Source organism: Gossypium hirsutum, chromosome D08 (genome assembly GCF_007990345.1).
Source record: "Gossypium hirsutum isolate 1008001.06 chromosome D08, Gossypium_hirsutum_v2.1, whole genome shotgun sequence".
NCBI classification, from domain to species: Eukaryota; Viridiplantae; Streptophyta; class Magnoliopsida; order Malvales; family Malvaceae; genus Gossypium; species Gossypium hirsutum.
In genome coordinates this window covers 8,504,305-8,576,393 of record NC_053444.1, presented here as the reverse complement: position 1 = coordinate 8,576,393, position 72,089 = coordinate 8,504,305, and the positions used below count along the sequence as shown (strand labels likewise).

At 32.0% G+C, this 72,089-nt stretch overlaps 3 protein-coding genes and 1 long non-coding RNA gene across 4 annotated transcripts; 3 read left to right on the top strand and 1 right to left on the bottom strand.

Moving 5' to 3' along the window:
• The first annotated feature begins 33,446 nt into the window (after positions 1-33,446).
• On the top strand, positions 33,447-33,962 carry LOC107908247 (transcriptional regulator SUPERMAN). Its single transcript, XM_016835484.1, has one exon. The coding sequence runs from the start codon at positions 33,447-33,449 to the stop codon at positions 33,960-33,962; it is 516 nt and encodes a 171-aa protein (XP_016690973.1).
• A 19,474-nt stretch (positions 33,963-53,436) lies between these two features.
• Positions 53,437-54,905, top strand: LOC107918757 (LOB domain-containing protein 16). Its single transcript, XM_016848343.2, has 2 exons — positions 53,437-54,201; positions 54,302-54,905. The coding sequence occupies exons 1-2, from the start codon at positions 53,902-53,904 to the stop codon at positions 54,614-54,616; spliced, it is 615 nt and encodes a 204-aa protein (XP_016703832.1). The 5' UTR covers positions 53,437-53,901; the 3' UTR covers positions 54,617-54,905.
• Positions 54,906-58,223: 3,318 nt separating this feature from the next.
• On the bottom strand, positions 58,224-59,401 carry LOC107915095 (LOB domain-containing protein 29). The gene is made up of 2 exons (XM_016844227.2): positions 59,045-59,401; positions 58,224-58,926 (listed from the first exon to the last, which is right to left on the bottom strand). The coding sequence occupies exons 1-2, from the start codon at positions 59,321-59,323 to the stop codon at positions 58,516-58,518; spliced, it is 690 nt and encodes a 229-aa protein (XP_016699716.2). The 5' UTR covers positions 59,324-59,401; the 3' UTR covers positions 58,224-58,515.
• Positions 59,402-66,026: 6,625 nt separating this feature from the next.
• LOC121220253 (uncharacterized) lies at positions 66,027-68,962 on the top strand. Its single transcript, XR_005917467.1, has 2 exons — positions 66,027-66,264; positions 68,513-68,962. It is a non-coding gene; the product is annotated as an uncharacterized lncRNA (long non-coding RNA).
• Positions 68,963-72,089: the final 3,127 nt, after the last annotated feature.

The following is a 72,089-nucleotide window of genomic DNA, read 5'->3' as shown; positions in this document are numbered from 1 at the left end:
TTTTAAATTTGAAAAATAAAAGGGTATTAATTGTAAAATGGATTGGAATGTGAAATGTAAGCTGATAATTGAGAAATTTTATATTTTAGATAAAGATCCTATAGATACTTGTGAAAAAGGAAAAATTATGGAATAGTCCCTAAACTTCTACAACTACTATAATTCAGTCTAAGTAAGTTCGTACAATTTAAAATTGAACATCTATATGAATTGTTGAATAGTATAACATGATACAATATATATATTCAATTGTTGGTAATAAATGATTATTTTAGATATGTTATTGAATTTGATGTTCGAATTGGATTGAACACAGGATAGAGTACAGTCGTGATATGGTGTGTTGTGGGGGATTGGAGTGGAGATGGTGTTGGGTGATGTATATATATAATTCTCAAGGAAACTAAGGTTCAGCATTTGTTGCGAACTTTCGTGTTATACTCTCTATTTGGTGTGGCTCGGTTAGACTAGCTCTTATGACCATTGGTATGTTTCGGAGGGACTAGCTCTTGTGAGCATTGATGTGTTTCGGTTGGGTTAGCTCTTATGAGAATTTCTTGTGTTTCGGAGGGATTGGCTTGTGTGAGCATCTGGTGTGTTTTGGATGGACAAATGATGTATTCCTATCCGTAAGTCATTCTTCAAATTGAAAATCTTGGTAAGGTAATTTGTTTAATGAATTTGATGGATTTGCTATATATTTGACTATTGAATTGAACGTTTGTAATTTATCGGTTGAGATTGTGGAGGATAGGGAACCTTTGTGGTTGTACTATTATTGTTTGAATTGTTGTATTTACATTGATAAGATTACCATTTTAATACATTGAACTTACTAAGCTTCATTGAGCTTACTTGTGTTATTTAATGTTCATGTAGATATTCTGAAGGTTGGACGATTGAATCGGTAGTTGTTGGAACATTTACCTTAGATTATGTGGCATGTAATAGGATTGAATGTTGATATTAATGTTTTGAATATGTAAATAGTTAAGTATGATCTTGAATGTATTAGTTGTTTTGGTTGATACTCTTTTTTGGTATTTTTTGTGTCATATTAGTATGTGTTAATGTGGCTATGTTATAATCCTTGCTTGAATGGCCATAATGGTATGTGATGAATTGGTTTCAATATGACCAAGAAATGGTATGTTTTTGAGATGGTGTTGAACTAGATGTGTTTGATTGAAATGTGGTAAAATATATATGTTTAGGTATGTTTGAATGTTTGAAATTGAGGTGCCTTGTGTGGCATATTGGTTGAATGATCTTAGACTATTGATTTGATCATTTCATGTAGGTTTTGGTCATGTTTTGATGCCTTGATGATATGTACAAAAGGTCTTTAGGTGGTTGCATGGTTTGGTGTTGAGAATGGCTTGGTTTTAGGAAAATTCATGTTCACACGGATTGAGACACGGGCGTGTGACTCAGCCGTGTATGACACACGGCCTGGCGACACGACCGTGTGTCCCCTGTAGTTCCATTGCATGCAAGTCAGGCTGTTACACAGCCTAGAACACGGCCTGGCACACGGGCGTGTGGCTTGGCCGTGTGACCCAACTCAGAGAGTTACACGGGTAAGGGTACGGGATGGGACAAGGCCGTGTGTCTCAGCCGTGTGAGTCACATGGCCTGGCCACACGGCCATGTGACCCCTGCAGTCCAAATTTTTTGACTTTTTCTTGATCTTTTCAAATATTTCTAATTTAGTCCCGGATTGTTTCTAAAGTATTTTTAGGGCCTCGAGGGCTCGATTAATGGACATTATGAATGTAATTGAATGTAATTAGATTATGTTAGCATTGATGTATGAATTGAATGATTTAATGTTCCGTTAGTACAGTCATGCTCTGTAGTCCTATTCCAGTGTTAGGGGTGTTACAAGATGTTCCTTGGATTTTATTACTACTACGAACATGATTCACTAATATTAAAGGTATAACGATTCTTATCGCACATGCATCTTAATCTTGATAGTTTGATGCCTTGAAAACTTTTTAAAGTAAATTAGGAGTAGTTTACAAAGTTACGTTACTAACAACTTTAAAAGTAATTCCCATGACCAAATGTTTAACAATATCACCATTAATATAAATCAAATAGATATGTAGCAGACATAATCATGTGAGTGAAAAATATCCATTAAGTATAATTGTTAGAAATTTTGGAAGATTATGCATAGAGAACGCTACAGTCACATTAGTCTTCTAGGCTTGTCATGTTATGGGGCTTAAGACGATACAAGTTTAAAGAAAGACATTGCTCAAAATGGTTCAAACACTAGAAATAGTTAGACACATGATATTGTTCCCTCTCTTCCCCTTAATTGTCCCTTCCAAGCTCATCACCTTTTATTTCCTTCTCTCACCTTCCTTATCTCTCCATGTAGAAAGATACAATACAATATTGGCAACTATGACCAGTTTAACTAGTTTTGGTGCATTGATGATTGAGTTTTTTTTCTCACTTTTGTGACTTTTTTATCACTTGACTTTTTACTCTTTTCTCACTCATAATGCTTTTGTTTTTGTCCTTCCATTTGAATGGAAGATGGAGAAAAAGTATATAAGGTCTACAACCTATTCTTTTTTAAGAAAAAATTCTTTTAAAGACAACCTATTCTTTTTCTTTGAGTTCATTGACTTACTATCAACTAACCGTACTTCCTTGAAAACTTCAACTCACTAGAATAATTTACTACTGTATTGATTCTCTTGGAATGAACCCTTCTCAAACACATAGAAGTCTAGACGATCAAGGGATGAATAGTCTTGCACTGGTGGGATCCTAAGGGTTCGACTTACTTTTATTCCCTTAGAGATGAAATGGCCATCGAGGTTTAGCCCTTTATCATCTTCTCTCAGATGAGTCATAGTCCCTTTCATACGATCCTAAAGTTGTAAGAGTTAGACTTACTATCCCACTTTCACTTGGTCTCACTTTTGAGATACTTTTTCTTCTCGTTCTTAGTTTTTACTTTTTTTGGATTTTTTTTTCTTTTTCACACATTTTTTCCTGACATATAATTAATGTATCCCATAATTTCTTCCTTTTTCGCTATAATCTTTTGAAACCACCGTGATGTATCTACCTAAACCTTTAATATCTATGGCATGATGTTTATTTTGTAATGTATTAAAGGAACAAGGATAGAGAAGAGCTCAAGTTTTCAATTTACATTTGGCTTTTGCGTTTCATTTTCGTTGGTTCATAAAAAAGGTGTTATCATACTCAAATAAGGAGAGTAGTGATTTATAACATTAAGGTATGGTTATTTGAGAATTGACTATTCAAGCAATGCCTTAGGTCTTCCTTAAGCATCCCACCATACACAATTTCTTTTATGCTTTGAATTAGACCGAGTGAATAATAATAAATTTAAGCATTCATGTCTCTACGACTATCTACAAGACTATATCTCATACGACATCATCAAACATTCTTACCTAGGTGCTTCTAAATATTATTCAATTTAACTGAGTAATCTAATCAATTTCCCTTTAAAATAATCAAATTATCTCATACGAATAAAAAATTTCACGCTTGACAAAAATCATTACATGTTTTATTATTTTCAACCACTATTCACAGTATTAATATAATCCAAGCACCATGCAACAAAAATAATAAGTTTTTTTTAATAATCAACTAAAAAAATGTAAAAAAAGAAGAAGAAGAAAGCACATAAACTAATCCTATGTACTTCCCCCCACACTTTAGTGCATACATTATCCTCGATGTAAAGAAAACATAAGCATAAACAAAGAAACTTCCCTGAAGGGCCGATTCCCTGTTTTAGTAATAGCCTTGGGATCTGTGTGTTTCAAGTGAATGGAGAAGTATCTAAAAAAAATACTATGATCGAAAATATGAAATATAATGTATAGAAAATAAGAAGAAAAATGAGAAGAAAAAGAAGCAGTGTTGATAATGGACATGTAACGCCCTATACCCGGCCCGATTGTCGAGCTCAAATATCAGGATGTCATACCACCTCACACATCATAAGCATTACAAAATGTCACATTAATAGGAAATCGTCCTCTTTATTAGCGTTCTTACAATTTTTTAATTCACGCATATATTAATCATCATTAAAATATGTAACATCCTGAAAATTAGGGGTTAGTAGAATCAGGTTTGGGAATCGAGAGAGAGTGGTCATGCCTTAATTTTTAAGATTATCTATGAATTTTTAGAAAATAAATGATGTATTGGTTTGTTGGTTAAATGTTAGTGAAACGTTCCTTGAAACCCAAATTCAAATCCCTTCTTTCACCATTTTTATTATTTTGCAAATTTTGCCTTAAACCCTAGTATGCGACATGCCTTGCTTTTATAAAAAATATTGAAAAATTATTTCAAGAATGATGAAAAAGCCTAATGGTTAAAAGAAATATGAGAAAGCATGGAAATTAAATGAGGTCCTAAGTTTGAATCCCTTTTATTGCGAAATAATTAAATTTTGCAAAATCCCTTATTTTTTAATGTTTGTGCCATCCATACCCTTGAACCCTAAGTATAAATATAAGTTTTTATTGTATTTTTCATCCTTTAATTCAAATTTTACATACCCAAGCCTTTCACCCTCTTCCTCTCCTTTTTTCTTTTCAATTTTCTTTCTTTCTCCCATTATTGTCGTCGCCTACACCTAGTTTTACCATCTCTTTCTTATTTTTCTTTTTTCCACAAGATTTTTTAACATATTCTCCACGATATTGTTGTTATTTTTTCCTCATTAAAATCAGCTCCAAATCTGAAATCTTGAACTCCAAGATTGATTCCGAACATTGCCAAGAAAGTGTCATTGCTGTTTCTCTCGACTAGCTTGGGTAAGGTCTCTTCTCTCTTCAATATCTTCAATTTTAAATGATTTCAAAGGTATTTTTCCAGATTTTAATGAAATCTTAAACTGTTTTAAAATTCAGCCCCAATTTTGGCCATCGTGAGTGGTGGTGCGTGCACCTATGGGCAAGAAAAGGGGTTGTTTTCTTTCTTGGTTCTTGCCTATATTTTTCCAGCATTAATTTGAGTTCTTGAACCTTGATAATTATATTTTAAACCTATTTCAATTAGGGAAAAATGTTCTTGAACGATTGGCCATTCGGATCCCACAAATCGTGAAGCATAAGTGTAATTAAAGGTAACTAGTTTGTTATTTCGACATAGTTGTTAGGTAAATGTTATGATTTGATTAAATGAAGGAATTTAATCATTAATTAGCTACTAATTTTTTAGTATATTATTGAATTAGGTGTTGACCCAAAAGCCCTAAACCATCCGTAAAGGCGAAGAATGATTGCACGTACGGTTCGCTTCGATACAGTGTAAGGAATCTAACTAGTTTGGATTCATAAAATAGTTATAATTTCAATGATTGGTTTGAACTCATAAGTGGGTGTTTGGGGGCTGGTGTAATGGTAAATTTATTTAATTCATACTGAATTTTGGTTTAGGTTTGTTTAAGTAATTATTAAGGAAAACTGGAAGATTCGCTAGTGTGCTGCGAGGAAGCAAAAAATAAGGTGTGGGTCCTAAACTCATAAAATTGTTTGAAAATGTTAAATGTAATGTTATATATGATAAATTAGCTTGTTTATTGGATTGTATTAATAGCCAAATTATTGATTTTGTGAGTGGCCGAACTAGCTATGTTTCGAGCTTTAAAAGATTGACATGTTGACAAAATTGCTAATTTAATAGTATGAATGTTTGATTGAATTTGTTATTACATATTTGAGTTATGAGATATGAGAATGTTTGACTGAATGATATAATGTGTTGAGATATTAAGCTTATGTATGATTTAAACGCATGAAATATTTGTTATATTGTGTATTGAAAAGGGTTCTATTTGTGCACAATGAAAATCTGTAAAGTATGTGATATTGAACCATATTGATTGATACCAACTCAATGGTAATTTGAAAGACTGGAACACTATTTCCATTTACTGAAAGTATGTGATTATTAAGGACATGTTGAGCATGTCAAATGAATGTGAAAAGTATTGAGATATGGTTATGTATGAGATTGTGTGACATATTGCATATGCATTGGCTTGGGATTTTGTGGTAGATGGAGAGTTCCGTGGAGTACCGACGGCATATTAAGTCCACATTATTCGTAGTCAGTGCACTACACCTGGAGTACCGAGGGGATTGGTTATTTTATCACATATTATATGTTATTGGCGATTGTATCGCACTATTTGATATCTGACAGATTTTCTGCATTATTGATGATTTGGTGGTTTTACCACATCCAGATTTGCTCATAATGTTTTGGAGTTTTCCAGACGGGTTTTGGGGAACTCGTGGTGTGTAGCGGATGGTATGGGTAGGAACCTTTTTGCATTGCATCATGTGCACGACATATTTGAATGTTATTGATATATGCTACATATTGTATTTTGTTGTATTGATTGATATCGAAATTAATGATTGTTACTCGAATGAATGATGACCGTTTGACATCAATTTGATAATGGCTATGTAACGATATGAAATTCCTATGATGGTTTTGTTTTCTTCTATTAAAGCTAATCTGTTTCATTGTATTCGATATTTATGTTTGTTTAAATAATTGTTTGACTCACATTGAGCTTTTCATAAGCTCACCCCCAATAGTGTTTAACTTTTCAGGTAAACCTCAAAATTAGGACTGGACTCGGCATTCGAAGAATCAACTTGGACCTCGAATTATTATTATTTTTAATTAAGTATTATTAAGTCTTTATTGGTTTTGGCTTGTAATTTTTAATTATTTCTAGTTTGTGGCTTGGTAACTTTTCTTTTGGGAATTTTTGCATGCATAAATTACTCAAGCATAATAACCAGATGATGCATTATATCGAGATTAAGTAAAATTTGATATTGTTCCCTGGTTTCCACTATATTGCAAATGAACTATTTTTGAAAAACAAATCGATAAGACAACTAATTTTCCAAAATGACTTGAAAAATGGTTTTTCCGCTGCATTAGTTTAACATCGAGTATTTTTTAAAAGAAGAGTGACAAGAAAACGATTTTTCTAAAACAACTTTATCAACAATAAAATGAGTCCTAAGCATACACGACCTAATGAATGAATGCTTTTAAGCTAACTCAAAGTACAACTATAGTTTTCTCTAAAATGAGTTTATTTAAAGTCTTCAAAAGTAACGTAAGTTAGCTTAACCATTTCGGTGGCTAATGTAGCCTTCTCAATCTAGCCATAATCTCTAGGCCGGGTTTGGGAGGTTACAAAACATGTCAAACACACTTCAAACAAACTTATAATATCAATTAAACATACATTAGAGCCACTCAGCCAAATTCCAAAACAAGTTACGCAGGTATCAATACTGAAACAAAGGTATCGATATTTCTCTGATATGGTATCGATACCGATTGGAAAATCGATACCAAAACAACATTTTGTTTCTCGTCTAAAAATCAAACTAGATTATTTTACCCCGAGTACCGATTCTTGTGGTAAGGTATCGATACCAAATTACAATATTGACTTACTGCACATTGAAATATCACAGAGGTATCATTTTTAAAACAAGAATATCGATACCTCTACTTTAGGCCACAAAAATACAACACATCTAAGCATTTAATCCATTCCAAAAAAAATCTAATCAACATGCATCATTTACCTCCTTAACGCAATGTCAAAACGACCAAAATAACAATTCAAAACATCAAAAACATGTCCGAGCAAGAATCAACATACCAAGGTCCAAGCCTATAGTTCATAGGAATAATTAAGCTGCAAAAATATCTAAAACATCAAGACAATATCATGCAACAATTCTACCATATTATTCAACATCCATCGACCATTTATACAGTTCATGGCACTTCAACATAACAAATATTCAAACTAAAACAATACCAATGAAATAATTATGACATCCATCAAAAGTGCTACAAAACTAAACCTATAAAATATCATGAGGTCCACAATAATAATCAATCAAAGTCTAACTCCGTTACCTTATCCCCATAGTTCAAAGAATAAAATTAATACCACCTACGCAAATACTAAAGCCTAACTTGGATCACTTCCTTGGTATCTCTGCACCGTTCACACTGTAAACCCAAAATATCTACAATGGTTAGAGAGAGTGGGTGAGCATAAACAAGCTCAGTGAATGTCGGAGTAACCAAAAAGTATACACAATATCAAAGTTTAAACAAGAGCATACTACAAAATGTTCACAACCATATTCTAACCAAGTCAAAACAACATATTCAAGTTTCATTCAATGATAAAACTAACATATACTCTTACAAGCAAATACACTCAACTCGCTTATATATATAATTCATTTAATATTAATTCATTAAAACTAAAGAACATATATATGCTTTAATAACTCACAAGTCTAGCTCATATATTCACATGCATTCACAATTTAAATGAAAATGACACAAACCACAATTACATATACAATGTAACGGCCCGTTTTCAGTGAAATCGAAACAGTGATTTTGGGACCACAAATCTGAAGTTGAAAAAAATATTTTTATATTAATTTAATATCTAAAGCATGATAATATGATAGTTGAAAAATTTCGTTAAGAAATTTTATCGTTTGTATGCTCAATTCGTGAAAAAAGACTAAATCGCATAAAGGGCGAAAGTTGTGTTCTAATAGCTAAAAGTATTAAATAGCTATATAACTTTAAATTGGAGGTCCTTATATAGTAATTAGACCATTAATTGAGTTATTGGATGTGCATGGCTTGGTTATTATGAAAATTTTAAAGTTAGGTAAGGGTAAAATGGTAAAAAGGTAATTAAAGGTAAATAAAATAAAATAAAACAAAACAAAGTGGTCATCTCTTCATTTCATCTTCCAACTAAAAATTAAAACATAGAGGAGCCATGGAAGCTTGAAAATTTTTCTTAAGAAAAGTCCTTGCATGTAAGTGAAAATCACTCTCGTTTTTGATGATTTTTATATTTTCGGGATCTTGTTAGGTTTTTGAAGTTCAATGGAAGAAAATGAATCTTTGTTGTGAGTTAAACAACTTTTGTTAAGTGATTTTTAATGAAAATGTCAATTAAGGGTTAAATTGAGAAATATGAAAATTGTGTTAAATGTGTGAAATTGTGAAATGTATGGACTGCTATGGGCATGTATTAAATTCGCCTAGGCTTAGATGTGGATGAAATTGCATGAATTTCATTTTATGAGCCTAAGGACTTAACTGTAAAGAATTCAAAGTATAGGGGCAAAATAGTGATTTTTTCATACCATGATTTTTTGATTGAATTGTGTAGAATGAGGATTAAATTAGTTAAATTTGATTATATAGATCAATAAAAGCAACCTTCGATATTAAATCAGGGAAAAGACAAAGTAGTGGACTAATCGATCGATTTTCTTCGTATTAATTCGAGATAAGTTCATATGTTCGACGAAGTACCGACGACGTAAATATCCCGGTTGAACCTTAGGAATAGATAGGATACAAATGACATGTCATTAGGGGTTACCCTGTTTTGGGTGTTGGTCTCGTACGTCCTACCGGTGGCTGAGTTTCTGGCATTTGTTGTGGTTACTTTACAGCTTGTGTGAGCAGCACCATGTAGCTACGTCTTGACTGACAGCTTGTGTGAGTAGACCCAGTAATGGCTCGAGAGTGAGCATCGATATGAGATATGAGATATAAGATATGAGATAGTGGTGGTTTTGACCATGTATTGACACTTAGTGTGCGAGATAATCAAGTATCCGATAGTATTCCAAATGGTTCAACAGGCACTGTGTGGTTACGAGGATTATATGAGTTCGATACGAACTAGTACAGGTATTTATGTGAATTACAAGAAGTGATATGTATATTGACATATGAATTAATGGCTAATATGGTTGATGATTATGTATTAGGCTTCGGGCCAAATTGAGTTGTATTATGGCTTAAGGTTGTTTACCTAAATTGGGGTTGATTGGTAAGTTGTATTTTTAGTTATACAAACTTACTAAGCTTAATTGCTTACTCTATTTTATTTTTCGTGTTTTATAGTAATTCAGAAGCTCACTCAGATTGGAAGTTTTCAAAGATTACATCACATACTAGACTACATATTTTGGTTAAATGGCATGTATAGGTGTTTGGCTAATGTATCCTATATGTCTTTTTGTGTTTTGGCCATTTAATTTGGCTTGAAAATGATATATGTTTGGTTATGTAAATATGTATAAATGACCTTATGGTATGTGGTGTATAGTTTCTATATGAATGCCTTGTTTGTGAATTGGTATTTTGGGTACCAAATGGTTGAAATTGAGATGTGGTATGCATGTTGAATTTAGGCACAATGTCTCATATATGTGTTAACCATTTAGGTATATTTTGGTAGCGTATTTTGGCATGTTATAAATGGTCTTTTGAGGTACCTAAGAGTATCATGATTGTGTGTGATATTATATCATGTTACAAACTTGATATTGTTTGGTTTTGAATGCCTATTTATGCTATGGTTGTATATACATTGTTGAGCTTAGGTTGGTACCAAATTGGGTGAGAAATATGGCTTGGAAAATAGCCCATTTTTTTCCACACGGGCAGAGACATGGGCGTGTGTCTCAGCCGTGTGTGACACACAGCCAGGTGACACGGCCGTGTGTCCCCTGATACTTCTATAGAAATCAAGTCAGTAGCTCTACACAGCCTAGCACACGGGCGTGTGGCTTGGCCGTGTGGCACAAGTCAGTATACCCTCTAATTTTCACATGGACTAGCACACGGCCTGGCACACGAGCGTGTGAGGCCATTTCGAAGGGTACACATCCTGGCACCTGGCTGTGTGGTCCGGTTGTGTGACCCAAGTCAGTGAGTTACACGGGTTCAGACACGAGCTGGGACATGCGGCCTAGCCACACGGGCATGTGTCCCCTGCACTTTGAAAAGTTTCCATGTTTTCCTAAAAATTTGAGTACTCAATTTAGTCCCGAACCACTTTTAATGGTTTATTTTGGGCCTCGAGGGCTTGTATTAGGGACCATATGATTGTCTATAAATGGTTTTTAAATTGAATGAGAAATGAATTCGAATTGTTTGATTGTTTGGTCTATAAGTCCAGCAATGCTCCGTAACCCTGTTCTGGCGTCGGATACGGGTTAGGGGTGTTACGTACAATTACCTTGAGAACATACTAACATTTTCATGAAACTTAAATTAATCCATTTAGCATATTATTCACATGTTTATGCATCCATCTCGCATCGTATTTTCACAATACATAATATCACCTTTAAACAATAATTTGGCACTTAAGGCTATGAAACATAAAAGTGAACTCTATCACCACACATCAGATACACGGATCTCCAACACTCCAATTGACTCATAGAGTCGAACATATCTCAAAAAGTGAAGCATAAAGCTAACACTCTCCAACACACCAAACATGTCCCGTTGTATGGAGCTTAGCTCACATTCCCTCATCTTTCCAACATGTCTCAGGGCCTCAATTCCCCAAAACACAATACATATAGGTGAGTACTTACAATCCTATGGCGTGCCTACTATATCCAATGGTTTCAAAAGATCATAAGGCCAAAATATCCACAATTACAAATTTTTAATTATCGATTTAATGCACATCATCTCTATTCATATTCATCAATTTACATCACAACTTGTACACAATGGATGCTTATCGGATTCACATTTAATTGCACTTTAAGTGTCACAATAATGCTCATTGAAACTTCGCTCTATCACATAACTAGCCACATATGTGTGCATTAAAACTAGTAAACATATATCACACATAAGTTTTCTTATAAATTACCTGTCATAATAATATCACATCCCACAATTCAACACATATACACCTACTAAAATTTCGCTCGCTTTCGTTACATATTTGCATTATTAGCATATCATTATCACTATCATTTGACATGTATATCATGCCCACAACACAAAACAATTCACAATAGTCACCAAACATATTTCATATCATAATATCACATCATAACACTCTATCTACAAATATTCAAAAAATCACATAATTTGCCAAAATAATAAAGGGAAATAGAAAGCTTACACTCTGAACTTAGGATATGGGTCTAAGCTATTCTTAAGCTCCCAATTAACACTAAGAATTGCACTTTAAGTGCCACAATAATGCTCATTGAAACTTCGCTCTATCACATAACTAGCCACATATGTGTGCATTAAAATTAGTAAACATATATCACACATAAGTTTTCTCATAAATTACCTGTCATAGTAATACCACATCCCACAATTCAACACATATACACTTACTAAAATTTCGCTCGCTTTCGCTACATATTTTCATTAATAGCATATCATTATCACTATCGTGTCTACTAGTAGTGTAACACCCCAAACCTATATCCGTCACCGGATTAGGTTTACAAGGCATTACCAGACATAGCACAGATCAGGACAAACATTTACTACATTTCTTGTTTCATAATTCAATCACATCAATACGCGTGCATTTTAAATTTAGTAACAATATAAAACAACGTATAAATCAAAACACATTCAAATAAATTTTTTTATACATATAATTCACTTGACCAACTAAAACCAAATCATGCTTTACTACTTAAAGTATATAAACAAGTCATACTTTAAGAATTTAAATATATCAATAATACTAATTTAATCACTTATTCAACCCAACTAATTTACATCAAATCATAATCCAAATACCATATAATTCAATAGCCGAACCTTATGACCAAAGTTCATGGCATTCAGACTTCTACTTAATTATCAAACCTATTTTATTTCACATATATTGCATACATATATCCATCTGTTTATAAACGTCCATATCATTAGTAATTACCAAACATAACAATCTATATACTTTTGCAAATTCACTCATTAAGTCAAAACAAAACGTATAATTTATCCTATTTAAAAACCATGCATGAAACATTAGCAAACATTACAAATAGTCGAATAGTATCTAGTTCCTTACTAATTCATATACATTTTTTAATAATAAAATTTATCATATTCGATCATAAATAGGCAAATAATATTACACCCAACTCACATGCTTATCAAAATGAACCATTTACTAAGGCCGAATTTTACTACCACATTTTTATCACATTTCAAGCCTACCAATAAATCAAATTATACATTATAAATGAAACCATAATAAACCATAATAAAATCATATTCATTACATATATCTTCTTACCGAAATACATTATACTTATATAAATACATACTAGTACTTCCCGAATGAACTAAAACCATATTCAATTTCAATGATTAGCAGAACATATCAATTTAATCCACCTATATGCTATAACCGAACCTATATATGTACATATGTACATATCAAAACATTTACCACATTATAACTAAACATAGCAACCATACTTCACGTACAAATGAGCCATAGCCAAATTGCTAAAACCAACAACATCAAGCATTAAATCAAAAACACATAAAACCGAACTTAAACAATTTAGCATCATAGTTGAATATATAATGTGCTTATCATTACCCCTTTACCGAGTCATATATATATATCAAACATCACAAACATTTATATATTCAGTATTAAGCTTGCTAATTTAAACTATAAGCATATACTAAGCACACCACACATATATGACATACATAATACTTCCGATACAAGCTTAAACCATAACTTAATTCAATCGATCATTAACAAAACATATTAAACAAGTCACACATAATTATACCATGACCGAATCTAAATAACTCAAGCATCAAATAAATCCATTATATTCAAAAGTATAGACACTAAGCTTAACCAAAAGAAATAAGTCATTTTTGCATGGCTCAATATTACATAACCCAAAATCAAACATTTCAGCTATGCTATACATGCCATAAGATTGAATTCAATTTTAACAAAATACCGAAAGAAGTAGATAGTGTGATAGCCTTCTCTGACAATCCCCGAGCTCGTAACCAACTTCCAAAATCTATAAAACAAAGAGTAAACATACACACAGTAAGCTTTCACGGCTTAGTAAGTCATAAGCGAACATTAATCATATGAACATTAACAGTAAATCAAATAGCCAAGTCAATCCAAACCTTAATTAAATATACATATACACTTACAAGTTTGTATGTTACCAAAAATAAATTAGCATTTATCATCATATAGCTAAATGCACAAATACTTATAAACATATATAATTATCACTTTTAAATATTACAACGATATCATTATGCTGAATCACTTATAATATTACAAGTACACCAATAGGCCGAATTACTTATATGTTCAATTGTGCTAACACATAATTCATATCTCACATAGCTTTAAATCATCATTTCAAGTATACAACTTACCTTCATTTCATAACATAGTACGAATACATACATGAACCTTTTAATTCAATTTCACATTCTGTCTTTACTTCACATTACCCCTTGAACCATTCGAAATTAAAAAGGATACTAGGATAGTCGGAAGGCTCGTAAAATGACAACGTCCCAGATGTGGTCTTACATGTAATCACATATCGATGCCACTGTCCCAGACAGGGTCTTACACGTAAACACAAGTCAATGCCAACGTCCCCGACGTGGTCTTACACGAAAACCCATATTGGAATCCTATGTCATGACATATATATCCTAATTATTCCTAAGGTTCGTACGGGGCTTTCGAACATTGAATCTCGATCGAATCAAACACGAAATAAAGCTTCTTGGCTTAATATACATTCGGCCAATACACATATAATCCACAAAATTCAATTCAACAAATAACATTTATATATTTGTAAATTTAACATTATTTATAAGCTTATAAACTTACCTCGGATGTTGTCGGACGATATAATTGACTAATCGATAACTTTTGATTTTCCCAGATCTAATTCCGTTTTCTTTCGTTCTTGATCTAAATAAATTCAAATTTAACTAATTTAATCACACATTCATTCAATTTAATCCAAAAACACATAAATGAGAAAATTACCATTTTGCCCTGACATTTTATACTTTTTGCAATTTAGTCCCTATTGCATAAAACACAAAATACACAAAACCATAGCTAGGCTACATCTTCCTATATTCCATATAAGTCCACACATTTTATTTATTTCACATTTTAGTCTCTAAAAATATTGTTTTTGCAATTTTATTCAATTTCATCAAAAAATCCAATACAAAACATATTAATCTAAAACATATCTTTCATTATTCATCATCAAACATCACAAAACACAATTATTCATCAATGGCATAACTCAAAATATTCATCAAAATAAAAAATTCAAGCATGGGTCTTGTAGTACTCAAAGCAACGATTACAAAAACGTAAAAATTATCAAAAATCAAAACAAAAACTAACCTTGATCAAGCTAGATAAGTGACGAAACCCTAAATGCCATGGGTGTTTTCTTTCTTTGCAACATTCGGCCAACTAAAGATGATAATAGCTTGTTTTATGTTTTGTTTTATTATAATATACATTATTTGTTCATTTACTTATTTAACCTTTTATTTAATATAGAAAATTGTATGAGATAAGCTTTTGAGGAGACAGGATGGCAACATAAAACAAAGAAGAAGAAGTTAACATGACTTTTATATTGATGGAGGGGGAAAATAAGGTATTTTAAAACTTTGGTATAAGTGCTTTAGAACTACTCATAAATTGAACCCTTTTACAAAACAGACCTTATTTTATAATTGAAAGTCTTTTCAACCTTATTTTCAAAAATTATTTTAATTTCTAAAATTTCAAAAACAAAAACATTTTCGAATACCATGCTTACAAAATTCCTAAGCACACTAAAGTTAAAATTCCTAAATTACCCTCGAAACTTCTAGGTCCAATTTTGGGGTGTTACATGTAACACCGCTAACCCGAATCTATCACCGGAACAGGGTTACGAAGCATTACCAGAATTTATAAATCAAACAGACAAAAAATATAACATTTCATATCACATATCATTCATGTCAAGAACCAATCTAAATCATACATGTTGCCCCTTATATGAGCCATCCAGGCTCAAATTACTCATCAGAAACAAATCAGGATTAAATTGGAAACTCAAAATTTTTTTTAAAACATTTAATATTTTCAACACTGGAGGGGTCACACACCCGTGTGGTCAAGCGCCATGGTCAAGGGACACACCCATGTTACAGAAAGTGTTCAAAATTATGGGTTTATTGACTTGGATCACACGGCCGAGCCACACGCCCGTGTGCTAGGCCGTGTGAGCATACACTTGTAATATTAACGTGTAGGGGTCACCTGGTCAAGATACACACTCGTGTGTTAGGCAATGTGAAAAATTTAAGCATATCGACTTATGCAACTTAAAATATACAGGGGACACACGACCATGTCACCTGGCCGTGTGTCACAGATGGTTGAGACACACGTCCGTGTCTCTGCCCATGTGAACGAAAATAGGCTATTTTACAAGCCTTATTTCTCACTCAGATTTTGTGTCAACCTACAGTCAATTTGTGCATATCTACAAACCATAATTAGACATAAAAAACAAGTCATAAACATATAATATTATCACTTACAATCAATATGCTTTTAGGCACCTCAAATATCAGATTATAACAGGTATATTCATATTTTCAATATATTCATATGTATAACTAACTTATATGCATATTTGTACCTAAAGTTTACCAAGCTAATTTTCATTTTTTCTAACCAAGTCACTTACCTACCAAAACTTACCATTTGATGCCCAAAATGTAATTCAAATACTAATATATTTAGTTATATATGCACCTTACATATCATGGTACCGATTCATGATCAATTCATTGCATCCCAAAACACATGTATATATATGCACTTTTATCTAACATTTTACCTTTCACCATACAACCATAAACCAAACCATACATCAAACATTTAAGACAAATATTCAACAAACCAATATGTGCCAAAACACAAGCCAAATAAGTGGCTAATATTAACAAAACTCATATAGGCCAACATTAACCAGAATACCTATACATGCCATTATAACCAAATCAAAACATTTAAAAGTACCGATAGAATCGATAGATAGTGTGATATAACTCCGACAAAATTTCAACCCGATCGAGCTTCTAATAATCTGAAAAGTAAAGGAAAACAACTAGGTAAGCAACGAATGTTTAGTAGGCTTGTATAAACTTTAATCATATTAATTAATTTCAAATATGAAATCTATACGTATTAAGAATAACCCAATATTGATAGCACAATACTTATGAAGCTATATTCATCAATTCACAAGGTGAATAAATCCACAGTATCACATATACATATTATCCCAAGCTTAGTAGGATTTTATATAACTTTAACTCTTCCAAATTTCTTTATTTTTATTTGCATTTCTTTACTTTCCATACTTATTCCATATGCATAACGCACAAGTCATAAACATATCATTCAATCATGGTCACAAGCTAGTGCATTTAACCAAAGCCTTTTTCGAATTGATCACATGATAAGTCATTTCATAAGAAATTTCATAATTTAAACCTTACCACTTTTTCATGAGCACTAGCATATTCTCACTTAAATACTTACCAATTCAATGCATCTTATAAATAATCATATTACCATTCAACCAGTAGCTTGGCACTTGCCTAAGCATCAAGCAACAACACTGATTAACGTACTTGCACATATTACATATAAATTCAACATTGATAAACTTATTTTCTCGACATGTCACACTTGAGTTTATAACTCGTCTCAACATGCATAATTTCCTTGTATCAACGTATCAAAGATAGTCACATATTTACATGTCATGATACATATCATTCTCTTGTCGTTTTTTCATAAACATAAATCATTCATTTTATTATATCAATATTTCATATATCATCATTTTCATGAATTTCGTGTATATTTATTCCAAAATAGTTTATAATCATGAATATACATAATTATCAGGCAAGTTTCACATACATGTATTTTCCATGTCATGCTTCAATATATCAAATAAATATCATTTCCATGTATTTCAGGTATATACTGGTCATAGTTCATTTCGAACTCAGGTTATCTCATATAAAAAATTTACCCATTGAATTATTTAAAATATCGATGGATACAAAGGTAGTGCACATGAAGTGTACGAATCTGAAATCTGTCAATTCATATTCGGGGGTACTCATTAGAGCACATAATCAGAAAGTACTGTCTCGAGCCATATAACAGGAAGCTCATGTGAGCCATGTAACAAGAAGCTTATTCGAGCTATAACAAGAAACTCATAAGAGTTTAGAACAGAAAGCTCATGTAAGCTTAACGGGTAACTCTGAATAGATATTATCAAGAAGCTCTGAATAGTCATATATCAGGAAGCTCATGAAGAGCCATATATTGGGACGCTCATAAAGAGGTGAAGTATGTTTGCAATTTATGCAGGATCAATACCGATCATCTAACAGGATGCTCAGAAAGAGCTGTGATATATCCGCAACACATGCAGGATCAATACCGGTTGGGATGCTCGTAAGAACCATGTAACGGGAAGCTTGAGAGGGCTTATAACAGGACGCTCTTTCGAGCTATGGTGTGTCCGCAATATATGCAGGACCATAACCAATACGGGAAATCTTTTATCCATCGAATTTCATTATTCATACGGGACTTATTACTTTTCAGGCATTATTGAACATGTGATCAATTTTATACATAAGTCATTTATACAATTCAGATATACAACATTCAATTCAAACATATTAATATACATAATTTAGTTACTCGAACTTACCAGGCTAAATTGTAGAAATACCAAGATTTAGAGGCATTTTGGTCTAAATTAATAATTTCATTCAATTTATTAATTTAGACAATAGAAAAATTTATTTCCTGCAATTCGGTTATTTTTGAAATTTTTAAAAAATTGCCCCTAAATTTTTATTTTTATTCAATTTAGTCCTTGAGCCTAAAACATGCAAATTAGTCATTTTTAATGTAAACTCATGCTAGTTGAATATTTATATATATTTTTCTCCTCCTCTCCATTCCACATCCTTAATGTATATAACATGCTTATATGTAACATTATCTATAATTCCACTATTACTTATATGTTCATATCAAAGTTGTCCACTTGAGTCATAATCACTAAATTATTTATATCTTGAGCTACAAAAATCTAAATTAAGATCCGCTTGATGTTTTTGAAACTAGACTCAAGTATATTTCTACCATTAAAATTTAAAATTTTTTAATTTAGCCAATAAGTACAGTAAAATCTTCAAATTTATCCATGTTCTGCTGTTTGACAGCTTTGACCTTTCTTTACTAAAAATTAATTATCTCTTAGTACAGGGTTTGGATGATGTCTCTGTTTGTTTATCTTTAAAATAGACTCATTAAAAATTTAAAAATATAAATTTAAACCCCTAATTATTTTTTTACAATTTTTGATGATTTTCCAAAGTCAGAATATGGGAACCCGAAATCAATCTGACCTTGTCTCACAAAAATTCATATATCTCATAATATGAAACTCTTTTGTTTATATTATTTCTTATATGTAAAACTAGACTTAATAGCATTTAATTTAATAATTTAATTAAGCTTAAATTAAATTTATACAATTTTTGGTGAATTTTCAAATTTAGCCTACTGCTGCTATCCAAAAACTGTTTTAGTGCAAAATGTTGATAACCAAGTTTATAACACCCTCCTTTCCTTTCTCTATAATATTTCCATCACTAACACCCTCCTTTCCTTTCTCTACAATATTTTCATATCTTCCTCTTATTTCCCTTCACTAACATATCAAGAACATAGAACCTTATAAAAGAAAACTCTACTTTAACATCATTTTCATGCTTTTTCAATAATATGAAACTTAAAAATATAATAAAATCTTGATGTTCTTACCTTGTTCTATTGATTTCAATCTTTAAATTGATTTTCTCTCTCCTATAGCTTCTATTTCTTGAATCTAACTTGATATTCTAGCTCCCCATAGTCTCATTATTATTTTACTCTCTTGGTAGCTATGGAAATTCTTTTGATTTCTAAGTGAAAATGGTGAATTTTTGGTAAAAGGACCAAATTGTAAAGAAAATAAAATTTCTTTCTTCTCTTCTCTTCTCTTCCCACATGGGTGCATGGAAAAATGAAGATAATTCTTCATCTTTCTTTCCTTATATACTAAATAAAATAATAATAAAATATCTCATTAAAATATTAATAAAATAATATTTATCTAATTAAATAATTATAAAATATCATCAAAATATCTCTAATATCATCATTGCCTTCTAGAGTTCTCTCTCTTTCTAATTGATCATTTTGTCCTTTATGATCTTTTAAAATTTCATTCTTGAGTCATCACTTAATTTGGTAAAATTGTGATTTTAGTCCCTCATAATTCTTCACCTATTCAATTTGGTTTTAATTCATTCTTCACTTTTTCAAATTTACACTTTAACCCCTCAAATTTTGAGTATTTACTCTTGGGCCACAAAACTTTTTTTAATTTTGCGATTTAGTCCTTTTTTGAATTAATTTATCAGAATATACTTTCCAATATTGACATAACTCAAAATTCCCTTTTTTTTCACTTTATTTCCTTTCTTTACTATATCAAGGGTAATATCTTACTTTCTTACTGTAGTAATTTTTGTGGTATTACATTACAGGACAACAAAACGTCTAAATAAAAGAATTCAGTGAACTTGACCTTTCAATGTTGTGATGGCATTCTGTCTTGGATGTTGCAACATTAGGGTGTGATGTCATGACATTGAGCCTCGTTTCTGGCTTCTTCGATTTTTTTGGTTTTGCCACTCCATGGTATCTACACCTGCTATGGAAAAACAACTAAACTCAAATAAAATTAATACTAAAAGTAGGAAAAAATAAATGAAAAAAAACAAATTTAAAACATGAAATAGAATTTCCAGCTGATTCTCGATACTATGACTCGATGGTTGTTCTATTGTCGAAATATATGAACCAACCCCTTCGTCGATTCCAATGGTGTTGCCTTATTTTTGATCGACACAACATCCACATTACAAGCCATTTAGTACCAAATCCTAGGCAACCCCAAATCATTTTTCGGGGTATTATTGCCTCAAGATTCCTCACCTCCCTGTTGCGTGAATATTTGTTTACTTGAGCTTTGCTGCAATTGTCAAATGAGGATGAATCAGAACTCTTCGACCTTTCCGGTTGGCACCTCTCCAACTATGGCCAGAAAGTGTATTTGCTCCTTTACACTTCCACTGAAAATCAGTTGAAGCTTTATGTCATTTTTTATTTCTAGGTTTATGTTTACTGCTACATCAATTGGATCGGAGATCGCTTCGGCCATATTCCATTCATCCCTATGATCTCCAGTTCGAAACTACTATTGACTACTATTGTCTAATTGAGGATGGTCAACGATAATACGAGGATCCTCAGGATCAAGGTTGGGAACATCATGCACGACCTTTTCCCTTGGAGGTAGCGCCTCAAATATTTTTTGGAGCATTTTTCTCATCTGTGCCACCATATCTAACATGTTCGATAACAACTTAGAGTTGGACGGCTTAACAATTTCGTATGAGGGCATCTGATACGAATCACATGAAGGCGCTTCTGAATGTTTGAGCATATCATTATCTTGGTCGTTTGACTCATATAGAGGATCATACTCAGTTTCTCTACATTCACTATCATTGCTCCATTGGTTTATCGAGGCTTCGTTCGACCAACCTGTTACATAGTTCCATTCGTTGTCCCAAGATGTCTTCTCATCATTAAACCGCCTATAATCAAATTTCTCCATGATTAAATCTTTTAGTCAATAAGGTAAATAAAAAAAATTGTGAATAAAAATAACACAATTAATAAATATAAAAATTAGTGCATTATCTAGCTCGTTTGTCTTTCGATTAGAATTATTGTACAAAGTAATTAAAAAAATAACAATTTTCATCGTCGCAATCCTCGACAACAGTGCTAACAACTTGACCACCTCATGATGTACTAACGTCAAGAGTGTGAATACTGCAACTAAAGATATGAACTAAGGTGGTGTCCGCAAGTATACAGTTCAGGTTGTAATATAGTTTCTTTACAATGAAACACTTATTAAGTATTCCAAGAATCATACCTTAGGGATTGTAGTTTAGGGAAAGCTACTATTAAGCCAATTATCGAAAATAACTACTAATCTACTCGAGTCTCGAACTAGTAGTGTTAATCTAGAAGAAAGATGATAATAATAATAACCAAATAAATTGAATTAAACCTAAATCTATTCCTAAGTTCATGTATTGGCTTCTCTTATCCCTTGTTCGACTATGCGAGTTCTTTTAGCATAGATCCAATTGTTTTACCTGATAAATTGTTGATGTAGAGTAATAAATAGTTGGTTACTAATTAATCTAGTGCGGTTTCTTAGCCTTATACTAACCTAACTAGTCGACAAGAACTACTCACCTCTTGATGACACAGTTTAGATCGGGGTAGGGTAAGGTTTTCACAGATAGGCAATACCAATTTCGGGCTAATTCCTTCCTATATGACTTCCTAGGATTATCAATCCTAGGGTTTAAGTTCTTCCATCCCTAACCACTGACCTACTAAGTGATTCTTGGCAAGTAATGCCGATATCGGGTTAATTCCTACCTAAATGAGTTCCTAGTGTTGTCAATCCTAGGTTTTAATTGCACTCAACTAGATCCAACCAATCCAAATTAAACTCCTCCTGTCAATCAATTAATTAGGTTAATACAGTTGAAACATGTGAAACATGTATAAAGCATAAATTGATTCTAATATTTATACAAACATTCACTTAACAATGTTAAAGAAAGAAATATAGAATAGAATAAAGGAAAAAGATGCTCATGAATTTCATCAATGTAAAAATGTGGCTCCGAAGCAATCTCCGCTTACGATCGTCTAACGTCAGAATAGGATCTTCCGATTACATAACCATAAAATAAACTAAGTAAAAAACTAAGAACGAAATAAAAACCTAAGAATATTTTTTGTCTCCCTAAAATTGTGTCTAATCAAGTTACAATGGCATTTATATAGGTTAAACTCAAAATATTAAAGTGCCTAAACTATCCTTAAAGTGCTTAGAGTTCGATTAGGAAAAATACTCCTAATTGCCCTAAAAACATGGTTGCCACGTGTAGGGATTTTTGGGCCGCGCAGAAGTCATGTTGCAATATAGGCCTGTGGTGTTGCAATATAGGTCAGTGTTGCGACAAAGTAGGGGGCATGTCACGACATAGTAGACAATTTTGCTCCAGGACTTGTTTTTGCTTCTATCTTTGGTGTCGTGACATAGGCAACAATTTCAACTCAAATATGCATCTTTAGCTCCCGAGTTGTCTTACAAGACCACATAGCCTTATTTAGATATCTAAGATGTAATGAAAACTACTAAAAAACATAAATCACTACTTCAAGCATGAAACAATAGATATATACTAAGTTGATTTGATTTACTATTAAACAAGCTACAATTATGTGTAAAAAGATATCTAAATAATAGTGTAATTCGTGGCAGATCAGTGATGTAGTTGCTTTTTGCCTTTAGTGACACAACCCATCTTTATCAGTTTTTTTTTACTTTGTTCAACCATCCTCTATAGCCATCCAAGCTTTCTCATCAATAGATTTCACAAATGCCCCCATTCTCACTTTCCAATAGGCGTAATTTGCAGCACCGATTAACATAGGTGGTATAGTAGTAGAGCTTCCTTTTTTCATGGCCCTCAAAGCTTACTAAACTTCAAGATCTCATCAAATATAGTTAGTGTGTAGCTCTGATACCAATTAATAGTTTATTAAGTTTGATAAATAACTTGGTTTAGTTTGTAGACTCACTTGATGTTGCAATGTAAGTTCTGTCTAACAGTTGCGACATAAAAAATAAAACAATAAGATAATATAAAAATAAAGATCAAGAATTTGTTAAAGTAATTCAATTAAAAAACCTAGCTTTGCGGGGCCTTACTCAAAGAACGAGTCCATTCTACAAACATCAATAGTACAAATTTTCTTGACCTACTCAAGCCATAAAGATAATTGCAACCACAAATATGTGTACACTTAGCTTACGCTCAACCCAAACCTCTCTATAGAAAGCTAGTAAACATAAAGTTGAGTATAGTTAGCTCTCAAAAAACACATAAAGAAATTGTTTTAAGTAAACAAATTAATGATCACAAAATACTTAGCTCAATTCCACACAATATGAAGGAATAAACTCTTCCTTTATAGACATATAGCTTGGATGCAGAGAGTTGATAAGTACTTTAGTAAATCTCTAAAAAAACTTATAGAATAATCCTCCATAATTCGATCATAATCTCTTTCCAAATAAACTCTTGAAATATCTTCTCACTGCAGCAAAATAGGTTTTTAACTGCGTTTTTTAGGCCTATAGCGACGCTTTTAAGGACTAAAGGGACGAGATCATAAAATTCATATTTTAAGGACTCTCAACTCTCTTATTCTAGTTTCCTTTTACAAAAACTCTTATTTTGTTGCATAAAATTCATAATAAATATCACTAAATGAATATTTTACAAGACAAGAACATTCAACACACATGATAAGAAAACGATTTCAGTCTAGATGCTAAACTAGACAAAAAGCATGTTGCAACATACTTTGTATCTTCAAAGTATGACAAAGAAAGTTCTAATAAAATTATATAATATTAATATAAAAATATATGTTTTTAATATTCTATTATTTTTAAAATAAAGAAATGGGTTATTTGGGTGGGTCGTGGTAGGACTTGGGCCAATAATTTTTTTTTAAATCAAGTCATAGTTTGGACCAACCTATAAACAGGTCTAACCAAAAGTCCAAAATCGATCTTTTTGTCCATTAAGATGAACCTTAAATAGATTGGTTTAAATATGCCAAAAGTCTTTCTACTCTTTTTAAAATTTAAAGTTTAGAACCTATACTTTAGTTTTGAGACATTGAGTCTCTACCCTTTTTTATTTAAAAATCCTGATCTCTCATCTAATTTTGTCATTAAAGTTAATAGTGTCAAATGTAAAATAACTTTTTTAGCCCTCAACATTTACATTTTTTGTCAATTTGGTCATGACCCTTTGAAAGTCCATAAAAGTTTAAAAATTATTTTTTTCATATTTTAAATAAAAATTAAAAATTAAAAAATATATATTATTTTTTAAAAAAATATGAAAAATAAAAATCTTTAAAATTAAAAAAGTAAAAAAATGATTTTAAAAGTATAAAAAATTCAAAATTCAATGCTATCTAAAGTGGACCAAACTAGCTAGTTGGACTGGGAACTGGCTGGGTATTGATTTGACAACAGGTAAAAAATCGGTTGAACCATGAATTGGTACAAATTGGTTGAACCGAGTAAAAAAATCAATTGAACTAGCAATTGAATCGATGTTGAACTAATCTGACCAATTGATTCCCAAAATAACTGGTTTGGCCGGTTTAAGGCAAATAAATTATGAAAAAAATAAAACAAATTTAAAAATCAATTCAATTGGGTTTTTAGTCCGATTCAACCAGTTCGTACTGGTTTGCTGGTCAACCAATTTTTTTTACCTCTCACGGACTGATACCCTAGTTGGTTCTTGGTCTAATTGATTCGGTCTGGTTTAGATAACATTATATTTTAGAATTTTATATTTTTTAAATTCTTTTAAAAAATTCTTTTTATTTTTGAATTTTAAATATATATTATTTTTCATATTTTTAAAAATTTTAAAAGTTCTAATTTTTAAAATTTATGTTTAAAATAAGAAAAAAACTAATTTTTATTTTTGTTAAAAGAATCCGTACTTTTAAAGGGTATGGACCAAATTGACAAATAAACTGTAAATGTTGAAGGCTAAAAAGATTCAAAAATTAAAAAAAAAAAACTGGTTGAACCACAAACCAATATGGACTAGTTGAATTCGGATGAAAAAGTAGTTGAATTGGCAATTGTTTGATTTTTATATTTTTTTAATATTTTTAATATTTTAATATTTTATTTGCTTTGAACAAGTCGGACCAATCATTTTGGCAACCAATCGCTCAAACCTGTTTGAAATTGGTTCAATCACTCTATATGGGTTCGTGGATCAATCGATTTTTTACCTTTCACGAGATTGATAACCCAATCGATTCTCGGTCCAGTCCCGTGTAGATAACATTGAATTTTGAATTTTGGAATTATTTTATATTTTTCAAAATCATTTTTATTTTTTTAACTTTAAAGAGTTTTTATTTTTTTTCATAATTTTTTATTTTAAAAAATTATATATATTTATTTTTATATTTTATTTAAAATATGGAAAAAATTAAACTTTTTATATATACTTTTAAAGGATAAGGACCAAATTGACAAAAAAAATGTAGATGTTGAGGGCTAGACCTGTCCATGGGCTGGGCGGCCCGGCCCGGCCCGACAGCCCGCCCGAAATATGGGAGGGTTTGGGTAAAAATATAGGCCCGAAATATGGGCTTGGGCAAAATTTTAGGCCCGTTTAAAAAATGGGTCGGGCCTCGGGCAAGATTTTTTTTGCCCGGGCTCAGCCAGGCCCGAAAAATATTAAATATATATTTTTTATTTTTAAAATATAATATTTTTTTTATTTTAAGTTTATTTACTTTCATTTCCTTGACTAGTGTTACAAAATAATAATAATAATAAAACATCAAGTTTGTTTTACTAATCAAATGTTAGATTTTGTTGCAACAATTAATACAATTAATAATTTGATAAATTTACTAATCAAATGTTAGATTTTATTACAACAATTAATACAATTAATACAATTAATAATTTGATAAATTTACTAATCAAATGTTAGATTTTAATACAACAATTAATACAATTAACAATTAATAATTTGATAATTTTACTAACAATTAATTTTAATAACAATTAGTTTTAATTTTATTAAAAAAACTAATTTTATTTTTATTTTTAATTAAAAACGGGCCGAGCCGGGCCGGGCTCGGGCCCCATATTTTTTCTTCAGGCCGGGCCTGGGCAAAATCTCAGGCCCATATTTCGGGCCGGGCCGGGCCCGGGCCTAGTAAACGGGCTGAAAATTTTTTGTGGGCCCGGCCCGAACCCGGCCCGGCCCATGGACAGGTCTATTGAGGGCTATAAAAGTTATTTTACCTTCAGCATTTTTTAGTTTAATGCTACAATTAAATGGAGGGACCAACATTTTTAAATAAAAAAAATACAGAAATTCAATGTTTCAAAATTAAAATATAAGGACTAAATTTTAAATTTAAGAAAAGTATATATATTTAAACCAATAGATTCAATTATTAGTATTTTTCGTTAAAATCGATTTTTTTAAGTCTTTTTAATTGAATTGACCATTACACACTTCTACGATCCTGAGAAGGAGAAGAAAAGTGACTCAAGTTCAGTTTGGTCTTAATACCTAAAACAAATAGCCGCCAGAGAAATAAAACCAAGAATGCTTGCGTACGCCTGACCTTTTGATAATATATATGATAAAACTTAGTTAAATATATATCATTTAAGATTAACATCGATAACATACATGGATGGAAGATTAATTACCAAAGTTATTAATTGTTGGATTTTCCTTAAGGTGACAAAACCAAAACTGTGATAAGATGTTTCTATTAATGTGTGTTAAGCTTTGGCCTACATTGCAACAGGAGACCAGCAGCAGTTCAGCACAACACCAGTAGCAAAACAGTTTGAAGTGCAGAAATGGAGTTGAACCGAATGTAACAATATGTTTTGATCATTTTGTTCCTATGTAACTTTGGATAGTTCATTTGTAATTTGTTCACAAAGTTAGTAGGATTAGTTTATGATTTGAGTTGATGTAATAGCTAATATGTCAGTTATCTTTTGTGTGTAATTCAAGTAAATTTTAGTCTTGTATTAGTTGGAGTAGTTAAGTCATTAGGTAACTGCCCATTACTTTGTAACTCATATATTATTAAAATTTTGAATGAAAAATTAAGGTGAATTTTTTAGTTATCATTCTCTCAATTGTTTTCATTCTGTTTATGCTTCGATTTCTTTGCTTGGTCTACTGCTTTTGTTTTTGTTTTACTACTTAAGTTCCAACAAATGGTAATCAGAGCCTGTCATCTTTGAGGGCCTCTGTTGTTGGTTGTTTTTACCCAAAACAAAACCTGAGAAGAGAGAAATCGAAGCTTTTGGGTTTGTTTCAGCAGGATGAGCTTCACACCACATCCACCACCTGTGTTCACTAGAGAGAACTACTACATTTGGGTAGTTAAGATGAGAACATACCTTTAGGCATATGATTTTTGGAATGTGGTTGAAAATGATATTGAACCACCTCTATTGAGGGTCAATCCTATTATTGCTCAGATCAGGCAACATTCTAAAAAGTGCTCCAAGAAGCATAAAGTAATGGCCTGCTTTTAGAATGGAGTATCAGATGTTATCTTCACTAGGATAATGGCCTATGACTCACCCAAGCAGGCATGGGAGAAGCTGAAGGAGGAGTTCATGGGGTCAGACAAAATAAGGCAGCAACAAGTAATTAATCTGAGGAGAGATTTTGAGAATTTAAAAATGAAAGAGTCAGAGACTATCAAGCAGTACTCAGACAAAATAATGGCCACTGTCAACAGCATTAGGCTCATTGGAGAAGACTTCAGTGAGAGCAGAGTTGTTGAAACGGTCATGACCACTCTCCCTGAGAAGTTTGAGTCAAAGATTTCATCACTTGAGGACTCAAGAGACTTGTCAGCTATCTCATTTTTTGAACTAATAAACTCTCTGTATGCACTTGAGCAAAGGAGGGCCAATATGCAGGAAGAGCATCTTGAAAAAGCTTTCTAGGTAAAGGCCAAAGTAGGCTCAGGTTCAAATTTGAAAGGGAAGAAGCCTTGGCTCGATAAAAGGGAGAAACCAAGGAGAGATGCAAGCAAGAAAGTGTTCCCACCATGCATTCACTGCAAGAAGACCACACATTTGGAGAGGTACTGTTGGTACAGGCCAGACATTTAGTGCAGAAGCTGCAAATAGTTTGGCCATGTTGAGAAAGTATGCAGAAGCAAGGGGAAGGAACCTGCTCAGCAGCAAGCTCAAGCTACTGAGGATCTTCAAGCTCAGGAGGAGCATGTTTTCGCAGCTTCCTGCTTTGCAAGCTCAAGCTCAAGAAAAATTAGATGTGACTGGCTAGTGGATAGTGGTTGCTCACACTATATGACAGCTGATGAAAAGCTGTTCAAGGACCTTGATAGGAGTTTTGCTGCAAAAATCAGAATTGGTAATGGCAATCTGATTGAAGCTCAAGGTAGAGGAGATGTTGTGATCAACACCAGTTCAAGTAACAAAATCATTTCTGATGTGTTTTTTGTGCCTGACATAGATCAGAATCTATTTAGTGTTGGTCAGTTAGTGGAAAAAGAGTACTCTTTGGTCTTTAAAGATGGCTCCTGCATTGTTAAAGACTCATTTGGTCAGGATTTAGTCACAGTAGCAATGACAGATAGGTGCTTTATGCTCGATGTGAATCAACTCGAGAAGAAGGTTTACATTAGTCTTGCTGATAACACTGGTCTTTGGCATAAGAGACTAGGCCATGTCAATTTTAGATCACTTGATCTATTACACAAGCTAAATTTGGTAGTTCATATGTCAAAATTTGAACTAAGAGACATTGTTTGTGAAGTCTGTCAGCTTGGTAAGCAAGCTAGATTGCCTTTTTCAGCTAACTGTGCATGGAGAGCTCGAGAAAAGCTTGAATTGATTCATTCTGATATTTGTGGATCAATGAAGACTCATTCATTGAATGACAGTAAGTATTTTGTTTTGTTCATAGATGACTTAACCAGGTTTTGTTGGATTTATTTCTTAAGGTAGAAATCTAAAGTGTTTGAAACATTCAACAAATTTAAAGCCTTAGTTGAAAACCAGACTGGCTGTAAGATCAAAGCTTTGAGAATTGATAATGGCACTGAGCATTGTCTGATAGATTTTAGAATCTGTGTGAGCAAGCTGCGATTCATCATCAACTAACTACAATTTATACTCCTCAACAAAACGGAGTATGTGAGAGGAATAATAGAACTGTGTTTGATATGGCCAGATGTCTATTATTTCAGAGCAAGCTGCCAAGCAAATTTTGGGCTGAGGCAGTAAATACCTCAGGGTATTTGTTCAACAAGCTGCCAATTCATGCTATCAAGGACAAGACCCCCTTTGAAACTTGGCATGGACTCAAGCCAATTGTATCACACCTGAAAGTGTTTGGCTGTGTGTTATGCTCATATTTTAGTAGAAAAGAGGGCCAAGCTTGAAAGAAGAGCTGGTCCAAGGATCTTTGTTGGCTATAGCAGCACTAAAAAGGGCTATAGGGTATTTGATCCTTCAACAAAAAGGATTTTAGTGAGTAGAGATGTAAGGTTTGATGAAGAAAAGGTTTGGAGCTAGAATAATGCAGATGCAAGATTGATTGAAGAAGATCAGATGAACTGTGACTTTGAACCTGCTGAAGATAGAGCCAAGAAATGAAACTGTTGATGATGCTCTTGTGAGAGGTACCGGGACTATTACTACATCTACCAAAGATGTAATGTTGCAATAGTTGAACCCTCTGACTTTGAAGAAGCTGCCAGGGACAAGCACAGGAAGAATGCCATGGAAGCTGAATTAGAGATGATCCACAAGAATGATACTTGGGAATTGGTGAGCAGGCCTGATCATAAAAAGATCATTGGTGTCAAGTGGGTGTTTAGAGCCAAGTACAATGCTGATGGCTCATTGAATAAACACAAGGCAAGGCTTGTGGTGAAAGGCTACAGTCAGCAATATGGCATCGATTTCATGGAAACATTTGCTCCAGTAGCAAGGTTGGAAACAATTAAGCTTCTATTTACCTTGGCTGCTCACAAGCAATGGAGAGTTCACCAATTAGATGTTAAGTCAGCATTTCTAAATGGTTTCCTCAAGGAGGAAATTTTCATTGAGCAACCAGATGGGTTTAAGGTCCTAGGAGAAGAGGAAAAAGTCTATAAGTTGAAAAAGTCTATCTATGGCCTAAAGCAGGCACCAAGAGCCTGGTATGACAGGGTTGACACATATTTGTCTAGGCTCAGGTTTGAGAAAAGTGTTAGTAAAGCTACACTTTATGTGAAGAGGTTAGAAAATGAGACATTGCTGATTGTTTCTCTCTATGTGGATGACTTACTTGTGACTGGAAGTAAAGATGAATTGATTAGTGATTTTAAAGTGCAAATGCAAAAAGTGTTTGAAATGACAGATTTGGGAGTCGTGACATATTTTCTTGGTATAGAAGTAAATCAATCAGATCAAGGCATTTTCATTAGCCAACATGCCTTTACTTTGAAGATTCTCAATAAATTTTTCATGCTAAACTGCAAGACAGTCAGCACACCTGTGGCTCAAGGGGAAAAGCTGACCAGTAGTAAGAATCAAGAAAGGGTTGATGAGAAGGAATATCGAAGCCTAATAGGTTGCTTACTCTATTTAACAACAACCGGGCCTGATATCATGTTTGGTGTTAGTCTTTTGTCAAGATTTATGCACTGATGTGATGTGGTTCATTTCAAAGAAGCCAAGAGAATTCTCAGATATGTCAAGGGAACTTCAAGTTATGGAGTCAAGTTTGAGAAGGGAAAGGAGCTTAGGCTAGCAGGATACTCTGATAGTGATTGGGCTGGCTCTGTCGATGACATGAAGAGTACCTCTGGTTACTTCTTTACCCTTGGATAAGGAGTTTTCTGTTGGAGTTCAAAGAAGCAACAAATTGTTGCTCAGTCTACAGCTGAAGAAAAATACATTGCAGCTGCTGCAGCTGTTAATCAAGCTATTTGGCTTAGGAAGCTCCTATATGATCTTAATGAAGAACAAGCTGAACCAACTGAGATCAAGGTGGATAACCAATCTGCAGTTGCCATAGCCAAAAATCTAGTCTTTCATGGTAAGACTAAACATTTGAAGATCAAATTTCATTTTGTTCGAGAGGCTGAGCAATCAAAGGAAGTCAGCCTTGTTCAATGTAGCTCAGAAACTCAATTGGCTGATATTTTGACCAAGCCATTAGGAGCTACTAGATTTGAAACTTTGAGAAGGAAGATTGGTGTTTGTTGCATACAGTCCAAGGAGTGTTAAGCTTTGGCCTGCATTGCAATAGGAGACCAGTAGCAGTTCAGCACAACACCAGTAGCAAAACTGTTTGAAGTGCAGAAATGGAGTTGAACCGAATGCAACAATATATTTTGATCATTTTGTTCCTATTTAACTTTGGCTAGTTCATTTTTAATTTGTTCACAAAGTTAGTAGGATTAGTTTATGATTTGAGTTATGTAATAGCTGATATGTCAACTATCTTTTGTGTGTAATTCAAGCAAAATTTAGTCTTGTATTAGTGGGAGCAGTTAAGTCATTAGGTAATTGCCCATTACTTTGCAACTCATATATTATTCAAATTTTGAATGAAAAATTAAGGTGAATTTTTCAGTCATCATTCTCCCAATTGTTTTCATTCTGTTTATGCTTCGATTTCTTTGCTTGGTCTGCTGCTTTTGTTTTTATTTTACTGCTTAAGTTCCAACAATGTGACACAACAATCACAACTTTCCCAAGCAAACACTAATTAGTAATAGTAATCAAATTGTAATGATCAGTTAAACCTAATAAAGGATCATTATAGTAAATCATGAATCTGATTGTGACAAAAAGATGATGTGTTTTCCATTAATTATGGTGGAAAAGAAAAGTTTTACTTAGGGACAAGTGCTAAGTACAAAGATATACACTATTTTCTCCTCATCATCATATATTCTGCAGGAAGGTTCCTGCACCTTTCCTTACCAGTGTGATCATTAGCCTTTATTTCAATTATATAGTGTGTAAATATAAGCATTTATCATTAATTGAAGGCCCATTTTTTGTTCTATTAATGAAAATCTTTTCTGCCTGTATTTTATAACCATGGACTGATTGACACATCTGTAAAGCCTCTCTCTGCTTACAATCAAAGGTTCATTTAGAGTTTCCCAAAAGACTATATATTCCAATGCATCAAAAGTGTCTTGTGTGTGTATATGCACATAAATTCTCACATATATTTAATATATATGAGTGAAAATACATGCAAAGGGGAAGAGAGAGGTGAGAAAAGGGAGTCTACTTTTAAGGAAAAAGTTAGATGAAAGCAGCAAGAGAGAGCTTAAAAATGGCAGACAAATAGCAGATAAAATATACCAATTACTGGCAGCTAGAGATGGATATCCACTAACCTCAGCCGGCTATCAACCAAAGTTGATCTCCCTGCAAATGTCTATAAGACTTTTGTCTCTCCCAACATTTCTTCACACAACTCATGTCCCGTGTCTGACTTTTTCTCCTCGTGTACTTCCTTCCCATTATAATGATAAACCCTTAATCTCCAACAAGCGATAAATTTCCTGGTGAGAATTTGAGTATTAGTTAAGAATTTCCATGGAAGCCAACCATCTTGAAGATTCAAAGAGCTCGAGTGAAGAGACTGATAAATCAGAGCAAAGCATCGATGATATGCGCGCCGGTCGTCGGTCCTACGAGTGTGTGTTTTGCAAGAGAGGGTTCACCACAGCACAAGCCTTAGGTGGGCATATGAACATCCACAGGAAAGATAGAGCCAAGTGCAGGCCTAGCTCAGTTCCTATAGTTTCACTTTCAGGCAACAAAGCTGATGATAAGAATTACCCAAGTTTTAGGCCTTATTCCTATCCGCCAATCCGAAGCTATCAGCCACATTACTCCATTGCTCCTGAGGTACATGTAAGTTATCAAGCTTTTCTTCCAGTTTCAGGTTGGGGTTTTAGGCTACCTCCGCACACAGCTCAACTGTTTGTAGACAATTCAAAGCACCTGAATCCATTTGGCGAAGATGATCATAAAAACAAGAAGGCTGATGGATATAATGATAAAGAAGATGAATTAGACTTGGAGCTTCGATTAGGTCATGATCCCTAGTATATATATCACTATATATTCTACATTAAATACTCATAATAAAGAAGTTTCTCAATGTACAACAGTTGTGGATATATTCTTTATAAAGCACACGAAATAAGAAGAATGATTACTTACAGAAAGAAGAAGGAAAAGGGGGCTATTTTTATGCTTAATATATACTTCAAAGATGGAAGGCCCGCAAGATGGATTCTATAAGATGTTCTTTCTTATGTGATCTTTTGCACAGTCTTCATGTTTTAGTGAAGTTGTAAACTTGAAATATTTTCATGTGAAATTAATTATTAGTAGAAATGGAGCTTGCTTATTAAATTCTATAATTGTCAGCTATTTCTCAATTTGTAACGTTTCTGAATTTCCACAGGAAACCCTAATTTCTTTTTACAGAAGAATTAAAACGGAACAATAAAAATAGTGGACAAAAAAGCGATCAATCAGGCTTCGCCCCAATTCATGTGAATTTGGTTGAATATAAAAAAATCTCTTGCTTCAAACAGATGTTATAGATATCAAATTTGCAATGTACATTTTCCTTTTAGGCTAATTTGAACACCCAAGTGAATGGTTTGGTGATAAGCAATTGGATTTTTTTAACTAAATACAACTTTGATGTCTTAATTACAAGCTTGGTATGGAAAATTTGATGGGATTTCTCTCACTAGGGTTTTGAATTAGGTTCCTGGTTCAAGCATTTAGGGTTTTTCCTTTCAGCTTCACTCAAATTAAAACCTAGGTTTGAGTGCCGGACCCATCTAGAAAAATGCCTTTCATTTCAAAACTTTTTACTATATATTATACACTCCCCTTTCGTCGTTATTCGTCCAGACGAAAAACAAACAGTTCCCTTACGTTGAGGATTTTTTTTCCTCGATCAAACTTCAAATTATATCAAGTAACACAACATACTACTGCATGCATGACTTGACAAGAGCAGCACAGGCAATTAGCAGCATGAAATCCAAGTCAACTGCAGCAAACCTAATCAATTCAAACCAAAATTTAATATTGCATAAATATTATTTTTACAATCGATTTTTATAAATTGGATTTGATGAAAAATAATATTATATACATTAATTCTTTTTTCGGCAATAAAATTTTTAATAAGATAGGCAAAAATTGTCATGCTACAAGCTAAGAGAAAGGCAATGCACCCAGCAAAAGCATACATAAATTGATTTTGTTACACAAATCGAGGCTATAACTTCTCCATATGTGTAACCTTATTAGGTCGAATTTTGTGGATAAGTATTTCGTTATATTATCCAAAAGAAACAATGAGTTGCTACAAACAAAAACAGTAGCGGTTAAATAGTAGATCACTCAATTAGGGTCTGTTTGATTGAAGGAATTGATTTTCAGGAAAATCATTTCCAACTTTTCCAGCGTTTGATTGGCGGAAAACATTTTCCATTTGGAAAATGAACTCCAAAACAAGGGAAAATGGGTTACATTTTAGGGAAAATGTCTTACCCTTTCAATTTCCGTAAGACATTTTCCGTTCTCTCCTCTCTATCGCCTCCTTCATTCCTTCCTTCATTTCCGGTAGAAAATTGCTTCTATTTATCGATTTTCCAGTAATTTGTTTTTTTTAATTATTCAATACTTGTTTTTTTAACACAATTACAAATAATTTATTTGATATTAATTTTTTTCAATTTATAACGATTAATATGTGGCTTAATAATTGAGTATTATTATAAATAAATCATTGCAATATATGTAAAAATAATTTAAAATATAAAAATTTATTAATATATATCAATATATGTAAAAACAATTTTTTCGAAAAATATTTCCAGGAAATCTACCAAACAGCCGAAAATATTTTACACAGATTCAATCAAACACCAGAAAATATTTTCTAGTAAATTATTTTACAGAAAAGTAAAACATTTTCCCGAAATCATTTTACGGAAAATATTTTACTGGCAATCAAACAGACCCTTAATCTCTAATCAATACAAAATCACATGTTTACCATGTCCCTATTTATATTTTTCCCCATAATCATTATTCTCACTATATCTCTAATACTACAATGATCATTTCACTAGCTTGATGCCCTTTAAAGTGTCTCTTGTTCCTTTCTCTCCAATATCATATATACATATGCATTCCATGCTATTTTTATAATAAGAGGAAGAAAAGATTTCCTTGTATAATACCCAAGCCCACGACACTATTAAACTAAAATTTAGCTACACCTCTTAAAACTCCAAAATAAGAAAACAGAAGAATTTAACGAACCAAATAGAAGATTCAATATTTGGTTTGATGCACTTAACATTTACTACATAAGTCTTTATATAGACCCAAGGTCTCACTACTTTCGTTTTTCTAAGTAATGGGGGATATGAATTTTTATATGAACTCACAATCCCTTGCTTTTTTATTCCTAAATAATGTGGGATTCATTCCCCTACTTAAAAAAAAACTTAAGACTAAAATTAGTACCTAAAGACTACTCACCGAAGTTAAACTTTTTACAATATAAACATTGACAAAATATATTTTCCAACAAGTTGGTGTTGATATTCAACACTCTCCCTCAACACCAACTTTCACCATGCCAAACTGACGATAGAAACTTTTGAGCTTGTCGTCACACAAGCCTTTTGAAAACAAGTTTGCAGTCAACTACACAGAACTTCCTTTGTACTCCAACAAATTTTGCAACTTCTTCTTATCACCTGTTGTAATTGCTCGTTTTTTAGTGGTGCCAAAAACGAAGGTTTCGAAACCCCGTTTTTAGATATTTGAGTCTACAAATATTATTATATAATAATATTTACGAGTCAATTATAGTGTTATATTGAATTTTGATCCAGTCATTTTGTTGAACAGATAGCTAATTAAGGTACAAGGACTAAATCGTAAAAATGTAAAAGTTAATCACTATAAATTTTTATTAGTTAAAAAGGATAAATAACAATCAACCAAGGGCTAATATGGCAATTAGGCCATTTTTAATATGGTGGACGGTTAATATCTTAAATTTAAGTGATTTATATGTTAACTTTAATTAAATTATTAAAATATGTTCAAAGTAGTAAAATAAAACATAAGTTTATCATACTTTTCCTTGTTTCTTCTTTCTTCACCATCAAAAAAAAAGAAGGAAAGGCTTGGAAGCCATTTTTGAAGTTCAAATCTTGGCTCTTTTGCATGGTAAGTTTTTGGAAGCTATTTTTCATAAATATTATATTTTTAATATCGTGGTAGCTCAATTTAGCTAACCCATATGTTATTTTTTAAAATTGTTAAAGTTTCAAAATGTTTTCATTGATGAATGCTTGAAGTTTGAGTGTTAAATAGTTAGATTTCAAGCTTAGATATGAAAAATGACTAATTTGTAAAGTGAAAATTGTTTGATTTTGGTCATAGAGACTAAAGTGTAAATACTTTGAAATTGACATGAAATTTCTATAATTATTGATATTAGAGGTTTTTAGAAGTATGAAATTGAGATCGGTTTCAAAATCGAAGCTCAAATTTGAAAGATATGACAATTTTAATTTTAGGGATTATATTGAATAAAATCCAAAACTTGAGGAAATATTCGATAGATGAAATTGAACTGATACATAACTATAGTAGGCTATTAATTGATGTTTGGTTTTGATAATTTAATTGAATTATGATATAGATTGAGATTTAAACCAGTCGAAGGATAATCGCGGAAAAGGGAAAATTTGAGGATTAGTCCCTGACACCTTATCAGTTGTTGTTTTTGCTAGGTAAGTTCATGGTGTAATTATTATTTGATCCTTATGTATATCATATTATGAATACATATAAGTTCTAGTGAACTTTGAATTGTATGCAAATCAGTACTAAAAAGTGAGATTGGAATTAAATTGAAAAAAAATAAACATGAACTTACATGATGGAAATTACCTTGATGAAACTTCGCAAATGTATCGTACACATGTTTACAAGTTGATTTTTGATGATTCTGTGATCCAGCATTTGTTGCGGACTCAAAGATACATGTGACATAGGTTTAGCTTAGACGAGTAACCTGATGTCATTTTATAGGTTTAACTCGAACAAGTAACCTTTCATGTATATACAACCTTGACTAGGCTATTTGATGGGTCGATAAAAGGTTTAGTTTGAACGAGTAACCTAACACAAATGGATATGTTCAGCTCGGACAAGCATCAGGTATGATTAGTATTAGTGTATACGAGTTCTTTTACAGTGTTTCATCGGGTAACTTACAATATACGAAATGTGGAAATTGAACAACATGTAATGTGCTTAATGATCAAAGGTATTAAATTGGAGGATTAAATAGAAAGTTGAGTATAAAAATATGATTGAGTTGAGGTTAAATTGGATTTAGAAGATATGAAATGTTATGCTTGTACTTGATATGTTACATAATTGAATGTGAATCAGCTCACTTTGTTGTGATTATGTTTTGATGTGCTAGGTAAATTTGATTATACACATTAGTTTAACCTATGTATTTGTTAAATGAGGTAAGTTAATTGTTTGTCTACATATGAGCTTACTAAGCATTCCAAAATGCTTACCTTGTTGCATTTCTTTTCCTATAGATTTTGACTTGTGGAACGTGACTATCGGATCCTCTAAGAGATCACACTATCCATATCCTGATTCGGTAGATTTTTTATCATTTAAAATCGATTATACATGGCATGTACTTAGAGTTGGCATGTTATCTTGAAATGCCAAGTTTGATTTGAAACTTTACCTATTATTGAACTTATAATGTAAATGGTAAATGGTAAATGGTATTTGTACACAAGTTGAGTAATGTGGTATGAATGTTTGATATCAATAGTTAAAAAATTGGTCATGAATTGAATTGAATTGAAGAAATGAGTGGTTAAGTACATCAAATGGCACAAATAGGTGTGATGTGAATTGGTGTCAATTATGGCATATTGGTTAGATGTTTAGAAGGATGGTTATATGTTATGTTTTAGATTGTTTTGTGCAGGGTTTTAAGGAAATAGTTGGTTTAGGAATGGAAAGGGACCAAAATATGAGAGTTTTGGCATTTTTGGCAATAAGGTACCGATACCTTAAGTAAAGGTATCGATACTTTGCATTTTCAGCTAAATTTTCAAACATCGAATGTCAATTTGGTATCGATACCAGAATAAAGTATCTATACTTGATACTAGAGTATCGATACTTTAAGGGTTCCGGTACCATTGAACTTTTGTTTTAATGTTTTGCAAAATAGAATGCCAAAACAGTATTGATACTAAAACAAGGTATTGATACCTAATGATAAGTATCAGTACTTCAAGACTAGTATCGATACCTTTTGATTTAACTTGATTTTATTGAAACATCAAACCTAAAAATGGTATCGGTACTTACCTTGGTATTGATACCTATACTTAGATTTTTAAATGTTTGTAGTCAGGTCCTTCTTAGTGCTCGCAACAACTTACGAGCTTCCGTAAGCTCGAATGTGGCCCGATTTTGATTGTATACCATATTATGCATGAAATTATGTCTTGATTCAATAATGTAATGAATTGTTTGTGGTTACTCCAGTAACTATTGTAGCATTCCATAGTTCGGGTCTAACGATCGAATTAGGCTAGGGGTGTTACGGCTATCATGTGATTTGATCAGCCCGAATAAACAATCCAATTGTCCTCATAATCAATTTGATTAGACATTATAGTTGTAAAAGCCATCTCCTCTTCCACAACAATTAATGCCATCTCATTCTTCTTCACTATTGGCAGTAGCAACATTACCTTCCACGGGTTTTATCTTCGACCAGTAGGCATGCGCCTTGTGACCTTTTTTACTGAAATTGTAACAACTCCCTTTGAACTTTCTACCATTGACAAGGGACTTTGCAGCTCCCCATGCATGAAAACTCCCTTTATCTTGTAAACTCTTCACCTTGTCCTCATTTCTTTTCGATCCACCTTGCTGCTTGGAATTTCAACTTCTCTTGTTGGCATAGAGCGCTTGCTCCTCCTATATTCTTTGCTAATGCTTCTTGACTAGTAAGAAAATTCTCAAACTCAACAAGTGATGGTTGGGTTTGCCATCCTTGTACTACAGCAACAAATCCTCTAAAATTTGGTTTCAAACTATGGATGATTATCCTCTTCACCTTGGTGTCTCTGATCAGAGCTTGTGGATCCAAATCACCAATCTCTCATTTTCTTAGTGTGCCACTTGCATCATCGACTTTCGGTTGTGTCACTTCATTACTGTTGACAACCTCCTAAAGGTCTTGTCCTTGCATATAAGGCATTATGCAAGTTGACCATGTATTATAATTGTTATTATTAAGCTTCTTCAATCTGCCGACAACTTGCAAGTCTGTCATCGTATCGGCAGATGATTATCACAATTAAATACCTAAAATGTGAAAGTATTTCGTGAACAATGCACCAAGTAGTTCCTAGAAAAGAAAGGTGGGTCACAACGGACATTCTTAAGTACCAAGTCTTTCCTTAGTCAGAACCTTTCCTAGACATGCAATTTCACACTACCACACTTCCTTCCAATAACTAAGCAGCCAAAGATAATCTTCAAGTAGCTATGAGAATTTCTTTTCTAATGTGGAAGGTCAAACAATACTGTAACCATAGAGCATACAAAGAAAAGTTTCACTCCTTCTACATATCTCTGATACCAATTATAGAACACTCAGGCCCAAGACACCATTAAACTAAAATTTAGCTACACCTCTTAAAACTCCAAAATAGGAAAATAAAAGAGGAATTTAAAGAACCAAATAAAAGATTCAATATTTGGTTTGGTGCACTTAACACTTAGTACATAAGTCTTTATATAGACCCAAGGTCTCACTACCTTCATTTTTCAAAGCAATGTGGGATATGAGTTTTTATATAAACTTATAATCCCTTGATTTTTTTTATTCCTAAATAATGTGAGATTCATTTCCCTACTAACATAAAACTTAAGACTAAACTTAGTACCTAAAGACTACTCACCAAAGTTAAACTTTTTATAATATAAACATTGAAAAGATATATTTTTCAATAAGTTGGTGTTGATATTCAACATTTTTTTTCCAAATTGTTGAGTGCCTATTGAAACTCTCCATCCTAATTCCTAATAAATCTTCATATTTTACATAGCTTTAGAATTTATTCCTACACTACTTTCTTTGAGTAATCACGCTCAAAGAAAAGATGATTCCTACAATCTTGTCCTTGCTACAAATATTGCAGCCTACCTTAAATTCAGTCCCATTGTACTTAATCTCTCTTTGGTGGGCAACCTATCTAAAATAGCCATCCAATCCACAATAGAGTTAGGGGCGAATCTAGAAAATTTTAGAAGGGATTAGAATTGAATAATAAATTTTTGAGAGATTAAAAAAAATTTTATAATGTATTAATTTATTATTTTCATTTTTGAAGGGATTAACATAATGTTCTTTTTGGGGGCCAAAGTGTAATTTTATCATAAATTAAATTTTAATTTGATCATCTTATAGGGACTTAAATAGAAATTTTTCATCTGGGGGCCAAGGCCTTTGCCTTCCCCCTTTCAGATTCGCCCTGAATACTGTGTTTCGGAATGTGAAAAGAGTACCACACCAGCTTATCCCATTTGACTTTATTAAGTCAATTTATATAGGTTATACACTCAAATTAGGACCCAACCTTTTAAATGTTGCTCACATAAGCAGTAAGCCTTTCAAAATTTTCATATAAAAATAAAAAAAAATTATGAAAGTGCTCAAATAAGGGCTTTTTATGCATTTAGTGAAAATTAAGTGAATGTTGATGTGTTTAGAATAGAACATATGACAGTTGAATTAAATATTATTTGAAAAGAAAAAAAGTAAAAGCATAATTTGAAACCTAACATACAACATTTGAAAATCTTTATTTGAAAACTTTAAAAAGGTTTAACCTTTATTTGAGTATTTTAAAATATTTTACTGTCATTTGAGCACTTTTGTAAAAACTTGAATCTTATATCACCAGTTAAAAAGGTTTCACCATTATAATACTTGGATTAGATAACTTCCCAGCAATACTGATCTGTTCTTTTAGCACTAGTCCCGATTCACCAATAATGCTTCCTCCATGCACTGCTTGAACAAAAGGAAAATCTTTCTTGCAAAAGCATTGACCTGACTTACAACACTAGCCTTCCAAATTGCTTAAATCCACCATAAAACCAGTAAACTTTTCTAACCAATTTGGGAACGCAATCAAAATCAAAGAAATCAGGAAAGAAAGGATAAACAAATGAACAAAATCCTTCAAGGTTCACGTTAGACCCGCTATCGTGCACCAAGAGAGAAAAGGCTTTTACACCATTTTTCTTTTTACCTTCTTTTATGCTTGATTTTAACATTTACGAAAGAGATATTGTTATTGGTGTGCAAATTATAAGGGTTAAATTACAATTTGAGGCCTGAATTTGGTAACTATTCCTATTTTGCGGTTTGAATCTTTTCTGTTCAAGTTAGTCCCTTAATTTGGTAATTGTTCTCACATTGAGACCTGAACTAGGTAATTGCTACCATATTGAGGCTTAAGCTTTAGAATTTTCAAGGAAATATCAACGACTAACTTGGACAAAAAAAAAGCTCACCCAATGTGGAAACATTACCAAGTTTAATGTCTAACTTTAATATAAAAACGTTCATGTTATAATATGAAAACAATTGCCAAATTTATTCTATAATAATCAACTCAATTCTGTACATTGCTTATTTTAAAAAGAAAAATTTAAGATTGTTTATATGATATTTTTTAGATAAAAATGTTGCTTATTTGAAGTAGTTTTATTGTCTATGATTTTGAGAATTTGTGATTACCCCTCTCAATAAAGTTGTCTTTAAGATTCGAACTTACATCCTCTCTTGAAAGTACAATATACCTTATTATACAGTCAATACTTATTGCTAGCATATATGAACATAAGTTTATGATTTAGTAAAACTTTTAAAAGATGACACTTTGATGTTAATTATCACAATAATTAAAGGTTAACTTAATGTCAATTTAATAAAATAATAATTAATGAAGTTATTCTCATCAATTCAAAATTTCTTTCAAATTTATGCTTTTATTTATATATTATAGATACCTTTTAATAATTTATTTTTATTGAAATATGTATATTGCAGCATAAGTGGAAAATGAAGAGGAGGATCTAAATTAGTTAAAAACTTCCATTTGGTAGTATATTGGTTGCAATACATATCCACGGAGACAATTCGTATAAAAATGATCAAGATTCAAGAACAAGTATAAAAAATGATTGAGGAATGTTGAATCTGCTAAAAATAGAAGCATTAATCAAAATATGAGTGGGGCACTAAATCAAATCCCAGAGAATAAAGCAGATTGTAAAGCAGACTTTTGCTTGTGGTTGGCTTGCTTAACTCCCATCCTGTCCTGAACTAAGTCTTTCACGACAAATTTCGCAGATGATTTCTTTTTAGACACTGCTTTCCTTTCACAAATTGTCACATTTATCCAAAAAAAAATCACCATCATTTCTTGTCAGCTAATGAAATTTAGGAGATGATCAATAGGTGACACAACCCCAATGTCTCCTTTACTTTGTTTGGTTCCCAGAACGAATTTTTAGCTTGCATTGATTTCAATTTTGATTGAATGACCACGCATCTCTCTTTGCATTACTACTGTTTGATCTGTGAAGTTACCAAAAGCATGATATGACTCTTGAAGCTATGTGTGATAGAACAACACTATAAACCAGACAGCTGCAAATCATTTCCCTTTTTAATGCCTACTTTATATCATTTGATCAGTGCATGTACTGTATATACATGACAAATTTTTCAAAAAAGGGTTGCAAAATCTTTAACCCCATTTTCTCATATCGGTGAATATACCAATTCTGAACAGTGGAGATCAAGTTGGTATATAAGTTTATAAGCTATACATATAGTTCGAGCTACAATGAGAACATTTGCAAAAGTTTCTATACATGCAATTTTACCCTTCAGCAGGATCCATTATTGTCACAGCAAAATCTGCTGATACCAATCACACAATCTCAAAAGTTTTAACTACAAATGCTACTTTAAATTGGACATTGCATAAAAAAGACAACTTCAGAATATATGATACAGTAGCTAAGTACAATATTTTGGTGCATATTGTTGGAGAATGTTCAGCAACAAGCAGTCTATAACTCTCTTCATTGCAACTTCAATAGAATTGAGGATTTCATAAACAATATCTCATCCTCTGTGCATGGAGTAGGAATTAGTAACTGTTAGTACAAATTTCCGGTGAGAAAAATCTCGAACACACGAACGGAACTTTAATAGAAAAAGAAGAAATAGGACAAGGCTTCAAGGCATGTATCAAGCCACTATCTTTAAGGTTATATTCTCCCCCACCTATCTTTGGTGTACACATGAGTTTCAAGAAAATTAACCTCGAGGATACAATGAAGCCAATGACTATTTGTGTTTTGCACTAATGAGAATAGTCCACTACACACTGAGCAATGTATAACAAGAAACTCAATTTCTACAAAAGATTTCTGCAATAATACTTTATAGAATAATCTAATAATATTAGAAATTGAAGGAAGGAAAGAAAGAATATTAGAATTTGTTGATGTGATTTCCAAATAAAATCTCATTCCAATTTATTGTGACATCTTTCAATAGGTGTCTTTCTGAATAATAATGTCTTTAAAATAAACACATAATTATGCATTTAATATTATAACTATTCAAATAATATTATTTAAATAGTTATAATTCTTTTTCAAAAAATCAAATAATATAACTTTTGATTAATTACACCCATTCATTTATAGTTATTGAAACACTATAAACATTTGAAAATGTTCCAACAATCTCCCTCGATTTTCAAAATATTTTAGATTTTGATATTCTTGGAAATCAATTTGCATAAATGAAGGTATCTTACGATTGAACCTTCACTTAGTGACAACATGTTAAAGTTAATCGAAATTGCATGGTAGACTAATCTTTGAACCAACTATTCTATTTGATTAACCGAACATATCTCACACAATGATTTCAACATCGATTAATGCATAGTATCTAGGAACACTATTATGGCTATGTGTCTGTGTCCTCTTTTCATGAGTGTTGTCAGAGCCAAGCCCTTGAGCTCCTAGAAGCGGCCACACTTCCACTCACATAGGTAGATCCCATCAAGAATGTTCCCATAATTATAACACTCTAACATGTTTATGTTATGGGTCCATTAAGAGTACATTACTCATCCTTCCTTTATCATTACGGGTACTTAGCATTTTAATCTTAGGGTGGATTTATTTATAGTGCTAACAATCACATACTAATAATGTACTTTGCGTCAGTGAACTCAAGACTTGACGTTATACCAAGCGTTAAGTTGAGTTTCCATCATGGGTGACTTTAATTAATGGGCGTGAGTCCTATCCTTTTTGAGGTCCTTTTTACTGCATCTCTAGCAAGACTTTTTGTCAAAGGATCTGCCAAATTTTTACTTGACCTCACATAATTAATTTTGATCACTCCATCAGAGATTAATTGTCGGACATAGCTATGTCTTAATCCAATGTGTCTAGACTTTCCATTATATACTTGGCTATATGTCTTTGCTAGAGTAGTCTCACTATCACAATGGATAGAAATAGGTGAAACTGGATTAGGCCATAAAGGTACATCATAAAAATACATCATAGGTGAAATTCTACTGCCATGGTGGAATCAGTAATACATGTTTGTTTCTTGGAACCCCAAGAAATGGCTCCTCCACTAAGAATGAAGATTCATCCACTAGTAGATGCATGATCTTCCAAACTTGTAATCCAACTAGCATCTGAATACCCTTCTAAAACTGGAGGATATCCATTTAACACAATCCATATTTAATAGTTTTCTTTAAGTACCTAAGTACTCTATTCAAATCTTGTCAATGCAAACTACTTGGATTACTTGTATACCTACTCAATTTTCCAACAGCATATGCAATATCTGGTCTTGTACAAGTTATTATGTACATAAGACAACCAATTAGACTTGCATATTTCAATTGATCAATTTTCCTACCAACATTAGATACTAATTTTGTTTGAGGATCCATGGGTGTAGATGCTGGTATACAGTTGAAATTATCAAACTTTTTAAGCACATTTTCAATGTAATGTGATTGTGATAAAGTTATAGTGCTTTCATCTCGAGTTATTTTAATCCCAAGAATAACAACTGGTACACCCATATCCTTCATAGCAAAGTTGTTTGACAAGAATTTATTGGTGTTTTCTATTTGTTCCAAATCCGTGCCAAAAATGAGCATGTCATCTACATATAAGAAAATTATGACACATTTTCCATTTTCAAATTTGCTATATATGCACTTATCAGATTCATTTATTTTATAGCCATCAGCTAAAACAACCTTGTCAAACTTTTGGTGTAATTGTTTTGGTGCTTGTTTAAGTCCATATAAAGATTTAACAAGCTTACATACCTTATGCTCTTGTCCTGGAACAATTAATCTTTCTGGTTGTTCCATGTACACTTCCTCTTCCAATTCACTATTTAAAAATGCAGTTTTAACATGCATTTGGTGAAGAGTCTAATTGTAGCAATTCTTGCTACTGGAGGATAGGTATCAAAGTAATCAATTCATTATTTTTGTGTAAAACCTTTGGCTACCAACCTTGTTTTAAATTTATCAATGGTTCCATCGACCTTCATTTTCTTTTTAAAGATCCATTTATAACCTATTGGTTAGGAACCCGATGGAAGATCAATTAAGATCCAAGTTTGATTTCCCATTATTGAATCCATCTCATCATTTATTACTTCTTTCTAAAAAGTAGAGTATTAAGATTTCATTGCCTTTTCAAATGTAATAGAATCAGATTCCATATTATAACAATAAGGTATCTTATTGCATATACTTTCACCTTTTCCTTCTACAAGAAACATAATGAAATCTGGTCCAAAATCTTTGACCTTTTTAATCCTCTTACTTCTTCTTAATTCTTGACAAGATTTATCATTATTTTCAATTTGTTCCAATGGAATCTCATTCTCGTTTGATAAATTTTCATCAAAAATAGCATCTCTTAATTCAATAACAGTATTAATTGAAATTGAATCATTTGGTTCAATTACCATGAACCTATATGCCTTGCTATTATGTGCATATCCTATAAATATGCATTTAATTCCTCTTTCACCTAGCTTTTTACGTTTAGGTGTTAGAACTTTGACAATAGCTCTACAACCCCAAACCTTCAAATAATTAAGGTTTGGTTTCCTTTTCTTCCATTGTTCATAGGGGGTTATTTTAGTTTCCTTATTAGGAACTCTATTCAATATATGACAAGCTATTAGAACAGCTTCTCCCCAAAACCCTTGTCCAAGACTTGAATATGATAACATTCAATTTACTATTTCAGTCAAGACTCTATTTTTCCTTTCAGCTACACCATTTTGTTGTGGTGTGTAAGGGGCTGAAACTTGATAGAAAATTCCAATGGATTCAAAATAACTTGGATTATAGTATTCTCCACCTCTATCCGATTTTAAGTACTTGATAAATGATTCGCACTGAAGTTCAACTTCAGTTTTATAAACTTTAAATTTATCAAACTCTTCATCTTTTGAATGCAATAAATATACATAACAATATCTAGAACAATCATCAATAAAAGTAACAAAATATTTCTTTCCACCTAATGTAAGAGTATTATGCATGTCACATAAATCACTATGTATCAAATCAAGAAATTTTGTTTTCCTTTTAACCTTAGGGAAAGTGTTTCTTGTAATTTTAGTCAACATACATGTATTGCATTTTTTAATATTATTATTAAAAACATGAATTAAATCTAACTTATACATGTCATTCAATTTTCTATAATTCAAATGACCTAATCATAATGCCATAAACAAAAAGATTCAACCATATAAGCAAAAATAGTATTTTTATTCTTATTAATAATATTGATTTTGAACATACTCTCATAAATATACCCTTTCCCTACAAAAGTTCCTCCCTTAGACAAAATAAACTTATCTGCCTCAAAAACAAGTTTGAAACCAAACTTATTCAATAGACTTCCAGACACTAAATTCTTCTTAACTTCTGGTACATAATATACATCATTTAAGGTTAAAACCTTTCTAGAAGTGAATTGTAGTTCAACAGACCCTTTGCCTTTGATTGTTGCGGTGGAAGAATTTCTCATGTACAAGACATTGTCATTTTCACCTTCTGTGAACTTTGTGAACATACTTTTGTCTTTGCACACATGGTTGGTTGTTCCGGTATCAATCCACCATGTATTATCATCTTGTGCCATACTAATTTCAGATATCATTGCAACGAACTTTTCGTTATTATCAGCCTTAGAAGATGATTTCTTCTTTAAAAATCAACATTCATTCTTGAAATGTCTCAGCTTACCACAATGATAGCATGAGCCTTTTTTTTTCTTTTTGAACTTAGGTGCTCTATTAGTCCATTTGAACTTTCTCTTGAATGGTTTAGTAGTCTGTACTTCCTCCGTAACACGCACGTTGACATTTTCAGAATATAGGTTCTGATCTTGCTTTCGATATTCTTCTTCAATACGAAAATGATTTGCCAAAGCCTCAAGAGATATTTCCTTTTTCTTATGTTTTCGACTTCTTTTAAAGTGTTTCTAAGATGGAGGAAGTTTGTCTATTATGGAGGATGCAACAATCATTTCATCCATTTTCATATCATATTGCTTGAATTGATTCAACATCTTTTCAATATCACAGAATTGTTCCATAACAGAACGACCACCAACCATTTGATAATTATTGAAATGACTGACAAGAAATTTCTTACTTGTAACATTTTCAGTTATGTATCTTGTCTCCAATTTGCTTCATAATTCTTTAACGGTGACCTTGTTTTGGTAGGTGTCGAACAAACCATCAGATAAACCACTCAATATGTGGCTCATGCACATATAATCAGCATTGTCCCATTTCTGCCTTTCTCGAGTTGCAGCAACAGATTCGTTTTCATTCTCTTCAAGTCTTGGAGTATCCAAAACATTAGCAATCTTCAAAGTTGATAATAAGATGTGCATTTTTTTCTACCATCGTCAAAAATTGCCACCATCAAACCGATCAAGTTTGACAAAGTTGGAAGCCAACTCCCTTAGTATTCCACTTTCATGTGTTGTGGTAGTCATCATGAAATATAACGTTAAAATTGTTAGTACAAGTCTTCGGTGAGGAAAATCTCGAACACACGAATGGAACTCGGACAGAAAAAGAAGAAATAGGATAAGGCTTCAAGACGTGTATTAAGCCACTATCTTTAAGGTTATATTCGACCCCACCTATCTTCGGTGCGCAAATGAGTTCCAAGCAAATTAACCTCGAGGATAGAATGAAGCCAATGACTATTTGCGTTTTACACTGATGAGAATAGTCTACTACGCACTGAGTAATGTATAATAAGAAACTCAATCTCTACAAAGGATTTCTGCAGTAATACTTTATAGAATAATCTAATAATATTAGAAATTGAAGGAAGGAAAGAAAGAATATTAGAATTTGTTGGTGTGATTTCCAAATGAAATCTTATTTCTATTTATAGGAATTTTGATGTCTTTTCATAAAGACATATTTCAATAGGTGTCTTTCTAAATAATAATTTTTTTAAAATAAACACATAATTATGCATTTAATATTATAACTATTCAAATAACATTATTTAAATAGTTAAAATTATTTTTTAAAAAATTAAATAATATAACTTTTAATTAATTATACCTATTTATTTATAGTTATTGAAACACTATAAATATTTAAAAATATTTCAACAATAACCAAGAATATGTATACGTAAACTGGAATAAATGATCAAGTTAAAGGCACGGCGTCAGTGGGTTGGAGGCGTTGAAACTGGAAAAGATATATAGGCGGTAATCCTTGCGGAAGGCATGCTTTGAAATTGAAAACTAATATCCTCCCAACAAAGTTAATGGCCGCAATTAAGGGTCTGAAATTTGTATCATGTGATTCTGGGTCAGCATCTTATAAGAACAGCAAAGTCAAATGGGCCAATATAAGCCCAACAGTAAGGTTGTTCCCATTTTCCAACCCAAGGAAAGGTTGTAGGTTTTCCACAAAAATCCAACAATAGAATACTCAACCTATAGTGGCATTTGTTGCTTATAGAAAGGGTTAATGGATCATTTACCCTCAAAGTTGCATTTAATTATCACTTTCATCCTTAAAGAGATTATGAAAAACAGTTTCTATAGAGTAAGGTTGTTTACTTTTTCGCTACCTTGGTGATCGATATTTATAGAGGAATGAGGATTGGGCGATGATTCCAATCATTAAATTACCCTTCCCCTTGGGTACGGTGATGGGGTTAGGGGTGAATTTAGAGGAGTACAAGTGTTGGCACTCTCAAATGGAAAAATAATTTTTTAGTACCCTAATAAAGTTATTATATAATAAATTTTTACTTTTGACGTCTTAAAAATGAAAAAGATTTCTATTTAGTCTTTTTAAAAGTGATAAAATCATAAATTAATATAAGATAAAATTATACTTTAACCTCACAAAAATTTAAAATTTAATTTTGTCTCCCTCTTTTTTCTTTGGCTTCACCCCTGGATAGGGTCTTATGTGTCAGCTTAAGTACTCTTAAGGTTGGCTTGTTCGAAATCTAGGAAAAAAACACATAGTAAGACTGGAACCTAGCACACCAAAACTCTTAAAATTTTGAATTACATAGTCTTTTATAAATATAAGTAAGTGTCTTAATCTAGTATAAATAATATTTGACGTAGAGAAAATTATTATGGAAATTATTAAAAGGCATAATGATTTGGCCTTCTAACTTTACAAAAAGAATGTCTTTTCTCCAACTTTACAAAAAAATGTCTTTTTAGCCCTACATTTAATTTCTCGTCTCTTTTAACTCTTTTTAAACGTAGCATACATGCGGACTGCCATGCCAACAATTAATTGTTTTTTAAATTTTAAAAAATAAAAATATATTTAAAAAGTATAGAAATTATAAAAAAATTATTTTGTTTTAAAAAAATAATTAATTGCTGACATGACATACAAATGGGCTACCAATTTAGCAAGGTTAACACACGTTAACTTTTTCATCCATTTTGAAATGATTTGACAAACAATGCAAGTTCAAGGATTAAAAAGAACGAAAAATTAAATAAATGACTAAAATGATTTCTTTTATAAAGTTGAAGAGCAAATAAATCATTATACCTTACTAAAATTATATTAAAATTTTTTTAGTATAGTATTATAACTTACTAAAATCATGTTGTAGACTTATAGGATATCCAACTTATCATTGATGTCGTGAAATATCAATGGTTAACTGAGTTTTATCAAAAGTTACTAAATTTTTTTTAAAAAAGTTTATTAAAGTTATCAAAATTATATCAAATGTTACCTAAACAAACCCCAAATAAGAAGTTTTTTTTAAAAAGAAAAGAGATGTACAAAGGATGACGTGAAATCACGATTTCATATGATTCTTCTTGGGATTGGGTTCCAGGGTATGGGTTAATTGTTTAAGCCATATTTCATGCGGCTTTTGTTACTTGGGGCCAGAATTCTCCACACATGATTGTAGCACTAACCATAAACATCCAACCCAAGAGTTGAAGGTTGTCTGGCGGAGATAACCAAAGGGTATCTCAAGCTATAAATGCTCATCACTCCTAATTCCCTCCTGACATAGAAATAGCTAGTTATGCATGCATGTGAGCCATGTGCTTGGGTGAAACTGCAACTTAGACTTCCAACTATAAATGCTGGTGATGTTGAGTGCCTACCATTTTAATTTCCCCATCATCAATTTCTATATGCCTGCCGCGTTACACGGTTGGCCTGCAATATATGAAGTCACAACTATGACATTAAAAATCTACTCTCTTTTTTCCTTTTTGCTGCAAACTGCCATTGTCCTCCGTTAGGGAGTGACGAAACTTTAACCATTTATGCTTTTCATCCTTTTTTTTCTTCTTCATTGGTGAGTCGTATTCTTTGCGTAGGTACAATGCGCCACGCCACTTTCGCTCTGGTTAGTTGCAGCTGTTCTCGGTTTAGCCTTTTGGTTGGATCCATTCATATAGTTCCAGGTTTGCTGATGAATTGGTATTGATTGCTACATTATTATATAAACACATTGGTTTTGAGGATTACAAAATATATAATAAAAGAACTAATAAGATCATCATGACTTAAGCAGATATGTGAAGAAAAAAATTTGAAGCATTTTACTCTTGTGGATAGTGATAGTAATTGGTAATTATTTTAGCAGTACTGTAGTCCTTTGTGAAATTATTGGAAGTTTGCGTAATATAGCATTGATCACCTGTTCTTCTAGATTAAGGAGATAAATCACGTTCGCAAGGCAGGAAAGATATATGTATTTCACTATCTAACATTTAAGCCTATAAAAAGAAAAGAAAGTAATATGAATTAAAAGGGTGTAGAGAAGCTAAGATGGTATTAACTATGGGTACAAATGGAGAGGAGTGAACGTGCATTGGGGACAAGAAACATTGAATCAAAGAGAGGTTTCCGACAATGAGGAGACAATAAAGGAAATGAAGTGAATCTGCCTCCAAATTCATCATGTTAAGCTACTTTCGTTTCCCCTTTGCCCATTGCACGGGGCAGCTTAATTCGTATTTGAATCATTGGTTGTTACTTTGTTAAACATGCGCTTGGACTTTTGAAGGAAAAATTATTGCCGCCCTCACACTCACCCTCACTTCCCAACTATAGCTTAACTATCTTGTTGCTTTCTGCTTTTCATTTACACCTTTCTCTCTTTCTTAATCTCTCTCTCCTTCAACTTTATACACACGAGGGCTAGCTGTAGCTACCAAAACTATCAGTCTCCATATATAGTTAGGACGTGATATCCGTTGAGAGTTGATAAGTGGTAGCATAAATGCCTTCTAATGTTATTTAAGGGTACATATCCCTATGTCACACATGGCTCGGTCCGATGAAATGCTTCCATTTCATCATATTCTTTCTTACATTCCTACAAAACCCATTTCTTGTTCAAATATTTCTAATAATTCTAAAGATTAAGACGAGACAATTACTTATAAATTACCCCAAAAAGTCTTTATTTTCCAAAATTTCTTACTTAACATAAGATTAAACCTAAAATAATTTTCAATCGACAAAATTATATCAAAATTCAAACTCAATGTGGATAAGAATTTGGTTAATATGTAAGATTATTTTGTCATAAATGAGTAGGTTTTCTTAATTCAGACATTTATTCAAGTCTCACAGGTGTTCTAGAAGGTCTTTCCTTTTTTTTTTCATACTTAACACAACAAAACAAACCAAATGCACTAAAAAATGTCGTAATTCACCTAAGTGGTTGTCGGTAGGCTTTTAAAGGCAGGTGGCAGTCGGGGCAGAGCCCACAAAGAGACAAATAGCAGCAGTTTCAAGGTGCGGCGAACGGCGGAAAAAGGAAATTAAATTTTCTTTAAAGAAAACCCGAAACCACCACAAAAATCAAACTTGAAGTAATAAAATAATTCAAATAACATAAACCAAATCTAAATCATTTAGTAATTTGTTATATAGCCACTAAAAAAACAATCCCCATATTGCAGAAGCCATTATTAAATGCTCCCTTAGAACCCTACATAAAGGCCCTTCAATGTCCCCCCATTCACACTTCTTATAAGCCTACCCCTTTTTGTTGTGCAGTTTAGGACCCTCCCAACAGCCCCACTCTGACCTAGCCAACCAGCCAACCATCCTCTCCCCAACCCTCAAACCCCAATTTTCTTTAGCACCATTTCCTAGTATGCTCCTGTGCTTTGTAATTCTTTAATTTTATGAATTATTATTTCTCCCTAATTCCTGCTCTGATGCTATAATTCTCTCTTAAAGCACTTTTTTATCTCTGCCATGGCATCATCAAGCAGTAGTACCACTGGAACAGGCTCCCCTTGTGGTGCATGCAAGTTTCTGAGACGAAAATGCGCCTCTGACTGTGTTTTTGCTCCTTACTTTTGCTCAGAACAAGGCCCTGCAAGATTTGCAGCCATTCATAAAGTGTTTGGGGCTAGCAATGTGTCCAAATTATTGTTGCATATCCCAGCTCATGATCGTTGTGAGGCGGTCGTCACCATTGCTTATGAAGCTGAAGCCAGAATTAGGGATCCCGTTTATGGTTGCGTTGCTCATATTTTCGCCTTACAACAACAGGTTCCTATTCCCTTTCCGTTTTTTTCTCAATTTTTCATGCTATAATTTGAACACTTTCTAATCTTTATTGCATATTACATCTGTTCGTGGTTTGTCGTAGGTTGCATGCCTGCAAGCTCAACTAATGCAAATCAAAGCCCAACTAGCTCAAAATGATATGAATTCATCGCATAACATAGTAGAGAATCAATGGCAAGAAAACCTTTCTGGCACTGTTCCAAGCTATATGAATCCAATCTCCCCACAAAGCTCACTTGAGTCTGTTGAGCTCAACAGTGGTGATAGCGTGAACCTGCAAGAAATACAAAGCAGACATGAGGAGTTTTGTTTCCAGGGTTACCATAAGAAGAGATTAAATAATAATAGTGATTTGGGTGAGCTTCAAACACTTGCCCTTAGAATGATGAGGAACTAAGCTGAACTATCGTTTTGGATTTTTTTTTCTCTATGGAATATGAGCCAGATGATCTTTTTTTTCTTTTCTTTCCAGTCCATGATATGTATGTACATATGGAAACTGTTCTGAAGAAGATTTAGTACCTTAAGTTTTTTATCAGACTAATATTAGCATTGTCCTCTTTCTTTTCTGTCTTTTTCATTCAGCTATGGTACATAAATTGATGGTGGTAGCTGAATGATAATATGCTCTGAAAATCATAGTTAATTTGGATAGTGATGGATCAAGCGATAAAAAATTTCATCAATATTAGTGCTGATTTGCTCTCCATTTTGAAATCTGACTCTACTTCACTCAATTAAATCAAAATTCAATATGAATTTCACACAATTTTATATGATAGTAGTTTACTGTTTTGTGAGCCACAATTATAGAGCAACTTCAGTTTGACAAACTAGGCATTGAAATCAGGGCTCTACTCAATTGTTTGCTTTTAGTTCTACCTATCAAGATTAATGATAGATTACTCAACTAAGCAAGCAGTTGTTAGGGTTTTGTAGATAATATTGTTATATTATCATCATCCAGCATCTATCTTTCTTCACCACTTGGCTTAATAAATAGTTTTCAGTTGGTAAGTGTTAATGTCTTCCTTAAGCTTAGATGTCAGTCATTAGGTCCAATGAAGGAATGAGTATTTGAAATCTCTCTAGGTCTTTTCATGTGATAGCTTTCTTAGTTTTACATAGTGATTGGCTCTTTCCTTTTGCCTTGTATAATGGACTGATGGGGCAACTGCCTTGCCTTTGATTTGGTGTGGTATAGCAATTAGAAATCTCAACTATAGCAAGTTATTTTTTAAATATTTAAATGAATTGAACAGAAAAAGTTGAAATAACACAAAAGAGGGATTAATGTTGTCTTAGATCAATTGGTAGTCTAAATACTTTACAAATGTGAAGAACTGATTCAGCAAAGGGTTCCTTCCCAACATCTGTTTGGTCCAAATTCAGATCACCTGGACTTTGTTTACAAATAGGGATATCTGGGAAGGGACGGTGAGTGCTGTGATGGTGATTAGAGGCCCTTGAGGAAGCATCTTGGGATGGGACCCACTTTACCTAGGGTTTATGTTCTAAATTCGGTTCACCTAACATTAAGTATTTCTTTTCAAATTGGAATGGCCTTGTATCCATACTTTTAGACAAAATGTTCCCTTAGGGCTACATGTTAACAATCTTATTTGAGGATATTATCATGAAGCTCCATACATCCCTCCTAACTTAACACATTTTTTGGAGCCCATTCCCCTTTGGCGTCATAAAAATCTTATCATTATTTAATTAATAAAAAAAGGGGAAAGCGGCAGTAATCACTTTGTCCATCCTTCCATTAGCCAAATTGCAATGGCCAAGGGAATATTAAGGCATTAAAAGTCATTATTCCAAACAAATATAATTGATTTCGAGATAAGTGATCATTATTGAATGTGAGTTGAAGATTAAAAGCTGTCGGCTTTGTTTTTTAATTATAAAAATTCAGTAAAATATGTTTAGAAAAGATGAAAAGAGAGCAGGGTCTACTTGTTGGACTGTTTTATTCTTAAAGGACAGGAATCCATGTTTTAAAATTTAATTATATTTATGTTTTAGATGTTACAATCTTTGTCAAAAGATCAGTGAAAAGTTTGTAGCGTTGGACCTATTTCTTTTATGTTAATTATTAAGCATTAATTATTGGAATTAATTTCATCCAACTTGTTAATCATTAATTTCAACATTACTAATTTTAAACCCAAAAAATGAAAAAGAAGCGTGGAGAGTAACAACTAGAACTATGTTTGTCCAAAATTCGAAAGCATTTGACTAAAAATATTAGGCCTAAAAAATAGGTTTGGGTAAAACAATTAACCCCATTTAAAATATGAGTTACATTTGGGCTTAAACATTTAAGGCCCACACCCGACCTGTTTTTAAGTTTATAATACTTGATATTATGTAATTTATAACACATTAAAAAAATAAACATATACTAAATATATAATACTACTCTAATGTAAACATTAAAATAATGTTAAGATGACTCTATGACAAATTTCAACAAATAAAATATGTATAAAATTAATAAATATTAAAATAATATAATATAAATATTTGTTTTAAAAAATTAAAAAAAATAATATGGACAAATCTAAAATGAGTTTGGATTAATCTTTTGAAAATATTAACGGGTTTGGACAAAATTTTAAATTCGTATTTCAGCTTAGGCCAGACCAGACTTGTATATCAATATTATATTTAGGCTCAGCCCAAACTCAACCCAACACATGAGTAACAACTTACCCATGTTATTGGGGTTTTCAATATGTTTTTAACCCAAACTCATGGGCAATGTGGAGGGTTGGGAGTTGGATTCATTCTATGGGGAAGAGTGTAGAGCTGCTTTAAAATCCATTTCATCTAATATCACTTCAACCTTGTACTCATATAATATAACCAAAATAATAGTTTTCCTTAAAATAAATACAGTAATTTAGTTCATGCTCTCTCTTTTGCTACCCAAAAAAAAGTAACTATTTTTTAATAAATTGGAAGAAATGTATAAATGGAGTCTCTAAAAGATTCGAAATTGAAACAATATTAATCATTTTTTTCAAATAAATAGCTATAGTTGTGAAAAACATGATCATATATGTATAATGCATGATCGGTTGAATTTTAAGAAATTTAACAAAAATAAACAATATGATTTCATAAAGATTATAACATATTACAAAGACTTTAAATATTCCAGAAACTCAAAAAATTAATAATTAAAAAAAAGAAAATGTTCTTCAAAATCTTAATTTTTTCAAAAATTTGGAAAATTTTATTATTCTTATAATATTATTTAATTTAACTAATTGAGGATATATAGATGTTTTTTAAAATTTTAATTCTCTTTTCCTCATGCCAACTTTTACAAATGTAAATATTCCATTGTCTTTATTTACTTAAAATTTTTTTTGGTAAATAAATAAAAGTTTAGCCATGGGCTAATTTGTCTCATTTAATTTGAAAGGCCTAAATGGCTTATAAATTGACAAAATAATTCACTTTCTAATAGTTAAAAAGATTAAATTGCTTGATCTATTTTTTTTAAAAAAATTGCTCCTAATATTTTGTCTAATAAAGTATAGTAAAGTTTTATTAAATAAATTACAGCTTGAAAAGAATCAAACCCATTTATGACCGAGTTAGTGGGTTAATAGAGGAAACCCCATTTATTCGGCCCCCTCCTAAGATCCAAAACAAAACATGAAAATCAACGATATGCAAGCATTTGGGGGAACCCTAAATTGCATTCGTTCTTTGATTTTATTTTATTTTACTTCATATCACTTATAGATTCATGATTATTTCTCCATGAGAGATTGTATTAATTCTAAAATAAATATGATCACATTACTCTGAATGAATTACTGTTTTATTTTTTTCCGAATTAATGTTTTATCAATTTTTGTTTTATGAGGTCAATTAGTATTTTTATGTAGTGATGACCCGTAAGTAAGCAAGCGATGTTGAAAAGATTACATACAATCTGATTTCAGACTACATAATAACAGGGTTTATAAAGTAGAAAAAAGGAACTGTAATTTATTAGGTCAAAAAATGAGGTCCATAGAAACCGGATTGATTTCTCACAGAGACTAAATATTATTTCTATATATCAATATTCAAGGGTTACAGTAGATTATATAGAAAACAAATAGTAGGGTAGATTTTAGGGTTTCTGGTTCTATGAACATAATTCTAATTTCTAGGCTTCCTAGCTTTTATTTATAACAACAATAAGTGCATATAAATATGTTTGAAAATGTGCATCATGCAATTCAAAACTGCAAGGTGGAAATGATGCCTTCACCATCCCTTCCATTGTCATGAATGTTGAGCATAGCCCAGGGCCATTGCTTGAAGGTCGTCCACATCCTGGAAATTTGTCCATTGTCTGTTGTGTGTTTGCATGTCAAAGGGAGACATGGAACGAGGAGCATCCTCAAAATTTGTTTTAAATGAGACATAATCATCTGATCCTGATGAGATGACTGGATTCTCGAAATTCCCTAATGAGCTGGTTCGATCCGACAACCCGTATGAGCTTGTAGAAAGATTTGGGTTAAAATTTGGTGCCATGCTTGAATCATTTGGGTGAAACCAAGTTTGAACATCTTGGAGATTATGAAGCTTTCCATGGTATTTGTCATTAGGGTTTGCAGTAACAGAGCCATTGGCAATGCTTTGAGCTGCTTGTGCCTTGAGAGAAGCAAGCTGTGCCTGTAGATTGACAACCTGTTGGGATTTTAACCAAGAAAAGCCAAGAATTACATCTCTATTTGAATCTCAAGTTAGGGTTTTCAGATCATCAAGTTTTTACATCAAAAAGACGGTCAAAGGGTGGTCGTAAAACCTGTTGTTGGAGAGCAAAGATATGAGAAACACAGCCATAAATAGGGTCATGGAGCCTAGCTTGAGCCTCATATGAGATGGTGAGAGCAGCCTCAGAGCGGTCACTGAGAGGGAGGTGAGCAAGCAGCTTTGACACATTGCTTGCACCAAAAACCTTGTGGATGGCTGCAAAATGGGTTGCACCTTGTTCATGGCAGAAATAAGGTGCAAAAACACACCCTCTAACACATTTCCTCCTCAAGAACTTGCAGGCACCACAAGGTGAACCACAACCTGTCATCTTGCTCTTTTTTTCTTTGGTGGGTATTCTTTTATTTTATTTTGGTTCTTAGACAGAGAGAGGGGTTAGGTTTGAGCTACTTACCATTATCATTAAAAGGGGATTATAAACACCAGAGGAAGAGGGAGGTGGATCATTTAATAATCAATTGTTAATTGCAATTGGTCCCCTTATTAGGCTACATCTTTTATTGTTTATTCCCTTTTAAAAAGCCCTCTTGCAGCCTTGCATTCTAAATTTTTTATACTCTCAAAATGATATCCTTATACGACAAAAGAGATTGAATCAAACTAAAGCCATTTCTATTTGCTTCATCATTGCATTTATTTCTAATTTATATGCTTTTCCTTTGTGAAAAACACACACATACTTGTACTAGTGGAGAATGAAACTGAAGGTTAATTCAGGATTTTCCTTTTGACTCTTTGGCGTTCAAAGATAGAGCTGGCAATGGATCATATACATATGTAAACATTCCATCCATTAATCACTTAATAATTTTTTGTTCATTGCCACTATTGTTCTAATTTTTACACCTTCATCTTCTCTTGAATTTCTTTAATAAAAATTCATGGACTTCAAATTTCTGTTTTCTTTATTCCTTTTTTTTTTTCATTTTCCCTTCATAATAATTCTTGGAGATAAGCTATTTTTTTTAGTAAAACTATTTAGTTTTTAGGGGACTTCACGAGGCTTATCCTCTCGAGTCTACACCATAAAATATTCTTTTGGTATGAATATTCTAATTAGTTATTCATTTTGTCTTATATTGATATCTGAATTGTTTCTCCGTTCATTATTCCAATACTTTTTTATAACGCCGTTAAATTTAAGACAAAAGGTATTCTGGTTCTTTTTTGTAATGCCATTAAATTTCAGACAGAAGACATCTTGTGACTAGACTTGATCGTGGGCCGGATCGATGAAATATTTTAAGCTCGTTTTTTAGAACCAACCTAAAAAATTGGTCTAAAATTTTACCCAAGCTCGACCTAGTTAATAAATGCTAAACCTGAGCTCGACCTGGTCCATCCGTATTAATTTTTTATATTATTTTTATATAAAAATAAATTAAAAAAATATAATACATCAAATACACTTAAAACATTAAAATAAATGTTTCTCAACAAAAAATACATTTAAAAAAAAGTCTTTATCCTTAAATAACACTAAAATAGTTGCAACTTAGTAAGTAAATGCCTCTAAAATAGTAGTAAAATTAACAATAAAATAAGAGTTACATAAATTCCAAACAATAATAACAAAATAGTACAATATGATATCAAAACAACAACAAAATGGTAACAAAACAACAACAACAACAAAAAATTCAGACAGATTCGGGCTGGTCCATTTAGAAAATGAGTCTTATTTTTTGCCGAAGGTCATTTTTCGGGCCTATATTTTTATCCAAACCCTCACACTTTTCAAGCGAACCTTCAGGCCTGGGTAGGTGACCCAACCATGATTAGGTCTTCTTGTGACGCTGATGAGTGACAATGATGATGTTATAATGATGTTATCATTGAATTTTTTTTAAATGTTTAAAATTTATAAAAAAATATAAATATATTTTAAAAATTCAAAAAATTAGAAAATAAATGAAAAATCAAAATGTTGTTTTTATTATTTTTGGATAGTTAGAAATCTAATAATTTCTTTTAAAAATTTAAAAACATAATTTGTAACTTTGAAAATTCTAATGTCAGGAAAAAAATTGATTGTTCTTCTTCTTTGTTCATCTTTTTCTTGAGTTTCTTACTTTCATCTTTGATAAATAAAAAAACTTTGCAGTGCGTCTTCTTTATTTTTGTTGGGTTTCTTTACTCTTCTTCATCTCTTTTTACTCTCTTTCCATCAAGATAACCCATGCAAATTGACTTTGCTTTTTTTTTTTTTCTGGATTTTCAAATTCACGCCATGAAATCCTCCTCTTTCCCATTCAAATAAAAACCCACTAAAAAAATTGATCTTCAACTCTCCCACCAATTGCCCCTAGAATTCTTCACAAAATTCCACCCTCTCAATACTCTCATTGTTATAGAATTGATTTTCTGGCTTGCTACTATACAAAATCAGAAAATCAAATTACTATGCGTCACTCTTTTTTTCTGCATTGTTATAAAAAAATTGAGTAAAATAAAAAATAAGCCAATTCTCAATTCTATGTTACGAAAGCCCAATTACTGCAAAAGGTAGAAACAATTTTTGCTTTGCTACCATTCAAAGAATCAAATCGATGTTACTCATTGATTTTCTAGCTTACAACTTTGTGGGATTATTTTTATTCTTCTTGGAAAAAAAATCCAATTTGATTTATGAGAGTACATATATATAATGGGGTGGATGGTTGGGTTCAGTCAAATTGTGAGGGTGAAGGTTCTTTGTAACGTTTCGATTTCTAGTGATATCTAAAATTGGTGTTTTGGGATGTCATCTCCATAAATCAAGTTCCAATTTGATTTATGAGAGTACATATATATAATGGGGTGGATGGTTGGGTTCAATCAAATTGTGAGGGTGAAGGTTCTTTGTAACGTTTCGATTTCCAGGGATATCTGAAATTGCTGTTTTGGGATGTCATCTCCATAAATCAAGTTCTTAAATATTAAATAAATATATTTATGGAGTTATTATATAGTTTAATTGAAATTTGGATAGTCAATTTAGCCAAAATTGTGCTAATTAGGGCCTAGGGACTAAATTGTAAAGCCCAATCGCTATAGATTTTTAATTAGGAAATGACTTAGAGACTTAAATTGCAATTACCTAAAGCTTCAAAACAATAATTAGATCATGTTAAAGTGTGTGTTAGTGGATGGTGTGATTGTATAATCATTAACTTAAGTAAATTAAGCTTTGTTGAATTAATTAAGGTTAATTAACTTAATTAAAAAATTAATCCCACTATATAAGTCAAATTTCGGTGGAAAGAGAGAGGAAGTCATCTTCTCCAGCCAAATTGAAGAAAAGAAGAAAGGCTTAATGCCCTTTTTAAGGGGTTTAAAGCTTTTAGCTTCAATTTCAACTAAGTCCCTTGTTATTTTCCTTTGATTTTTATAGATTTAAGGTTATGAAAGCTTGATTTAGCTAGCCTATGTATCAATTTGTAAAACTGTTAAAGTTTTAGAAAGTTGCCATTGTTGATTTCTTGTAGAATTAGGTGTGAAATTGATAGAAATTAAGCCTAGTTTAGAAAAATGACTAAATTGTAAAGCTTAATTGTTAGTTTAATACATTAGGGACCAAATTGAATAAAATCTAAAATTGACATGAAATTTTTTTAGGAGTAAAAAATAGGTGGTCCCTAATGAGTAGTTGTGAAATCAGATTTCAATATGAAGCTTTAGATTGAAAGTTATGTTTGTCTCGGGTTTAGGGACTAATAAATTGTAAAATATGCTTGATATTATGATTAATTCTGATTTGAATGAAATTTGATAATATTATATGTTTTATGATTTTATTTAGCTAAAGTTGACATAGAATCGTCGAGAGGGAAAAGAAAATCGAATTTTGTCAATGAATAGCTCGAAAATTCTGTTTGTATTTCTATGATTCGAAAATCATTTATTTTCTGTATGTTCATGTCATTTTGCATAATATGACATTGAGGTGAGTTGTTGTTGGTTATTTGAGTTGAACTGCCATGATAGTGATTCAATACCGAGGCAGGGACTAAATTGAATAGAATAGAAAGTTGCATGACTTACTTGATATCTGATGATTGGTATGAAATTGGGTTCAAACATGTTATAAAATGTTACGAAGTTGTGAACTGCTAATGAATGGAGAGTATTGGAATGTAAATTTGAACTATATATATAATGGACTGGAAATTGGTTACCCTATTATTTGTTCGAACCGAGTCAGATATAGTTGGCATGCCATAGGGTTAGATTATTGATTGAAAATCATTGTTGCCGGGAAACCCGAAGTGGTAGACTGTACTTTTAAAGTCATCATTGCCAGGCAACCTAGGGTGGTAGTATGTACATGTTAGCGTCATTGTTGCTGGGTAACCCAGGGTGATGGATCCGCATATCCATTCCGAGTTTGTGTCTGGTTAATAGCATTATAAACATGCAATTCGACTAGTGGTATTTGAAAATGAAATGAATTTTAAAAGTGGTCAGTGATAAAATGCAAAATAAGTTGAAACCGAGTCCTGGTGACCAAATGCGTATGAAAGAGTCATTAGGCTCGGATATGGTTGAAATGTTTATATGGGTTTGAATATATATGCTTAATGGTTGTTTATAAATGACTAGGTATTAGCACCTATGGATGTTTGTATGAATTGATTAAATTACATAAGAATTGAATGATATATGGCAAGTTAGTATGCTTATATAGTGAATTTGCATGTTAATATGTTAATATGTATGCTTATAATGTATAGTAAGTAGGTGGCATGCATTTATATAAGGATATTGAACTTGAATAGAACAAATGCATATTGATTTTGAATTTGTTTTATATTGACTTGAATCATGGAAATACCACTAAGCGTTTTCGCTCAGCATATGGTTTGTTTTCTCTATGCGTAGGTATAATTGATTCTTGAGATCGAAAGTTGTTGATCCAGCATCTCGAAAGAAATCCTCGACTCAGCAAAGTTTGTATAGCCTTTTTCTGAGTTAAATATGGCATGTACCTAAGTCGAGTTGGTTACGATTAAGTTTAATGGTTTTGCTATATTGAAACTTGAATAGGTAGTGTAATAATGTTGCAAAGATATAGTTTCACAAGTGAACTGACTTGTATATTTTTTTTTATGATAGTTGGTCATTTTGGAAGTTTATATATAGATGTATGTATATCATTTTGATTAACTTATGATAGATAGCATAGTTTTTTAATTAAAGTATGTATATAAGTAGTTTAAGGACATAAGTCATGAATTATTCTATAATTGAGCTTTTATGAATGGTATGTTTGGTTGATTTGGTGAATAATATATGTATATTTGTTGTACTAGGTATAGCATGTTGAAACTATTTGGCATTTTGTAGAAATAGAATGTCATGTCGAGACATCAAGTGTATGTCGTCACGACAAGATCAAGCCACCATGCCATGATGCAACGTCGAGCATGGTTTGTTGAGATGAGACCCAAACAGTAAGTTGCATCGTGTCGTCACAACGAGGAAACCTTGTCGTCGCGACGTCAACTTGAACTTTTGAAAATCTTACAATTTTGTCTTAATTTGATCTCGAGTTAGTATTAGAGCTTTCGTAAGCTTGTATAAAACTTGGAAATGAATTCGAATTGTTTTATATACCTATTTTATTTAGATTTGAATGTTAAAGGTTGTAAATTGAATTGTAATTTGATTGTAGTTGCTTCAGAAACGAATGTGTCACCTTAAGGGTGTAAAAAGCCCTCAAACCTTTAAAAAAAAACAATTAAGCCCTGCTTTTTTTTCCCACTCAATTGAGTACCTGAACTTTCAAAATGCATAAAAAAGACCCTCAAACCTTTACAAAAAAAAACAAACAAACAATTAAACCCAGTTTTTTTTTTTTTTTGCATTGAGTACTTGAATTGCCAAAATGAATCAAAAAGGCCCTTTGACTGTTAACTTTAACAGTTGATCGTTAAAGTTAACCGTCCCTAATTTTTTCAGTTAAAGTCACCATGTGTCACAACCACGGCGTGACATGTGGAAAAAATGATAAAAAATAAAATTTATTAAATTTTAATAAAAAATATAAAAAATACTTAAAATTTATTAAAAAATAAAAAAAATTATAAAAATCCTAAAAAGATATAAAATATATAGAAATATAGAAAAAATTATAAAATCTTATATATTCGTAAGAAAATTATAAAAAAGTAAAAAAATTATAAAATTCGTAAAAAAATTATAAAATTATCGTACCAAAAGAAGTATTTTATAATTTTTTACAACTTTTTTATTTTTATTTTTTATCATTTTTCGCCACATGTCACGCTGTGTTGCGACATGTGATGAGTTTAACTGAAAAAAATTGGGGGTTGTTAACTTTAACAATCAACAGTTAAAGTTAATGGTTAAATGGTCTTTTTGATGCATTTTATAATTTTTTATGATTTTTATAAAATTTTATAAAAGTTTATATATATTTTTACAATTTTTATAATTTTTTATAATTCTTAATAAATTTTAAATATTTTTATTAAAGTTTAATATTTTTTCTATATTTTATTTACTTTTATATTTTATAATTTTTTGCCGCATGTCACGTCGTGGTTGTGACATGTGTGGATTTAATTGAAAAAAAATTAGGGGCAGTTAACTTTAATGGTCAACTGTTAAAGTTAACGGTTAAAGGGCCTTTTTGATACATTTTGATAGTTCAAGTACTCAATTGAGTGCAAAAAAAAAAGAAAAAAGAAAAAGCAAGGGCTTAATTGCTTTGTTTGAAAAAGTTTGAGGGTCTTTTTGATGCATTTTGTGTCACATCCCAAAATTCAGTTTGTAAGTTTCGGTGTTAATTTTGGAAATTATGGCATAAAATTGGGTTCGGGAATTTGGAATATGTAACCAGGAAATTTCTACATTCAATGGCTTTTGAAAATTAAATCGATTTATGAAATTAATGTGGAAAAGACTTTCAAATTTAAAAATAGAACTGTTTTGTAAGGGGGGTTTAAGTTAAGAGTAACATAAGGGCAAATAGACCAAAATTTTAAAATCAGTCCATTTTTCCCCTTCACCCTACTATTAATGCATAACACTCCTCCCCTTTTCTTGTCATCAATTGAAAATCCCAAACCATCATTCACCGATTTTGATCCTTAATACTCTAATTCTTTTAAATTCTATCATCTTCCAAAACCCAAATCTCTCCCAAATTCAAAGAGGAATACCAAGAACACCATTAATTTCTTTATCATTCATTTTGTGGGTTTTTCTTGGATTTCCATCAACCATTCGTTTTCCCCCTAAATCAAGGTAAGGTTTAATTTTTCTATTAATTTTTTATACAAACTAGTCTTTCAAATCAAGTTTTAATTCATTAAAGCAAGAAATTTGTGTGTTAGCTGAAGTTGGAGTTGTTAACGATATAATTTAGATTTGTAAATGAAACTATTTTTTCTAAGTGTTTTTCAACTTGTTTTGATGAGATTAGATGGTTTTTCAACTTGTTTCAAACTTTCGTTAAAAGATTTGAAGGTTATGTTGAGTTTTCATTGAAAATAGCCATGGGTGTTGAAATTTTTCGGAACCATAAATCTGAAGAATTTTGGGTGTTTTAAGAGTTTAGAATCGTTCTTTAATGAGTAATTAGATGTTTGGAATTGATTTTAAGTGATAGGAATAAGTTTGGTTTAAGAAATTTGAGTTTCGGCCAATCTAGTTGAAAATTTCAATTCAAGGAGGAGCTAGTTTTAAACCTGCATTTTTGTTTGAATTAAGATGTGTTTTGGCTATCAATTGCTTGTATATGTTGTGTGGTTAATATGTAAGAAGATTCAGAATTGTTGGAACCCTCTTCGAGCAAGGCGAAAGGTAAGGAAAAGCTAGTTTGAGCTTACGATTATCAAGCGAAAATGTAAACGGTGAGTGTTTTGGCGTTGCTACTAGTAGGCATGATTCATTGTGTTAAACGAAAGCTTAGGAGTAGCCTAAATCCTAATTTTTAAGTGTAAGCCTTCTTACTCCTTTTGTTCATTTTTACAAAATTGTGATTTTGTAATGTGAAATATGCAATATAGTGGTTAATGCTGCAAGTACTGTATGATTGTGTTAATATGTAAATGGAATTATTGGTTTAAGCACATATATGTGATTGACTATGGTTATAGCTTATTGAGCTATATGTTAGCACTTGTGAAAGAGAGCATGGTAATCATTCTATGTGGAAGTGATAGTGTTGCGTGTATTATGATTAAGAGAAGTGATATTGTGCACTAAAATGGTAAGTAAAAGTGTGTGTAATTGTGTATATTTTGGCCTTGTGATCTCTTGAGATCGTTGGATATAGTTGGCATGCCATAGATATGTAAGTACTCGCCCTTGTGTTCTAATTTAGGCATTGAGGCCCGGGGCAACTTGGAGAAATAAGGGAATGTGAGCTAAGCTCCATTCATCAGGTTATGTTGGTGTATTGGAGAGTGATATCTTAATGCTACACTTATGGGATATGTTGACTCTTTGAGTCATTGGTGTGATGGAGATCCGTGTATCCAATGTGTGGTGATAAAATCCACTCTTATGTTTCATAATCTCAAGTTGCCAAATTATCATAAATGATTTTTATAAATTATGTTGTATGTAAATGCATGTTAATGTGTAAGTTAACTTATATGGGTCAACGAAACATGGACTTGATGAATTACTTGATATAAATGTGCTTTGGTTGCTTTTGTTTAATGTGTGATGTTGTGTATACTTGTCATAATTTTGATCATTCACTGAGCTTGTTTAAGCTCACACACCTCACTAAATCTTTACAGATAAATAGAGTTTTCGGTGTGAACAACGTGGCCAAGGAAGTAATTCTAGGAAGGCAATAAACTTTTTGAGTAGGTGGTTTTATAATTATCTTTTGACTCTTTGAATAAAGGCAATGTGGATTAGAACTTTTGGTTGGTTATTATTACTATCGTTATTGTTGTTACTCTTAACTGTTTTATTATGGATTTGGACCGATAAGGTATTGATGTTATGTTGGACTCTGTTTTGGGCAAATTTGATGTTTAATGCCGTAGTCGATATTACATGTTGGAAAGGGAATATGTTGGACATGAAATATATCTTGTTTTCTTGTGTTTTTTCAAATTTGAGCAGAGGTATCGATACTCGGAGGATAATTATTGATAGCTTGGTGTTGGATCGTATTTTCAGAAGTCAATAGCTCATTTTGGCATTGATACCCAATCATGGGTATCGATACTCGGGATAAAAATACCGATACCATTGCCTAAGTATCGATAAAATGCTTTTTAATAAAATTTGGCAGAAGACTAGTTTGGTATCAATTTTCTTGTTAGTACCGATACCTATCTTACAAAATTATTGATACCTACGATCTTGTATCGACACCTACGTTGTTTGCTTAGAAATTTTAAGAAATGAACCCTAATTATGAATTAAACGACTTTTAGTATCGTATAATGTAAATTAGACACAAACACTCTTATCTGAATGATTGAACGTGGTAGCTATTGTTCTTGATTGAAGTGTGGTGTGCATGTAGGTGGTTTCGATTTTTACTGTCGCATCCTATTACTCAGATTCCACGATTGAGCCGGGTGAGGGTTGTTACATTTTGACAGTTTAAGTATCCAATTGAGTGGAAAAAAAAGCAGGGGCTTAATTTCTTTCTTTGAAAAAGTTTGAGGGTTTTTTACACCCTTAAGCCAATGTTTAAGGTTTTAAATTGAATTGTAATTTTATCGTTATTGCTTCAGCAACGAATATGACACCTTATTGCTCGGATCCGACGATCGGGTCGAGTATAGGGTGCTACATTCTTAGGTTCAGAATTTTTTAACTAAATTGAAGAATAAGAAGATGATGGAAAAGAAGACAATTGTTTTGGAATTTGGGGGGGGTTCGATATTTATGAGTTTAGAGATGCTTTTTATATCTTTATTTTTGTAATTTATATATATTTAAAAATTTAAAACTTGGATGTTTATATTTATTTTTAGATTTTTTAATTTTTTTCAAATTTATATATATTTATAATTTTTAGATGATGATGTCATTATGATATCATTATTGCGACGTGTCAATGTCAAAAGGTTCCATCGGTCTTAGATTTAATTGTGTTACAAAAAAAGTACTGGAATAGTGGGCGGAAAAATAATTCTAGTATACTAAATTGAAAAAAAAAACTACAAATATCAATTTGAGAGAAACTGCCAAATTCAGGGTTCAAATGCATATTTAAGCCTAATATTTTACAAAGAGCCATTATAATTGTATATATGATAATTCATGATTTCCGGTCTGAAATCTGCAGCAGCATGTGTGGCTCATTATTATCATTTAAATATGCAAATAATGAGAAGAAGCTGCTGCTTCAGTCAGGTAGTTGATGATCAGGTAGCTGAAGCCAATGATAATGGCGCATACATATATATTACATATCGCCAAATTGATTGGAGATTAATAGTCACACCCATCCATTCATCTACCCATTATAAATAATCATGGAAATGAAATTCTTTGAAAGAAATTATCTCGTTTTGGTGACCTGATATGGTATAGTAGTACTGCTCTAGATATGATTACAATCTAGCACCTAATAGCTATATATAGGATCAAAATAATCGTGGTCCCTCCCCCTTCGCTATAATCCACCTGAAAGTTGACTTTAAAATTTTCCTATATGATTAGATGACTTGAGAATCCTAAAATTATCATGCTGCATTAATTACCTTTTTCTTGATGTCAAAGTATCCCATATCTACATGCATGGTAATTTAGAAATTTTGATCTATCTATACTAATATATCCATATATTTTTCTATATAAATAATCCAAATTTTAACCAACATAATGCCAAGAGACGACATGAAATGGTAGGAAGCATATCTTCGAAAAAGGAATGGAACAAAAGATAGTGACAGTGGAAAGAAGGCAAAGAACGTATAGGAGAAAGGGAGAGAGGGAATTTATTTGTATTATTATTATTTATTTGTTTATTAATTTCGAAAATTATAATGTGTTAATTTGGATTAGTTTAAGTAGAGCAGGTATAGGGTTTGTCGAGGCAATACAATATTTATCATCATTAATTAATCTTAATATATAATCACTAATCCACTTTCAGTCACGCTTAATTCTCACACACCCAACATGTAGACCTTCCCCCATTCTGCAACTTTGTCCCCACAGTCCTACAGTTCAACCTCTTCCAATAATAAATTCAAAATGTTTAATCATGTTTACTGATATATATATCTAATTAATACATTATTTCTATTGAATTTTAAATAAATAATGCGTGCATTAAATGAAATATATCATGTTAACACTCTTATTAAATTTACAATTTTTGTTAATTATAGTTTTTGTCAATATTATTCAAGTCTTGGAAACTAACAAAAGCATGTTTCCGCAACAAATGGAAATAAGAAAAGTTTTATTTTTTATTTTTGCTTTCATTTACATTTTTAAAAACAAAAGGCATTGTCGAGAGACATGTTTTTTCTTATCCTAGCTGTTGTTTAAAAACAAGTTATGATTAAAAAAAAAAGTTGCCAAAAGGACCCTTAAATAAACTAGGGTTATGAGTATGACAAGGCTAACCTATAATAAGAACTGGAGATAAGGATTGGTGCTTTGCTGATCATGGCATTGGCGTTGGCATTGGCATCGATGGACCTGATTGAGAATGGCAGCCATTACCTAACCATTGCTCAAAAATGGCTTTTTAGCTCATGTGTACTTTGTTGGCCACTTAACCCCATCAACATACAAAGATGGCAAGGCATTTCTTTTCACAATAATGTAGGAGGGGTTTCGATTAATCTCAATAGGAGTTAACAATCTCGAAATTGTCAAAGAAAATTTAATAATTGCAATCACTATACATTTGAATATAGTTACATAATTAATACAATTCGTTTATTACAAGTATAAGAAATCTCAATAGGGGTTTCTCCTAGCCAAAGTTGTGCAAGGTAGAATATCTTTGACAATACTCTTCCTTAATGAGTTGGTTAGATGATATATGGAAGGAGGTTTCTCTCGACAAGATGCGCCTTGAAGATTGACTTGAACAAGTTATTTGATTCGCTTAATTAGAATTTCATAGTCCATGTCCTTACTGTTATGGGGACTTCCGTACAGTTTATTCACTAGATTAAGATATGTATAACTTTTACTAGATTCTCAAAAGCATTAAATGGAGGGCTAGTGGGTTATTTTAAGGGTGCAAAAGGAAATGATTCATTTGCACAAGGAGTGTTGTGCGAATAGGGTAAAAGAGAGTAAATTATTCTACTAGAAAATCACACAAGGTTCCGTTTCTGGAAAAGATTAGAGGGGTTACAAACGGTCTTGCTAAGACCAAACTTCCTAGATAGAATTTCCCTACAAAGTAATTTAATAGCACAATATATCATTACAATTGTACCCTATAAAATATTGAAAGTTAAATAATAACAATAAAGAAGACTAGAAATTTAATGAGGTTAGACTGATTACGTCTATATTCTTGATACTACCAAATATAATTAACTACAAAAGATACAAGTAAAAAATTACAAATAGGAAAAAAAGATTCCTTATGAAGAAAATGACAATTTGAGATGATCTAAAGGTGGAGAAACCACCTCTATTTATAGTAGTACAAACACTCCACGATCTTGTATTTTTTAGATGTGGGATTGTGCTATTTCAAGAAATCTCTAGCTTAGCAAATTTTCACATCTTCAATCTCTTAGCAAAACAACATTTGATAGTGTCTTTAAGTTTCAACCTTCAAGTTTTAACATTGATTAAGTCCAAATATAGTTGGAACTTGACCACAATCACAACCTTAGTCATCATGTCTGCAGGATTCTTAGTGGTTGAAATTTTCTTTACTTTTACTCAACCTTCTTTTAGAATCTCTCATACAAAATGATATCGGACATCAATGTGCTTTGTCCTTGCATGATAAACTTGATTATTTGCTAACTAAATAGCACTTTGACTATAGCAATGAACTTTGGCAATCTTCTGGTTAATCTTCTCCAGTTACCAAGCAACCCTTAAAGCCAAATTGCCTATTTTAAGTCCTCTATGATTGTCATATATTTCGCTTCTATAAAAGATAA

Excerpts from the sequence above, each read along its gene's own strand:
- LOC107908247 (XM_016835484.1), top strand. The coding sequence starts at position 33,447 with ATGGAAGCCAACCATCTTGAAGATTCAAAGAGCTCGAGTGAAGAGACT.
- LOC107915095 (XM_016844227.2), bottom strand. The coding sequence starts at position 59,323 with ATGACAGGTTGTGGTTCACCTTGTGGTGCCTGCAAGTTCTTGAGGAGG. Across the intron at positions 58,927-59,044 it reads TCTTTGCTCTCCAACAACAG|GTTGTCAATCTACAGGCACA; the intron begins GTTTTACGACCA and ends AAATCCCAACAG.
- LOC107918757 (XM_016848343.2), top strand. The coding sequence starts at position 53,902 with ATGGCATCATCAAGCAGTAGTACCACTGGAACAGGCTCCCCTTGTGGT. Across the intron at positions 54,202-54,301 it reads TTTTCGCCTTACAACAACAG|GTTGCATGCCTGCAAGCTCA; the intron begins GTTCCTATTCCC and ends GGTTTGTCGTAG.